The following is a 72089-nucleotide window of genomic DNA, read 5'->3' on the forward strand; positions in this document are numbered from 1 at the left end:
CCAATTTAATTGAATAAAAGTTTTAATTCTGTTTTTAATCTTAATATCATATCCCTTACTGCTTACTGGAGTCTGTAAACATGTTATCCTTGTAGATTAATAAACATTTAAATAAAACAATGAGTATCATGACAGAGCTGTAAGGATCAAGCTGATTCTCCTGCAGCTCCACTGATGCTGAGTACTGAACGCTGCCAGAAGACGTCATGGACGTTATTATATGTCATATTAAAAGGTATGGAAGACAAAATATAGTAAAGTATTGTAAAAACAAACCTATCATAATATTTTAAACTATGAAGAAGAAGAATAATTATAAATTCAATTGTACCAATGTGCAGACTTAATGTGCAGTGCAATGTAATATGTTTTCTTAAAATTCACCAAAAACACAATGAAAATAAAACTAAAGGCCGTAAATGAGCTGATAATGAAGTGAAATACTTTGCTGTGGATCAAATGAATTATATTCACAGTGGTGAAAAATTAAGCACTTACTCACATACTGTATGTTTATTTAAATATTTTCATATTATAATACTTTATACTTTAACTCCACTACACTTCCAGGGAAATAATATACCTTTTACTCCACTTCATGTTTTTGAAAAGCTATAGTTACTGATTACTTTGCAGATTAAGATTTTATTATAATAATAGTTGAATAATACCGTATTATACTGAATATAGTAGCATTCTCAAGTTGTTCATCTGAGCTTTTTCTAATATTGCTTTGGTGCTTCGAGTGCAGAATTTTTTTGTGAAATATATTCACCTTTTGTTGCTAGAGAAATTATCTGAATGCTCATTTTCAGTGACATAGTGCCTCAATTTAGTAAATTTAATGATTGCAGGGTGAAGTAAAATATTAAACAGTTGTCTTTACTTGAAGCTGGGTGTTGTGTTTGTTTTCTAACAGGATATCTGATTAGCACAACATTAAAGAGATAGCTCATCCACATGACAAAAATCATATCTTCTCATTTACCACAACGTCATCTAGTCATGTGGATAGTTTTTTTTAGTTTTTATCCGCTCAGGTTTTGATATATCTGTCCATGAGATTTCTGCCTCCATCACAGTATAATGGAAGTGAATGTAGTTTTATATGTGGTACATTCAGCATTAAAGAAGATCTCTTTGGAAATAATTTCTGCTGAAGAAATAGTCTCTGAGAAACCTGCTGACAGGACAGTGAGGTCTTCAGATTCTCCACAGTCACAGAGACGCTGTTACTGGGAAGAGATGTTGGCTGTTTTAAATATTTTGTAAATTATAAAATAAAAACAGAATGTGGATACCCTCTCTATTCAAACATCATTTATAAAACATAGCCAGAGCAAGAAAACATAACAATGCAGAATAAACTTGATGATCAGAAGGTTCTCAGTTCATTTATCAGTGAAAACCAAGAACCAACACATTTATTCACAAAGCAATTTGATTATTTCAACTTATAATTTGACAGTGTGAGCCTGAACAGAAACTGTGTGTAATTTTCTAGCTCCTAACCTCAGACACTCATTGTGACGACCCCTCCCACTCTGTGTGGTGGTTGGACATGCTCTGACTGTTTCTGCAGATAAAGGCGGAGCTGGGAGGGTCGTCTGCCTGTTCATGGCTTTCTGGGCCAGAGCATATATAAGGACTGCCTTTAGGGGCGTGGCTCTCTCTCTCATCTGGGCCTGCAGCAGGGACCTCAGCCTCTTTTTCCTTTGTTTGGTTTGATTCACTTTGTAACCCAAGTCCCATGTAGCTTATAATAATTTATCAAGAGTGGTTAGTACTATGGGACAGGGCCTGAGTTCGTTATTGAACTGTTTCTTATGTGTTACCCTTTAATTTATCTCTTGACTCTTATTCAACCAGATTAATGACACCACACAACTGTCCTTTAAATGCAGTAATCCTTTTACGGATATTTATTTACAAAATGAAATAATTGGTAACTCTATAAAATACTCAAAATGTTTTAAATAAAATGTACAAAATGAAATATCAGGCTTTATAAAGTTTTTTAAACCTTTACTCTTTGTTTCAAAAATTCAATTTTACACCTTTAAGTTCAGTATCAAAATACCTTTAAATCCTCTTAAGTTACACCAAAATACCTTTTTAAATCAGAGTATACGTTTTAAGTACCTTTTTAACCAAATACAATTCTTCAAATCATGTATATTTACCTTACACATATCTTTTAGCCAAAAGTTACCTTTTCAAAAACAATTAATACAAATAATAGTTTTTAAATACTCAAATGTACTCACAATCACTCAAATGTACCTGTGGGGACACACACACACACACACACACACACACACACACACACACACACACACACACACACACACACACACACACACACCTTCAGTCTTTAATCACTCAAATAAAACGTTGCAGGCCTGATTTGAAGCTGGGATGCGGTGAGGCCTAAAAACTGTAATGGCCGCTTCACTCAATAAGAGCAGAAAATAAAAGCACGTGCAAATTGAGTTAGTTCAGTTAGTACTCACGAATCCACATGAATTGTTAGTGGGGGGTAGTAGTCACAGGGGCAATGGCAGTCACCGTAAGCATGTACACATCATCACAGGGTCACAGGCATGGCAGGAAGAAACCGGGAATACGGGATCCATCTGCAGGGAGACCAGGAAAAAACAAAAAACCGCTCCGACCTCTCTTCTCTCTCCATACGTCCTTTAAGCATATAAACCCGATTTAGACACAGTACCACCGCTATTTCATGACAAATTAACGTGTAGACTGTTTTAACATTACAGCTACAATAACACTACGTTATCAAGCACATGTACATGTACATAATATGCTAAGCTAACTAGAAGGCCGCTAACTAACATCACATAATCATGTTTTTTACCACTACAACTGTTAGTTACAGAACAGAATAAAAAGTATACACTTAATTACCTTCTTTCTGGTTATGAAACAAGTTATTATCAGGACCAACGGGTAGTCGACCTTTCAGATAAAACTCATCAAACTCTCCGTTACACTCTGCTCTTCTCTCCCTTCATCACAACAGTACATCTGTCCCGCCCCTTTTTTTGGTGAACCGACTCAGATTGGCTGTTCATTTGATAATGACCCAATTACTTTTTTGTAATTCACTTTTTATTAATTTTTCAGCAAGAAAATACATAGCTACATACAAACCATACCACAGGTCGAACAGAGCTCAGACAGAGCCTCTAAAAAAAATAAAAACAAAAACAAAACAATAAAAAAATTAAATAAAAAAAAAATTAAACAAAACGAAGACAAACAAACATACCAAGGGAGTCCAACAGAGACGATAAACCTACACCATTATGAATATATGCATACAAATGATGACTGGTGACTAACTAGCCTAAGGGTGCAACCCACAATTGTATCAAGATGCTGTGGTATAAGGGCCCCATATGTTCATGTATAAGTCTTCTTTGTCTTGTAACCTATAACTAAGACGTTCGTAGGAAGCAATCTTTGCCATCTCATCAAACCATTCCTTCACGTTCATCCTGCATCCAGTAATAAGTGCTGTTCTACACCATATCATAATAATGACCCAATTACAACACAAAACAGATAGATTGACATTAAAGTGGTGACAGGTTAGGTTGCACGGCTGATTTTAGATACAAAAAAATAGCTCAATTCTTTTTAACAATATTTAACATTTTAACCTGTACATATATATTTATGCATTTTAACACATATTTTAACCAGTTTTTAATCTTATGAACTTTATTAATGCTACAACTATTTAGGCTGTTATTTATTTTATGCACTGATTTTAGACAGGGCTACAACTTGACAACACGCATTACACCATATTTTCACTCATCCACACACTGCTAACACCACTGATGCAGAGCTGTCAACTTTTCAGAAAACCTTGGAGTGAGATTTGAGGGAAGTTGGGCGGGCCCTCAATCTTTTTTTGGCCCTTTCATGGTTGCCACCATACGTCAAAGACATTTTATTCAACTGTACTTTAAGTAAAGAAACGTGATTATGTAGCGAATGGGTGTAGGAAGCATTTGACATGTGGGTGGGACAATATAATGGAAGCGGGGTCTGGGGGTTTGACACAATAGATCATTTCCTGTATTCTGGTGTTTTGACACTTTGATCTAACTATACTGAGTAAATGGTAGATTTTATAATTATATCCAGATTAAGTGTTTGGTTTAGAAGTGTTGGTTAGAAGATATAAAAAAATGTCACAGCTGTAACATTTAGATTAATTTAATAATTGGAATAATATACAGGTGGGATAGTCATTCACAAATTCAGATTTTTTTGGGTGGTCTATGCCTTTACAAATAAATGACAATGAATTTAAAGGTCTATTGTTGATTTACAGTTTGAAAGTGAGCATAGCATAAGATGGTTCACCAGGGAACGGTATATTAAGTTATCAAATCTTCAAATAAATGATGCTCTCCTGACTTTATTGGTCATACAGCACACCTTAACTGAAATGTTTCACATTCAATATTCCCATTGACAAATTATTCTAAACTGTTGAATCCCTTTCATCACTCACCACAGCAAAGGATCCTTCTGCTCTGTCCCTGCATCCTGCTCCTGTCTCTGACTCACTCTCATACACCTAGATGTCAGGAGAAGTGGAGGAGTGATAATTATTTAGTGAGCAGTATCTATTATTTCATGTTTATAATCAGAACAAATGATACTAAATGTAAATACTGAATGTAAATACAACTGACTGTAAAGTACCAGTCTGTGAAACTGGAGATTTACCCAAAGTCCTCAGCAGCAGGTCAAAGATTGCTCCTCAAAAAGTAGAATATTTGTTTTATGTGCCAGTTTATAAATGAGGCAGCCAGGCTTTTATTAGTCAGCTCCCGTCCTTAAGAGACTCAGATGTAGTTAGCTGAAGTTAACTAATTACTACCAGTGATGACTTACTTTACTCTTCGTTATGTCCATGGTGTCTAGGGAAGCCAAAAACAGACCAGTCCTCTCTACAGTAACAACCAAATAAAAACTAACCACTCTCCTCATCTTTGCACTATTTACTAGCATAGCATTAGCGCTTGTTAGCAGTTAGCTAACTCAACAGTCTGTGAGACTTCGTCACAAAAACATAAAGGCGACAAAATACTAATATTTAGTTTCAGTAAGTTAATAATATCCTGAACATGTTGTGACAGTGTTTGACCCACCTTAAGCTTCCAGGTGTGTGTGTGTGTGTGTATGTGTGTGTGTGTGTGTGTGTGTGTGCCAGCATGTATTGTATGTGTGTGATACCACGAGCATCCAGTGAAAACATGGACTGGAGTTTCATTGATTTGGGTTTTCTCTCAATAAACAAGAGGAACAGATTTAATAATGAAGCTGAGTGGATAGACTGATGTACTGATTATAGACATGGTGACAGCGTGAGAAATAGCAGGATGGCGTGAGTGATTGTGAAAACAGTGATTTGCGTGACTCTCACTCTGATTGCGTGAGACTTGACAGCTGTGACTGAAGTCTTTCCTATTTTACACATCCCATTAATTAGTTAAAGTTTATCTTGGTTTGAGTTAAATAAAATACTTTTTGCTTGAGTTATTGATGTGTGGCTTCCCTTTATGTTACCAGTCAGTGTGTAGTCACATAGATAGTCTGTGTGATGTGGCTTAATGAGATCTTGATGTGGGGCTTTTTATTTCTATACAAACACATAAATGAAACTCTACAGAGGACATTTATTATTATCTTGAACTGACAGAAACAGAGTCAGACTGAACCTGAACTAAAAGCAGCTGGATCACTCCTTACTTCTGTCTCTCTGCCAAGCTGTACTGCTCCTGTTTCCACGCTGAGATCAACAAAACAATTTTAGATAACCTGCAGTTATTAAAACCTCCCTAATGGTGTTTGCCTTTTGTTAAAATATAGCTAGAGCTCCTCCAGTGGGCAGAAAAAGCACATCCTGCAGGCTGCTGCTGAGAAATCACATGACCAGTCTGTTAAGTTTCGTTTGTATGCGATACAGAGATCTGGCATGATTTTCAAATTTTATGTAACATTTATATAACATGTATAATGTTTTGTAGGTTAATGTAATATAAAGTGCAGAGATGTGTTGACTTTCTTGGAGGTCAGAGGTCACTGTCAGCTACAGATCAGCACTCTGGAGCTTGTGGGGCTGCAGTAATGTGTGTGTTATTCTCCTTCTGTTGTTCTGTGTAGATGTTCTGGGGTTGAAAACAGTCAAAAATAAGAAAAAATATCAGCAACAAACAACAAATTGAAGTAAAGTTTCATTTATGTCACAGTGACTAAATGTGGAGAGGTATTCACACCTCCAGTTTAAGTACAGCAGGGATGCAGCAGTACAGATTCTCAGTATGTAGACTACCTTTTTTCTAAATGAGGGATTATAAACAAATATTTGTCCATCAGAAGGCTGCTCTTATATTTGATATCCGATCCAATAACCTATTTTAACAATGATTTGCAGATTAAGGCATCATGTTTAGACTTTATACAGGATTATTTGTATTTTTGGCTCAAAATAATTAAAATCTCAGGACAAACAACTTAATAAACTATATTTTATTTTGTTCAAACTTTTAGTGAAATGAAACCAAAACAGAAGTAGAGTCAGAGAACTTCTTAAACCCAAACATCAGCTCAGCTCCACCCTGAACGCTAAATGCTGCTGAGTCTGAACTGATGTGGAGCTTCATACGCTGAAAACTGCTTGACTGAGAGAAATGTAACACCACACAGCTGCTGTTTGGACACCTGAGGCTCAAATTATATGAAAGCTGTTGAATCAGAAAACCTGATAAACCAAAAAAGAAGGTCTTCTTAATATAGCAGCATTAGCAGCAGCATTAGCAAAACCCAACAGCAAGATAAATGGCAAACCAAATAATTAATATTACAATAGTTCATAATAATCTGCCAACAATATCACAATTTTTCAGTTTCCTTTGTAAAGCAGAGTTGTTGCTGTGTTTTTAAAATGCTCAAACTCTGAACTCTTAGTCTATAAAACTGTTTATAAATGAGAAACTGAAAATACTTCACAGGAGATGAATAAAGCACCAGGGTTGTTCCTCTTCAGCTACTCAGATATCATTATGTATCACAGATGATTGTCTTATATTGAGAGTCACAGAATTCTTATTGTGGGCAAACTATTGTATTATCATGAGTTACACTGTGATTTTCCATTTTTTTCATACTCTATGTGATGTAGTTAATTCTACCTATATTGTTACTGTAATAATATATACTGTCTGATTATTCAACACAAACTGAGGCTCTGATATCAAATATATCATCAATTCTTCCTGTTCCACTGTGAGGTCAAAGGTCAGATTAAACTAGTGGTGGAAGATATTTTAATTAAGTAAAGTCCTGCATGAAAAATCCTAGTTAAGTAAAAGTACTGCAGTATTATGAGTGATGTAGTATGCAGTATTACAGTAAAAGTACTTTAGTATTATGAGTGATGTAGTATGCAGTATTACAGTAAAAGTACTTTAGTATTATGAGTGATGTAGTATGCAGTATTACAGTAAAAGTACTGCAGTATTATGAGTGATGTAGTATACAGTATTACAGTAAAAGTACTGCAGTATTATAGTGATGTAGTATGTAGTATTACAGTAAAAGTACTGCAGTATTATGAGTGATGTAGTATGCAGTATTACAGTAAAAGTACTGCAGTATTATGAGTGATGTAGTATGCAGTATTACAGTAAAAGTACTGCAGTATTATGAGTGATGTAGTATGTAGTATTACAGTAAAAGTACTGCAGTATTATGAGTGATATAGTATGCAGTATTACAGTAAAAGTACTTTAGTATTATAGTGATGTAGTATGCAGTATTACAGTAAAAGTACTTTAGTATTATGAGTGATGTAGTATGCAGTATTACAGTAAAAGTACTGCAGTATTATAGTGATGTAGTATGCAGTATTACAGTAAAAGTACTGCAGTATTATGAGTGATGTAGTATGCAGTATTACAGTAAAAGTACTGCAGTATTATAGTGATGTAGTATGCAGTATTACAGTAAAAGTACTGCAGTATTACAGTAAAAGTACTTTAGTATTATGAGTGATGTAGTATGCAGTATTACAGTAAAAGTACTTTAGTATTATGAGTGATGTAGTATGCAGTATTACAGTAAAAGTAGTGATATATTATTATATATGACATCATTAGATTATTAATAGTGAAGCATCAGTGTTGGAGGTGGAGCTAGTTTATACTACTTTATATACAGTTAGCTAGTTAAGTTTAGTCCAGTGGTTCCCAACCTAGGGGTGGGGTCCCTCCAAAGGGTCAGTAGATAAATGTGAGGGGTCATGAGATGATTAATGGGAGAGGAAAGAAGAAAAAACAAGTTCTGTTTTCAGTTTTTTGACTTTTTCTCTAATCTTTCTTCAGCACCCCCTCTGGTTAAATTATCTATCTTCCTCTGAGCTATTGATGGGAAAGCACCTCACCTGACTTTCTGCTTTCTGTCAAGTCATCATGAAAAGAAATTATATGGTCATATTCATTAAATTTGTAGAAATGGACTAAAATTAAATCCACTGAATATGTGTTTAGTGTTGTTGAACAGCATCACTGCCTCCTGAAACAAAACTAAACCTTTAATAAGCCTGAACTCCTGAAAATACCTTAAACCATGAAGCTCAAATAAACAGAGAAGTCTTCACTGGGTTTCCCAATATTTTTATTTTTTAAAACCCTATTATTTACAAACTGCATTCAAAATCTCATTTACACCACAGCAAAGACAGAAACTGTAGTTACAGAATGGATCCTACAGAAAAATTACAAATAGGAGCCATAAAAAGAAACTCAGTGAGAAAATAAAAAAAATGTTCTAATCAAATAAAAAAATAACTCACCATTATAAAATAATCAATTTAATAACTACACATACTGTTTGACTGATTTAATTTCTAAGTAAAGATCAAAATCCAGCTGACTGTGTAAAACTGTACAATAAAACAAAAACTAGCTGATTCTAAAGTTAACACTACTGCAAACATCTGTACAGATTAGAGAGGTTAACACACTGGCATCAAACAAGTGTCATCTTCATTTAAAGTGTTTTATAACCTCATCTGTGACAAAAGGAAAATCATTTAGCCAAATATTCATAGCTGAGTATGAATTCAAACAGCAGATCCTGTTTATGGACATTAAGAAACAAACATGATGTGACTCTGAGCTCTTTCTTGTTTCTCTGCTCATGTTTTTGGTCTCTGGAGGCTGCTGCAGTGACAAAATAAAACACCTACAAAACATCTGAAATACAGAAAAACATCACAAAGTTATTTATTCAGAATTTATGAAAGAACACAAACAGAAAACATCACTATCTGTCATTATTACAATATGTCAACTAAATGTTTATCAAATATTTACACTTTATGGACTTTGTATCACCAGAAGTAAAATATATGATGTTATAAAAACATTAACACCAAACCAATAGCACAGACATTTATATTAAATATATCTGTTTTTTCCAGAGGAAGTATCCAATGATGCCGACTACCAGGAGCAGCAGTACAACACCACCTCCAATCACAGCACCAAGAGGGAAATCTGAAGAACCTGAAGAACCAAAACAGAACATTCATCTTAGTTTATCTCACTCTTTCATCACTTAATGGATCAGATTTTATTTATTAACACAACTTTAGTCATTTAAGTTTTCTAAAGGAAGTCAAAAGAAGAAGACAAACATGTTGATGCTGAGTGTGTTTTAGTGAACAATCAGTGTTGGGAGTTAAAAACACAACGTTTTAAAGTAATCTCATTAGTTTGAACAGAAACACAGACGTGTAAAACATTACTGTTTGAATTTTAGTATTTATATTACAATACTGACCTGATGAAAACTGTGTTACAGTGTTGATCATAATTATGCTTTGACAGGCTAAATTTAAACTTGTGTAAATATCTAATAAATAACGTTGCCTTCAACTTCTGTAAGAGCACTTGTGTGAGGGGAAAACAGAAATAAAGAAGTAGATGTTAGAGGAGGCTTGATGCTCTGACATGTGGAAATATCCTTCATGCCACACACACCAAAGATGAGAATAAAAACAGAAGATCTAAGTTGAGTCCAGGTCAGAATCACCTGTCAGTGGCAGAAAACTCAACAAGCTAAATGTCAAAGTACTTGATCAGAAAACACGCTCACATCAACCTCATCTCATTACAGACAATAGTGAAAAGATCAGCTGAGGATCAAGAATGAAGAGTGGAGGAAATGCTGCTCATGTTTCTAGATTATGAACAAGCATACAGTTCTGGTTTCTTTACTGTTCCTGATATTTTCATAGAGATAAAAACTGTCTGGTTGCATTAATGTCTGAACGATTTTAACATTTAACAACCAGAGAGAAAATGAAGTGAATTGGTAAAGAAATACGTATTTTAAAGAAGGTTTAATTTGATCTGATTATTTGTAAAAAAAAAAAAAAAAAAAAAACAAAACATATTTTTTTAAAACTCTTTTGGTCCAAATAAATAAATAAAATCAAGTTGATTTAAAAAAAACAGATAAAAAAAATAAACCACTAAAGGAAACAAACAACACCATACGTCACAAATTCACACAATATAAATCAGATGAAAGTAAACGAGTGAGTTTGAGTTTCACACTTCTATCACTTCTGATTCCAGTCTTACCTTCATTAGATCTGATCACAGTTTTGTCCAGTTTGATGGTGATGTCCTTCACACCAGCGAGCTGAAACACACATTCATACTTCCTCCAGTCTTCAGGTGCGACTTTTGAAAGGTCCAGCTCAACACTCATCTGGAAGGATCCATCATGGTTGGGGAGGATCTCTCCACGTTCCACGTCCTCATGAATCTGATGTCCGTCTTTCGTCCAGAACATGTCGGCTCTGTCAGGGTAGAAACCTGTAGCGAAGCAGCTGACTGGAGAGGAGGGAGTCTTCTGGAGGAGAGAATGTGTGGAGGGACGCTCTGGAGGGTAAAAATGAAAACAATTTATATTTTATTTATTATTGTTTACAGTATATTATTATTATTGTTTGGTGTAATGTATTTAAATGCATTAGTAATAAATATGTACGTATATGAAGAGTGGTTGAGAAAAGAAGGGAGGGACAGAGAAGAAAGACAGATGAAGACAGGTGAGGAGAGAGAGACTAGATGAGAAAGAGAGGAGGAGGACAGTGATAGAAGGTGTGAGATATAGAGAGAGTGAGACAGAAAATGGAGAAAAAGAGTGACGATAAATGTGAGAGTGATAGAAAGAAAATGTGGTAAAGGAGGAGGGAGACAGAGAGATGAAGAGAGAAAATGAAAGAGAAATGTGTGTAAACTGAGACTCAGCAGGTCTCTGTGTGTTGGTTCATATTTATTGTAATGTTACTGTAAGTTAGAAACAGAGGAGGCATATTAACATTGTTGTGTTCATGAAACTACATCAGGTCATGTGATTCTACCTGTTCTCATCAGAGAGCTCCTCCCGTAGTTCACATACTTCTTCAGCCACTCAACGCAGATCTGGGAGAGATAGTTCTTTCTGTATGCGTTACCAGCTTGGTCATTGTCCAACTTGTGTTTGGTGATTTCAGCCTGTGGTTTTGGAGCGATCCATGTCTCTGTCTTCAGGTCAAATAATAGGAAGTCTTCTCCATCATAACCAATCTGTCTTAATCCATTAACCTCTTGAGTCTCATCGTCCCATTCACAGCCGTACATGTACTGGTAAATGTGGACACCTGAGAGAGAGACAGAGACACAGACTGCAGTAAACCAGAGTGAGATCTCAGCACAGTCAGCTGTCATCAGCTGATATCACGTCTTCACCACAGAGACACACTGATCCACACACACCAAAACACAACATCTACACCTTCTGCTGTTATTGGCTGGATGGAAACCACTCACAGCCAATCATCATCTGGACAGTGTGGACGACAGAGAATTGAACTTGATCCTGGACTCAACATGATCATAATCTGCACTTCTACTGTATATTTAAAGCTTCAACTAATGATTCTTTTTTACTATCAGTTCAGTTATTGATTTTTTTGATTAATCTTTTAAACATTTACTTCACAAAATGTCAGAAAATAATGAAAAATGCTAAAAACAAGTTCACAGAGTCTAAAGTGAAATATTCATATTGATCTTTTTGTCTGATCAACACTGAAAAGTATTTAATTATTAATAATATGAAACAGAAAATGTTTGACTTTTTTTTCTTAATAAAAGACTTTAAATGATAATCCGATTATTAAAATTAATTTTCTGTTAATCTACTAATTGATTAACTAACTAGTTATTTCAGCACTATGCATGTTTATGAAGGCACAGACCACAGACTCTATATAAAGATGGACGACACGTCTCCACTTCCTGCTTCTGCGCAAAAGTGAAGCCAAAATATCCAAAATGGCTGCCACCTAGACCCGCCCTACGCTGCCTCTGATTGACTCCTTGTTGCCTTCGTTGATTCAGGTTAGAGTAAGAATATGAGGACCAGAGCCAATCAGAGGCTGAGTGTGTTCATGGTTAATAAAATAAAAGTAATATAATGATTATATTTATGAATACAAACTTTACACACATGAAACACACTGTATTACCATCATTTAACAATTAACTTGATGGTTACTGCATTAAAACTATTTTCCAGTTGTAAGTGAAATAATATATAAAACATATTAATATAAATTAATATGAATCTTAACTCAACCCTTTTTACAACAGCAGCTTTTAGTCTACACCCAAAATCTGGAAAACCATCAGAAATGAAAGAGGCGACGTCAGTGAACACTTTTATAAGTCAATTAAAAACTTAATTATACAGACTTCAATTAACTTCTAACATCTATATATGTATGTTTATTATACTTTGAGCACTTTAATGTCTCACTGTTTATTTTCTATTTTTTATTCTCTCATTTTTAATGTATCTTGACATTCTGTTATTTTTTATGTATTTTAAGTATTTTTAATGTATTTATTATGAATACAGCACCTTGAGTTACAACTACTGTATGATAAGTGCTGAACAAATAAATAAACTTACATAAAAACAAACATGTTAAAAATGTTGGTTCATGTCTGATGGTAACCAGGCAACGGACACGGAGACAACGTGTGTGTTACATAGTTTTAAATCTCTGTACTGAGTTCAAATGGACTTAGAGGCGTATTTTTAGACTGTAATTTATGATAAATGAAGGTAGACCTTCCTATGGGATTAAATTTGTGTCATAATAATTGAACAAAATCTCCCAAACATCAAACTAAAAAATCACCTCAAAATCAAAACGTACAGGGTTGAGCATAGCTCAGCGGGTAAGGCACCCGCCCCATGTGTTGAGGCTATAGTCCTCGTTGCAGGCGATCCCCGTTCGAATCCCGTGCCGAGCGATCTTATCCTGCGTGTCATTCCCCCTCTCTCTGCCTCCTGTCTATCTCCACTGTCCTGTACATTAAAGGCAAAGAAGCCCGAAAAAATATACTTTAAAAAAAAAAAAAAAAATCAAAACGTACAATAAAACATTTATGGTCACTTTTTGTCAGTTTTGCTGCTTAATGTTTCAGTTCTGACATAAAGAGCGATGTGTTCAGGTGTTCAGAGCCTTCTCTGTCATTATAGAGAAGTGTCATTTTTAGTTGATAAAATATTAAATTATTTGTTATAATGTTATTGTTAGAATATTTTATAATTAGTTATTTGATGTTTAAAAATATTTTTTAGTTCAATTTATTGTCACAACAATAAACTACTAGGAGCTGTCTGCTTCTTAACCCTTTACATGCTGTTCATATTCTGACTCATAATTAGTCTCTACAACAATTCAGTTATAAATTCCCATCAGTCATTAATAAATGTTTGATTAATCTTTGTGTTTGATTTATTAAATGGAATAAAAGACTTTCATAATCACTATTTATGTTCTGTGAGAACATTTAATAGAAAATTATGAATGCAACATGTTTAAGTGATGATTTAACATTTTCATATAAAATGTGTATCAGCTGCACATTTTTTTTTTAAAGCTGCATTTTATTATAATTTTTGTAAACTATGGGTCATATTAGAAAAAGTCCAGCTATAATAAATGTGTATATGGTGTTTTTACAGCTCTCAAATGTATAAATGGGTCAAATTGAACCCTAACAGTCTGTAAGGGTTAATACAGCTGTTTCCGTCTCAGGGCTGCTGTCTCCTTGGTTACAGGCTCTGCTCATTAGAAAATGTTCTTCATAAATATGGAGCGACAACAAAATCAACCAATCTAAATTAGATTTGAGGTGATTGGGAAACCCCCAGGTGATGTCATCATTATCAACCAATAGGCCTAAGTTTTGGTATTTGTTAATAAGAAAAGTAACAGATTTATATTATTAACATTATAAATATATTTGTTGAAATGCCTTGAAACTATAACTTACCCTTTTCTGTTCTGTAAATTGTTGTATAATTTATTGTAATTGTAATAATGTATTTTTGTTTCTGTTTTATTTTCATCCCTTGTCTATTTGTTTAGTTATATATATTTATGTGCATATATTTTATTATATATTTATATTTGTCCATGAACATATATATCACTGATAATCAGCTCTCTGTCATTGTTTCATGTATTCATCAATTCTGACTTTGTTTTTATATTTTGTTAAATAAAGTTTTAAGTTTAAAAAAAAAGTTCCGGAATTTGTTCGTGCATGGGGCGGCTGTTTGTTACTATAGCAACCAGCTGCATTTTCTGCTGGATACTGAAAATAATGGCAGCTAACAGGGACGTTGATATTGTGGCTGATTTACTTCAAAATCTATTTTCAAGGCGAAGTTTTTAGAATAAAATAAATAAATCTCTGAAAGTGAGAAGCCTAAACCTGAGCTGGAAGGACTTCATGAGGAACTTTACGGAGGGAAACTATGACCTGCGGCTGGCTGACGGCAAGTCCAGAAACAAATAAAGAGTTTTTCTGTCTGTGTTTACTCTGCAGCACAGACAGATGGATTTAATCTACTAGTGATGCTGAGTCTGGTTATATTATGTAAGATTGATGTTTGAATCTGCTGCTATGTGATATAAATATAAATATATATAAAAATATAAATATATGGCCTAATTTATATCTTTAAAATATTTCCTTTATAGTTGTAATGTTTCTGTCTTATAATGCATGTAATGTTGATGTGTTGTAAGTTGATATTAGGAGGCTGCTCTCTTGGTTCATTAATGAAGTGCTTATAAAAACTAGGAGGCTGTTACGGTCTAGAGACGGCTACGGTGGCCCAGAGAGACAAACTGAAGTCTGCGTAGTTTCAGGATGTTGAGCTGTGATTTGAGGAGTTGGGAGGGTATTTTTATGTGGATTTATTGACGTAGTTTCCTCATGGGTTTGATTTTATTGTAAGTTGAGGGAATCAGTTACTGGAGACGTGTGTGTGTGTGTGTGTGTGTGTGTGTGTGTGTGTAGCGAGGTCACCATTGAAGGCCCAGTTAAAGACCCAACAGTCCGCTACTGGTCGGACTACTTGTTGCACTTCCAGACCTCTGAAACTGAAAAACTCTCAACTGAAAATTAAAAAATAAAAACTTCAACAACAAAACTGAAATATTTAAGCAGCAAAAAGTGTCGACTGAAGAGAAATCCTGATCAGTGAGAGAAAAGTGGAGAGTGATCAAATGTTTCACTCTTCTATAGTTTTATCTAAAGTTTTGTATTTGAGGTCTTTTATATTTTTAGCTTTCAGTTTATTTTTTGCTTTTATTTGATTCTTGGGAGATTTTATTCAGATATTCAGACACAGTTTTAACCTCGTAGCTTCACTCGCTTTAACGTTGCCGCTGATCTCTCGTCTGCAGTCTCATTAATCTCATTAAAACTCCTCACGGTCTCACTGCTCCTTCTCCTCCTCCTGCTAATCCTTAAAGTGACGCTACTCTCCCTCCAACACCAGCCGCTATGAATCACAGATGAAAACCTACATTTAGCGTCTTTTATCAGAAACTGCTGCGGTCACTCAGCTCGTCTGACGGAGGTTTGAGAGCTGTCAATCACAGCTGTCAATCATGATGTCACACCCTCTTTTTTTAATATAATCAAATAACTAATTAAAAACTAACTTATCAGAAAAATGAGCAGTTGAACAAACATCAGCGTGATAAGAACTTCCTAAAATGACAGAAAAACATCTTTGGGGTGAATTTATTAAAGGAGCAGTTTGATTTTTTAGTTTGGCTCATGTCTCATCCGCTAACATGGAGGGGGCGGGATTTATGAGCTGCTCTGCAACCAGCCACCAGGGGGCGCTACACATGTTTCAGCCTCACTTTTAATGAGCTGTCATGTTGTTCATCTTTTTAATTTACAGTCTATGACACAGACACACACTGCAGTCAAGTAGTTAATCTAGTTAATCTAATCTGTACCTTTATATATTTAGAGTTGTAAATAATCATTCTTCTCATTATTGATTTATTTAATTATTATTTTGTTATTATTGGTTAAAAATTTACTTTAGAAAATGTCAGAAAAAAGTGAAAAAAGTCTGAGGAGAAATCATCAGATTGTTTTGTCTGATCAATGCTGAAAACTATATAAAACAATTAAAAGCATCAAATTCTCATATTTGACAAACTGGAATTATAAAAAGACTTTAATTGATTATCTGATTACCAAAATTAATTTTCTGTTAATCTGATAATTGATTAACTGGCTTATTGTTTCATCACTATGTACGTTTATTAAGGCACAGACACACTGCAGTCAAGTAAAGTTAATCTAATCTCTATTTATACTAAATATTTAGAGCTGAAGCTAATTATTCTTTTTATTATTGATTCATCTTCTTTTTTTATTAATTGATTAAAAATGTACTTTACAAAATGGCAGAAAAAAAGAGAAAAATGTCTGAAGTGCAATCTTTAAATTTATTGTTTTGTCTGATCAAAGTTGTAAAGTATTTAATTTTTAATGATATAAAACAGATAAAAGCATCAAATTATCTTATTTGAGAAACTGGAATTATCAAAAACTTTAATTTCTTGATTATCAAAAATTCAAATTAAAAGACATTTCCTGTTAATCTACTAATTGAATAATTATTTCAGCACTATGTATGTTTTTGCAGTTATTAAAGTTAATGTAATCTAATGTGTAGTTGTACTGTATGTTTATTATGGGATGGACACACTGTGTATCAGTACAGTAGAGTCGTGCTGTTAAACTTTTTAAAGCTGTGATCTGAATGAGACATTTACCGTCGTCCTGTCAGTCAGCTTTATTAAAACATACTGTTACTGTTGTCATATGGAGACCCAGCAGAAGCAGCCTGTGTCCCATTTACAGTCCTGAGCCGTAGTTTAAGAAACCAGGCGGTAATGTTCCTCTATCAGCGGTGTGTTGTAAAACTGTTGTGATAAACAGGTTTCTACAGGAGAGTTATTGAGGACCGACTCACTGTGGACAGTTCAGTAGAGTTATTCTGATCTAATCTAGTGGAGATAAAGGGTTAATAATCTCTGTTGGTTATTATGAGACAGAAACACTGTATCAGTGCAGTATACAAAAACATCCAGGAGTCCCAGCATCAGTAGTGTGAGTGAGTGTGTGTGTGTTTACACATTTGTTTGCAAATAAACAAAATAACAGGATGAAAGCATAAACAACATTTTATCAGTAACAATGAAACATAAACAAACCTCCAGTTTGGTTGAAACGCTGCTTTGCAATGTCAATGTTGGCTTTGAAGGACTGCTGGGTACCCCTAAGGCCCCCAGTCTGCCTCTCCATGTACTGTGAATCACCAGCTGTGACTGCTTTCATCCAGTCCTGTTTGGCTTCTGCTGTCATGGTGTTACTGTCGTAGTGAATCATCTCAACATCATCAACCATCCCAACAGCCACAAACTCTGGGAAGTTTGGGACTTGAGAGGACGCAGTGTAGAAATACTTCAGAGAGTGAGTCACTGTAAGAAAAAGTTCATGTCATCATTTTAGTTTTCTGAATTACAGTTTTATAAAAAAAAAAAAAATCATCAAATCAAAATTCACATGTCTGACTTTCATTGATAGATGTATTTTAGTTTTCTTTTTCTCCTGCTGGATTTATATTCAGTGTGAATTAAACTCCAGTAGTTTCCAGTTAGTGGAGACGTTTATTCTTCAGGATGCATCATTAGTAGCGTCTGCTGCTCATTATTGTTTTACTTTGAAATGTGAAACCACAAACCTGTGACTAACTATACATCAGTCTCTCCATCATTTCACTGTTAGTTTGTCATTATTATTTTAAAGCAGCTGTGAAACAATTTATGATGGTTTATTTGTTCTTTTTTCACTAAATTGCAGGAATTGGGAAAAATTGCAAGTAAAAAAACATTTAAAATAAACCAATGAAGAATCATATTTAATTACTTCCTGTGTGCTGCAATAACACAAAATGCAACAATTGGTCTACATCACGTCTGATAGATGTATTATAATTGTCTTTTAATCTTCTTAAATTGACTTTGGCCATTTCATTTGGAAAGTTACAATAATTTAGCAAAATTGCAAATTATCCAATATACTGCAGATTTCTTGACTTTGTGTTAATTACTGTTACGCTGCATGTGATTATTATTTAGTTTCTATATTCAGCTAATTAAAACATTATGTATTGGATTATAATATATTTATTATGGATTTTAGCTGATACTGTAAACTGTGACGTTTCTTCTTCCTGATACAGTTTAGAAGTGAGTTATTCAGCTCTTTTCTTTTCATGATTAAATAATAATTAAATTCATTTTTCTGTTATCAGAGGTTTTGATGATTTTACTTATTTGAGTAAATTAAGTTTGTATGAGTATGAGAGTTTTTTAATAGACCCAACAATCTATATTTTTTCTTCTTTTATTTCTTTGATTATTGAAATGCCAAAGCTGTATAAATGTGACAGGATGAATGAAACAAGTAATACAACTGATAACTCGCTATTTTAAAACCTGAAATAAAGTAATTTTAAATAGACAAAAAATCAGAACTGTCTTTTGTGTGTCTCATTTTCATATGCTGATTTGTGTAAACTGAAGAATTATATTTAAGTTTCACTTCCAAAATCTTTGATAACAAATATTTCATGTAAAATCAAATTATCTGAATTGTGTGACAATCACAAAAATGTTTACAGACAGCTTTATATTTAATAAACATCTTGTGATATTTTTACTCTCATGTACTCATTCTGTGTTTCTATTAGTATCAGTTTATACTGGATAAAAAGCAGATTTTTATTAACTCTAATATCCACCAAGAACTGATCACCAAAAGTTTATTCCAGTTTAAACAGAATAAACTTTTTACATGTCTGTTAGTTTGAACAATCAGATTTTCTCTGTTTCATGATGCTCTGCTGTAATTTATACTAAGATGTGTTTGTTCGGAGAAGATTGCCTTCAAGTCTCTCTCAGTTTTAACACCTAGTTTTAACATCTTTGGTGCATAAATTGTTTTAATCCAAGACAATTTTATTGCATCAAAAACAATAAAGTAACTTAAACCTTCAGCTCTGATGTCTGAATACATGTAGATCATATTTCTGTGATGTAAAACTATTAAAATGAACTTGAAAAAACAAACCAAAAATATCTCATAAATCTGTCAAAGGAATACATCTATTAATTATTAGTGGATCTAATGCCTGAATAAATGATCAATGTGATCTAATTAGAGCTGCAGCTAACTAATTATCAGATAATCTAGTAATATTTTTTTATTAATGGATTATTTGTTTCATAAAATGTTATTAAATAGTGAAGATGTCCATTTCAAGTTTTCAGATCCCACAGCAACATTTTGAAATGATTTATTTAACTAGAAAGTCAAACAACTAAAAAGTTCAGTTTACTGTCATAAAATTGTAAGAAAAACAATAAATATTTAGATTTTTGCTTTACACAACAAATATTTGACACCAAATTACTGATTCAGACATACTATGATTTGTTAATTGTCAAGTTAATATTTGAGTGGTTAAACAGCATAAATAATGGATGTCAGTCATTTAGTTTACAATCATTAGTGAATGATATTAAATATTGAGCCATCAGAGCAGGAAGTTGTTTGTCTTCAGCATCAATATCTATGAAAACAGCGCCACCTGCTGACTCATGTTGGTTACTAATAAAAACCTTCAGCAGTCTGTAGATGTTAATTATACACACTTCAGATGAAATGTAGTGACGTCTTTAAGACTGAAAAGTGTTTAACACATTTACATCATTTCTACAATAATAAGTAATGACTAATATCACTAAATTAATAGTTACACACTGACTGAAGATGTGATTTTAATTATTGTTGTTTGGAAATTTAATAGAAAACATGACGTCATGGTCAACTTAAATAGGTGCAACAATGCTTAAGTGTAGTTTAAAGTGTATTTTGTTGTATTTTAGTTGTTTTCTTATCTTATGTATTTATCTGAGTGTGTTGGACTATTTTTGAGCTGCGTAATTGTGCTGCCATTTTGTAAAGAACGCGCTCTGACCCAGTCGATCTAAAAGGTCCTGATAAAATATATAAAATCAAATAATGGGCCAGATTAAAAAGAGTAAATGAAAGAAAAAATGACACGTTTTAATAACCCCTTAATAGAAATATAACAGGAAATCCATTTTGGCAAAAGTTCAGCACGTTACAAAAAATAAACATTAATCAACTGGATTTGTCACCGACTGAAATTAAAGTGAACTTGAAGATAATGAGTTTTTTGACTTTTTAAATATTTTTATAGTCTGCAAGGAAGTCAGGGAATTAAACATCCAACACTATGAGACACAATTTTAATTCGTGTCACCATGTCTACAGATATAAAACATTGTTCTACCATCAACTTACTTAAAATATATATACATTAACTCACCTGCTGCTGCGCTGTGTAGACCCAGGAGGGCCAAAAAAACCAAGATCTTCATCCTGAACTTCAGAATATACAACTTCACTGTCAATTGATATGCTTCTTTATCCACAGACACACAGAGACTGCTTCTCCTGTGTGCCACACCACTGATCTGAGGGTAGGACTGGCAGCAGCGCTCACTTCAGCCTCCAATGAGCCAATGAGAATTCAGTATGAGACCAACGTCACTTAAATCTGGGTTAAACTGATCTAAACAGGTTGTTAAACGAAAGTGAAAGTTACATTTGCTTGTTTTCACCCCTGTTATAGAGGATGGAGGGGCATGCCAGGCTTTATTTTGGGTTTCTTAGTCCATGGAAGTCATATTATATAACACATATAATAATACCTTTAATATAACATTTTATTATTTTGTTCTGTGTGGATGATCTGGGATTGAAAACAGTCCTGATCAAAAGCCAATAATGTGGTTTTATTGGTGTTACAGACTAAATGTGGTGAATGTTTCCCTCCAGAATATCAAAACTCCAGTTAATGTTTGGTATAAAACACTTTAAACATCAGGACAGATCAGATCTTCATTACTTCAGAGTGAAAAACAGCAACCAAAGAAATAAAACCCCAACATGAGGAAGACGAGGCAGTTTCTTCATCACTAACATCAGCTCAGCTCAGCTGTGTCCTACAAGCTAGAAGCTTCTGAACTAATGTGAAACTGTGTACGCTGAAAACTGCTCGACCAAAGAGAAACTGAACACCTCTGTTGATGTTTGGACACCTGATGCTGTTTTTCATTTTGCTGTTGGCACGATTTATCCTCTGTTTCTATCCTCACTTTTACTCTTTTAACCATTAAATGTTATAGAATATACTTTTATTTTGAAAAACTCACTTTTTCACCTTTGTTTCATGTTAACACAAACAAAGCAAGAGGCTAAATATTAGATCTTTTATATAATTAATGTAGTCGGCTGTTTATTAGTGTTTGTGACTCACTGCTGATTGATACCTGAATTTATCTGTACAGAGATGTCAGAGGTGTAACAGCGCCCCCCTCTGGAAACTTATATATCTGAGCTGCTGAGTGGAAACTACCTGATGTCACCTGACTTTCTGTTAGTTTATAAAATTGTTGTTATAATACAGGACTCTGGTCATGTGTGGATACATTAAAGATCTCCTCCACACATGTTTCAAGACATTAAAAATATTACTAATAATAATTAATATCTGATGTGTTTTTTCCACTTCATGTATCAAACTCTTCACATTCATCCAGTGTCACAAGATAAATATCAACCCTGTACTTATGGAGGCTGTTAGGCCCCTTTTTTCTCCTTTTAATCCATCCATCATCATGTCTGCACAGATTCCTGACTCACTAAATAATCTCACACATCTGTGGTGATTAGAAGTGTTTCTCAACATTCAGTAATTACTGTGTGAAGCTTTCACTGTGAGGTTTTAAAGAGCGTTATATTTCTGTCTCAAGCTTCATTCTGGAAATAAGATAAAGGTGAATCAGACTGTTTTCGTTAGCTCTGCTGCAGGACTGGACTAAACCATGTGTTCCTTTAAACAGGAGGTGACCACTGAGGGACTTTAATACTGTTTTAGCTACAAGAAATAATCTGTTAAACTATTTATTCAGTCAATGGTTATAGTTTACTCATAATGCTAAATGTCTTAATTGCAGATACATAAACTTTTTGAGAGTCCTTCTCATGTTAAGGTGCTTACTTTAACTATTCCTCTCACTATTAGGCCCCAACATTCATCATTCTGCACAATAAAGCTCAAACAACTAAGTGTACTAATAATAAAAACACATTATTTGAGTTAAGGGAAACTTAAAGTAAAATAACAAGCATTTAAAATGTATTTAGTGTCAATAAACAGCCTCACTGCTCTCTGAAACCAACATTTTGTAAATCCACACATATTATATTCTTACTCATCTGTGTTACTGTAGTTACAGTAAAATTAATATTGCCTGAATACTTATGACTGTCACAGAGACTAAATGAACACAGCTCCTACCTGTTTATTGTTTCTTTGTTTTAATTAACTGTCAAAGCCTCTATGCTTAGTAATCTGCTGTTTAACAGGAATGAATAAACAATAAAGTCTATAATCACTATTTTTTATATATTTCAATGTTGTGGAAATATTGTGTGTGTAGTTTTATCAAAGACTTCTCAGATCAGTTCTTCACGCTGCACACATCCGGGTTCAGGGCGGTGTTTTGGTTTTCCCCTTAGAGACAAACCTGTTGCACTGAGTTCTGCCCGGCAACTGATGACACGACAGGTATCAGGAAACGTCTCCAGTTCTTTGACTCCATGAAGTAATAATTACGATAATTATTAGTTTCATGTTTTTACTCTTCTTACTAGGTTAAATGTTCTCATGTATTTCTTAACCCTTGTGTCGTCCTCATGGGTCAAATTGACCCCACCTCTTTTGACTGTTCCTTCTTTCCTTCCTTCCTTCCTTCCTTCTCTCCTAAATTCCTTCCTCTTTTCGTCCTTCCTTCCTTCCTTCCTCCCTCCTAACTCCTTTTCTTCCTCCCTTCCTTCTCTCCTTACTTCCTTCCTCTTTTCCTCCTTTCTTCTGTCCTTCCTTGACCTGAGGACAAGAGGAGGGTTAAATTAGGTTGCCATAAAATCCAATTTAATTGAATAAAAGTTTTAATTCTGTTTTTAATCTTAATATCATATCACTTACTGCTTACTGGAGTCTGTAAACATGTTATCCTTGTAGATTAATACACTTTTAAATAAAACAATGAGTATCATGACAGAGCTGTAAGGATCAAGCTGATTCTCCTGCAGCTCCACTGATGCTGAGAACTGAACGCTACCAGAAGACATCATGGACGTTATTATATGTCATATTAAATGTGTTGAAGACAAAATATAGAAAAGTATTGTAAAAAACCCATCATAATATTTTACACTATGAAGAATAACAATAATAAATTCAATTGCACCAATATGCAGACTTAATGTGCAGATATAAGAGAGAGATTTCTGCCTCCATCACAGTATAATGGAGGTGAATGTAGTTTTATATGTGGTACATTGAGCATTAAAGAAGATCTCAGTGGAAAGAGATTTTTTTGGAAATACTTTCTGCTGAAGAAATAGTCTCTGAGAAACCTGCTGACAGGACAGTGAGGTCTTCAGATTATCCACAGTCACAGAGACGCTGTTACTGGGAAAAGATGCTGCTTGTTGTTTTAAATTTTTTGTAAATGATAAAATAAAAACAGAGAACGTGGACACCTTCTCTATTCAAAAATCTTTTATAAAACATAGCAATAGCAAGAAAACATAACAATGCAGAATAAACTTGATGACGTAATACAAGTTTATGAAAGTTTATTAATAAAACACTTTTTCATTCACTAAGCAGGCATTAGACTCCTCGGCTGCTTTCCTACTCTACAATCTAGAAAAAACCAATCAAAATATATTCACTGATACTTAATATTGTATAAAGTCTTATGAAAGAGCAGCATTTGGCCAAATTATGAGAATCATTATCAGTTTTCTAGCTTTTTAACTGAACTCAAACTCATATTGAAAAGGGTTAGGGTTAGAAATTAAGGATTTAAATCAATACTATGTTATACTTTGTAAACCAGGTGTGCAAAAAAATATGCAGCTGAGAAATTTAGGAGCAATGTTTTGTTTCGTTTTAAAAATTTCTGTTTATTTCTTCTCATGTTTCAAATTTAAACCGAAAAGCTGGAGAGCTGGTGTGAGAAGAGATCAGAAGGTTCTCAGTTCATTTATCAGTGAAAACCAAGAACCAACATAATTATTCTCACACACACACACACACACACACACACACACACACACACACACACACACACACACACACACACACACACACACACACACACACACACACACACCTTTGCTTCTGAAGACGTGTGCTGCCATTTTGCATATTATTTTGAAATGGTAGATCCCAAACACACAACTCTTATTAACCCACTTTATATTTTAAAGTATAGAAGATAGTCTGTGTCATGTGCCTTAATAAGATCTTGATATGGGGCTTTTCGTCTACACCTAATATCTGACTGATTTAATTTCTAAGCAAAGATCAAAATCCAGCTCCCTGTGTAAAACTGTACAATAAAAACAAAAAAGAAGCTGATTCTAAAGTTAACACTACTGCAAACATCTGTACAGATTAGAACACCATCAGAGAGAGATTAACACACTGACATCAAGCAAATGTTCAACCAAAGTCTGCTTCTGTTAAAGTGTGACAAAAGGAAAATCACTTAGCCAAACATTACTAGCTGAGTATAAATTCAAACACCAGATCCTGGTCTGGTCATTAACGTCTCTTCTAATCTTCACTGGTTTCCTGTCAAGATGATAAAAAGACAAACGAGGTGGAATATTGAGTGTTCAAAATGAAGTCTGTTTCATTTTATTCAATATGAGATATTTCTGGGTAAAAAAGTGAATGTTATGGGTTTGAAATTAGGTTATCACACGTCAATGTTAAGTCAACAATCTTTCTGAAGTTATACTGGAAATACCAGTTTGGGAAACTAGTAATAGCATATATATTTAGTTCAGTGAGTTGAGTTGATATAATAAAGTACTCACTGTCATCAATTAGGAGCTTGACCTTCAGCTGATGAAGTTTCTGAAGCTTCAAAAAGAAAAAACAATTTGATTTGAAAAGAAGAGTTTTATCATGAGAAACAAAATTAGACATGAGTGATGAATTATTGATGTCTGACCTTCTGTCAAAAAATATCAAACATTTCATATTTAAATACTTACTACTGGCACGTTTAAACCCTGAAAGTTATTATTTATTCAGAATTTATGAAAGAATACACAGAGAAAACATCACTATCTGAGTCATTGTTACAATATGTCAACTAATTGTATGTCAATTATTAACACTTTTGGACTTTGGATCATTGAATACATCTGTGAAGTAAAAAAGAGGAGTAAAAACATCTTTTATCTCTCACCATTACTGGTCATTCTCCACAGGAAGTATCCAGCGATGCCGACTACCAGGAGCAGCAGTACAACAACACCTCCCATAACATTACCAACAGGGAACCCTGAAGAACCTGAAGAACCAAAACAGAACATCCAACTTTGTTTATCTCATTCTTTCATCACTTAATGGATCAGATTGTATTTATGAACACAACTTTAGTCATTTAAGTTTCCAAACGGAAGTCACAAGAAGAAGACAAACATGTTGATGCTGAGTGTGTTTTAGTGAACAATCAGTGTTGGGAGTTAAAACCACAAAGTTTTACAATAATCTCATTAGTTTGAACAGAAACACAGACGTGTAAAACATTACTGTTTGAATTTTAGTATTTATATTACAATACTGACCTGATGAAAACTGTGTTACAGTGTTGATCATAATTATGCTTTGACAGGCTAAATTTAAACTTGTGTTAATATCTATCTAGTAAATAACAGTGCCTCTGACTTCTGTAAAAGCAGTATGGAAATATCCTTCATGCCACACACACCAAAGATGAGAATAAAAGCAGGAAATCTAAGTTGTGTCCAGGACAGAATCACCTGTCAGTGGCAGAAAACTCAACAAGCTAAATGTCAAAGTACTTGATCAGAAAACACGCTCAGATCAAGCTCATCTCATTACAGATAATAGTGAAAAGATCAGCTCAAAAATTAAAATCAGATGAAAGTAAACTGAATGTGTTTCTCTCATCCATCACTTCCATCACCTCTATTAACAGTCTTTCCCCAGTTCGTCTGAATCGCTGTTTCATTCAGTTTGGTGATGATGTCGTCCTTCACACCAGAGAGCTGAAACACACATTCGTACCTCCTCCAGTCTTCGGTTGCGACTGATGAAACATTCAAGTCAGCACTGGTCTGGAAGGATCCATCATGGTTGAGGAGGATCTCTCCACGTTCCACGTTCTCATGATGCTCCTCTCCATCTTTCCTCCAGAACATCATGACTCTGTTAGGGTAGAAACCTGTAGCGAAGCAGCTGACTGGAGAGGAGGGAGTCTTCTGGAGGAGAGACACTGAGGGAAGCTCTGGAGAGTAAAGACAAAGACAGTTTATTGTTTTCTATATTTCTTATCATTCCTGTTTGATGTAACGTATTTAAATGCATTAGTAACACTTATATATACAGACATGCAAATAAACCTCATTGGAGTGTGACTGAGAAAAGAAGGATGTGACAGGGGAGAAGAAAGACATGAAAAAATGAGACTAGATGAGAAAGAGAGGAGGAGGACAGTGAGAGAGAGTGAGACAGTCAGAATATGGAGAAAAAGATGATTGATAAATATGAAAAGAGTGATAGAGAAAATGTGGTAAAGGAGGAGGGAGGCAGAAAGATGAAGAGAGGTGAGAGAGAAAATAAAAGAGAAATGTGTGTGTAAACTGAGACTCAGCAGGTCCCTGTGTGTTGGTTCATATTTATTGTAATGTTACTGTAAGTTAGAAACAGAGGAGGCATATTAACATTGTTGTGTTCATGAAACTACATCAGGTCATGTGATTCTACCTGTTCTCATCAGAGCACTCCTCCCGTAGTTCAAATACTTCTGCAGCCAGCAAGGACACTCCTGGGTGAGGTAGTTCTTCAACTGTGCGATCCTAGCTTTGTTCTCATCCCACTTCAGTTTGGTGATGACAGCCTGTTGCTTGGGAGCGATCCATGTCCCTGTCTTCAGGTCAAATACTATAAAGTCTTCTCCATCATAACCTTGCTGATTGAAACCATTAATCTCTCCAGTTTCATCGTCCCATTCACAACCAAGCATCCCCTGGACAATGTGGACACCTAAGAGAGAGACAGAGACACAGACTGCAGTAAACCAGAGTGAGATCTCAGCACAGCACACAATAATAATCAAAAGAATCATTGTTGTAGCTATAAACATATAGTAGTAGTTAATCATCATAAGTACAGCTTATGATAATGTGGAGTCCAGGATAAGATTTATTATGTGTGTGTTAGTCAGGACTCCACCTCAGTGTGTGTGTGTGGATATTGAAAGCAGTGAAATATAAACAAACCTCCAGTTTGGTTGAAGCGCTGCTTTGCAGTTTCAATGTTGGCTTTGAAGACCGGCTGGACACTAAAACAGATCTCAGTCTGCCTCTTCCAGTACTGTGGATCATCTTCTGTGATTTTCTTCATCCAGTCCTGTTTTGGTTCTGCTCTCTTAATGTTGCTGTCACAGATATCCATTTGGACATCATCAAGTAAGCCAACAACCACATACTCTGGGAAGTTTGGGACTTGAGAAGACCCAGTGTAGAAATACTTCAGAGAGTGAGTCACTGTAAGAAAAGGTTCATGTCATCATTGACAAACTATATATCAGTCCCTCCATCATTTAATTCAGTTATTTTGTGATTGTTATTTTAAAGCAACTTTTCCTGAAACTGCAAAATAATTTGCAATGTTTCTATTTCAGATTTCCTGACTTTATGTTAATTACTGCGATCACAAACTCACATTTTCCTCTACGGAGTGATATACCGATATGAATGAGATTGTAATTTTAGTTTCTATATTCAGCTAATGAAAACATTTTGTATTGGATTATATTACTTCCCAGAGGGGCTGTTGCTCTAACTGAAAAAAGATAATTCAACACTTATGTGTAGCCAGTTGAATTTTCATGAACACTGACAATGGCTTCACTCAATGATTCCTGGTGAAGCCCAGGACTTAGACTGGCGTATGATATATGTTGTTTTGTATGTAAAAATATGTACTAGAATACAAAAATTACATAAAGGATTTCATAAACATATTTTCTCCACCTGCTGGTCTGAATCCACCTCTGTAAAGTTGCACTGCCCTTTGCTGCCTGCCTCGGCTCTTTCTCCCACTGTTGGAGTCTCTTCTTTTTAGAGGCCATTATAAGCACCCGAAATTAACATAAACCACATTTTAACCAATTTGAACATTACAAATTATGATCTCATAATGAGGTGAATAATAAGAAAAATATGAATAAGAATTATAATGATAATGACTTCTATCCACTACATCTTCTTATTGGTTGAAAATTAATCACAACCTAAATGAAGGAAGTTCAAGAACAAACCTAGCAGCTAAAACCCTAAACCTAACCCTAACAAACCTAGCAGCTCATGTCTCAGCTAGAAAGTAGTTTAACACATCACACAGCTTCATATTGACTGTAAACAATCTTTTATCTGACATGATTCAACAGTTACACTTCATTTAATGGTAACAGAGCTGAAGAATTATCTTGACATCCAGCAAGCTAGCTAAGTGATAGTATAGTGATAGCATAATATAGATATAATAGATAGATAGATTTAGTTTAGTCATAAGCAAACATGAAAACTAATATAATTTTCTTTTTAAAAACGACATTTTGACTGATTTATTTGTGATCAGAACTTTAATCAATTCTTTCATTGAACAACAAAAACATGAATGTTAAGTAAAATACCCCCACACCCTATTCAGAATGTTAAATTATAAGAACCTCTCTTCCCTTAAAAAAACATATTTTACAATTGAACATTTTTTATATACAGTTGTATAAATTCTTGTATGATAACAGAAAACTGTGTAGTAGGAGGCAGAAGAAACAGCATCACATTTGAGGTAGCCAGAACCATAATAAGCTAGCCTCTTAAATGGTCAATGAAATGGTGTTAGCTAGCTTATATTTAGCAGATAGGGCACATGGAGCGCCCTGGGGGTCAAGTGGTTACAGCACATGCCAACGTCCCTGGTTCGAATCTGGTCAGGGACCTATGCTGCAGGTAAATTTTTTCTCTCTCTCTCTCTCTCTCTCTCTCTCTCTGCTACACGATTTTTTTTCTACATTTAAATTTCCTGTTACTGGCTAACATGCAATTTTGTAAATTTCCAGTTTATTCCCATTAAGTCCCATATATTCCCGTTAAGTCTCATGGAAATTTTTCAAGTTCGAAAATTACCGTAATTTTTGCAACCCTACTCACACAGAGGCCTACATACCTGTGCCCGTCCTTGTCTTTTACCATCAACCGACTTAAATATAAACATATATACATACATATATATATATATATAATAACTTACCTGCCGCTGCGCTGTGTAGACTCAAGAGGGCCAGAAAAACCATCTTCATTCTGAACTGAGGTATCTTCTTCTTCTTCTTTAAATTTGATTGGCGTTTGGTAAACCAGCTTAGAGGTGCATTACTTCCACCTACCACACTGGAGTGTGGAACATTAGATTAACAACAAAACAGACAAACAAAAAAACAAACTTAAATTCTCTTTCAGATATTTTAAGACATAAATGTATGTTATCCTTTAACACTGATATAAAGTCCTTCCTTTCGTCTTCATATTCTCAACATGTAAGCAGCACAGTTAACAGCTTCTTGACCTCCACAATGTCCACATTTACCAGTTGGCTATTTACTTATTTATGCAGTGTTTGATTTAGTCCAGTTTGCCCTATCTTGAGTCGAGTGATAGTTTCCTGCTCATCCTCCTTAAACCTACATGCTTCTGTATTTGTTTTTTAATTATTGTTTTAGTCTCAGGTTTACTTAACAGAATGTCCTTGTTTACTGTTTGTATTTTAAGCAATTTCTTTTTGCCAATATGTCTACCTGTTCATTCCCCTCTACTCCTACATGGGCAGGAACCCAAATAAAACAAACTGTTAAACCTTTATTTAACATCCTATACAATAAATGTGATGAATTTTAAAAACAATAAACTGCATGATTTTCCATATCTAACACTTATTAGTGCTGCCCAGCTATTCGATGCAATTAATGCTTGATTTTAGGGACTATTGGACTGTATTTTATGTTATGAAGACCTGCATTTCCTGCTGCAGCAGAAGTGCAGTGTTACACTCTGTACTCATTTTCTCAGTGTTAGTTTTGCCTGACTGCACAAGCACTTTTTTAAAGTTGCTTCTGCATTTGTGATCCCTTGAGAGACTTGTATTCGCGGCAGAAGCTTTACCAGTCTTTTTTAAACAAGTATCTATACTTCGACTTAAGTACAGAATGTGAGTACTTTTACCACCTCTGAAAATGACAAACGATGTAATACATGAGGACCAGAGCCAAGATCACCCCGCGAAGCTGTCGTTGCATTGTGAAACTCGAAAGTGGCGCGTTTATCTAGATAAAAACCTATGACCTATGAGGAGTAGCCAGCTCAACTATTACATGTTTTGGTACGTTTAGAAATATGCGTACTTGAAACCGAACCGTACCAAAGTCTGCATGCTAAATTGTAACAATTTATTGCCTGCTGCAGACCAAACTATCGAACTATAGGTCTGAAAACGCCCTTAGCCTTCCTGTTTGTTTGTGCAAAACAATTTACATCATCAACCATGAATAGCACAAACTCATTCTTTACCACAATCAATGTGTCTTACCTTATCTTCTTATATCCTTCACACGATATTATTTTGTTGCACTCTGTACTAATTTTCTCAGTATTGGTTTTGCCTGACTGCACAAGCACTTTTTTTTAGCTGCTTCTGCATATGTGATCCCTTGAGAGACTTGCATTCGCTGCACTTCTGCCGCTTTCTTACTAGCCTCACGACCCCTGTAAGTAGAGCTCTACTCCCCTTTTCCTTGTCTAATCCTAACTAACACACTGTTACATTTTTCACAATTTCTCATGGTTTTCAGGCGTTTTATTTGTTTAAGCAACATACTTGTGGGTATTCCCGAAATTACCCCTCTGATCTTCCTTTTTTCACTTGTTTTTGTCCCTTGCACTCTCTTACCTTCAATCTTATTAAACCAGATAGTCTTTCCCTGCAGAGAGCTATCCCTGCAACAGTGATGCATTGCACAAAACTCTGGCACTCCTAACCTCACCAATCAGTTTATGTATTGCTTTAGTAAGTTGAATCGGGTTCCACTCACCTTCTTGCACCAGTTTAATGATAACTTTGTGTTCTTTCCGATCCTCTTTTACACCTGTGATCTGCTCATTATCATTTTTTTCAGTGTGTGAGCGTATATTTTGCTGCCTCAGGTTTTTACACTTTCTCCTACTATTTATACATTCATCTTTCCCGCTACCTTCTTCTTTATCTAGCTCACTTCCTGCTCCGTCACTTCCCTCTGCAATTTTCTGCCCATTCATGGTTGTTCCATCGTTAATCAACTGCAGTATACATCTACATCTACATTTTTACAGTCAACTGATATGTTTCTTTATTTAGAGACAAACAAACTGCTCCTATAGTGAGCCACACAGCTGAACTGTTGGTAGGACAGGCAGGAGTGCTCACTTCAGCCTCCTTCTGTGCCAATGTGAAATTAGTATTAGAACAATGTCACTTAAATCTTGGTTAAACTGACCTAAACAGGTTATGAACAAAAGTGAAAGTAACATTTGCTTGTTTTTACCCCTAATATAGAGGATGGAGAGGCATGCCATGCTTTTTTGGGGTTTCTTAGCTTTGTTAGTGCATGGAAGTTGGATTATGATATATAATAATACTTGTAATATAACATGTATAATGTTTTGTAGGGTATTCTTCTTTTGTTTTGTGTGGACGTTCTAGGGTTGAAAACGGTCCTGATCAAAAATATCAACAAACAGTGTGGTTTTACTGGTGTTACAGTGACTAAATGTGGTAATTGCTTCATAGGTTCTGAACTAATGTGAAACTATGTACGCTGAAACCTGCTCAACCAAAGAGAAACTGAACACCTCTGTTGATGTTTGGACACCTAACACTGTTTTTCATTTTGCTGTTGGCACAATTTATACTCTGTTTCAAACCTCACTTATTCTTGATAGCATGAAGTCATGAAAAGCATGAAACTTGATAGAATTGACTTTTACCTAAAATCTCACTTCTTCAACTTTGTTTTATGTAAACACAAGTAAAGCAATAGGCTAAATATTAGATATTTCATATAATTAATATAGCTGGCTGTTTATTAGTGTTTGTGACACACTGCTGATTGGTACCTTGGTACCTAACCCTAACCCTGACCCTTTCCCCTCTTTTAATACATCCATTATCATGTCTGCACAACTATTCCTCTCACTATGAGTGGAGGACACTTAAAGCAAAATAAAACCCATTTAAAATGTATGTCATGTCAGCAGTTTTCTCAGAGACTATTTCTTCAGCAGAAAGTATTTCCAAAGAAATCTATTTCCACTGAGATCTTCTTTAATGCTGAATGTACCACATATAAAATTGCATTAACCTCCATTATACTTGGATGGAAACAGAAATCTCACACAAACATGGGCTGATAAAACCAAAATTATCTGCATGTCTAGATAGTAAATGAGAAAACATTATTTTAACATTTGGATGAGCTGTCTCTTTAAGGTTGTGCTAACCAGATATCCTGAAAACCAACACAACACCAAGCTCCAAGTAAAGACACTTGTTTAACACTTTACTCTGTCCTGTAATGATTAAATCCACTAAAGTGAGGCAGCACGTCACTGAAAATGAGCATTCAGATGATTTCTCTCAACAAGTATAGCAATAAAATGGTTATATTTTTTTAAAAGTTCTGCATTCAAAGCACACAAGTAATATTATAAACATGCTACTATATACAGTATGTTCCTGTATGTTGTAGTTCAAACTAGCTGCTTACATGCTGATGCTTCAGTATTAATAATTTAATGCTGTCACATATAATAATATATCAGTCGGAGGGACCAAACCATTACTTTTACTGTAATACTTTAACTACATCACTCATAATACTGTAATGTAATGTAATTTTACTGTAGTAGGATTTTTCAAGAGGGACTTTTACTTTTAATGAAGTATTTCATCACTGAATATCTACTTTTACTTAAGTGAGGATCAGAGTATTCAAATATATAATATATATATAATATATTCATATAACAAAGTGGTGTTTTTATAAGATGTCCGTTTCCTCCTATTGTTTTTTAATTCAGACTGGAAGCTGCTGAACCGGTTATGTGTCTCTCAAACCTAAAAAAGATGATCCCTACAGTCATTTGCCTATCAAATCTGCTCATTTGACATTGTAGCTTCTTTGTGTGAATTACAACAGTGTGTCTCCTGCTTGTAGAGTTAGGGTTAGGGTTAGGGTAAGAAAACATTGTGTGTTTGCATAATTTTTCTGCAAATAAAATGTTTCTTACAACAGAATAAAGTGGGACAAATCAGAGTGGATTCATTTTTTGCACAGAAACATATAGCAGCCATAGTGCTGTGTGACCTTGTGACTGTCCTAAACTTAGATTCAGACAGTATCACATCCAATCAAATGCATGCTAGCATACGTCACTGTACCACGCCTTTTCCGCTGCCATTTTATGTCTGTCTTTCTTGCTTTGAAATGGCATATAATTCTCTCTCTCTCTCTCTCTCTCTCTCTCTCTCTCTCTCTCTCTCTCTCTCTCTCTCTCTCTCTCTCTCTCTCTCTCTCTCTCTCTCTCTCTCTCCTCACACTGAGAATTAGACAATATCCAATGTTATATGGTGCAATCATGTTTTAATTTGGGGCTATTTGTTGTTTTACCACACAGAAATGGAACTTTCCAAAAGACAACATACTTTAATTACTTGTAACAGGCAGAAACAGAAAAAGAACCTTATATCAACTAAAGCCGTATAACCAGAAACCCATCACAGTAGTACAGGAGATGGTTGCCTTTTCCAGAGCAAGAATAGTGTTAGAGCTCCTCTGCTTGGCAAAAACAGCACATTAATCTGTGCGGTTTCTCGGAAATCACCTGACCAGCCAGTTAGGTTTCGTTTGTGTGTGACACACAGATCTGGAATGATTTGCAAATTTTGGCACTCACACCCGGAAGAAGAAAGACATGGTTGTGATCTCATCTGTCCCCACCAGGCCAGCAGAGCTTCTTGTAACCCTTGTTATGCCACATTCCTCCAGTGTTGATGAAAATATTCACTGCAGAAAAATGATGAAAGATGAACATCAGCAACACTTGAGTGATGCCAAACTGAAAAGTCATTAATCGTGTGTGTGCAAATGGTTTGAATCTATTAGAAGCTGCAGCATATAAAGAAGAAATAGTCTGTACTACAGGTGAATATCATAAAAACAATAATTGCATTTTTAAAAGCATACTACTACTGGGTAATTCATCCTGCTTTTAAAGCAGTCATTTTGTGGGTGAGATTACAAGCATTTGTTCACTTCTCATTGTTTCTGTTTCTCTTGTCCTCAACTGACCTCTCTTAGCACAGACTGGATTCCACTCCTGAAAGCTTGCAGCCTCACATGTCCACTTGCATCTCAATAATAACAATGTTCTGGACTAAATGAGTCAAGATGCAGATACAAAAAAGTCTTGAACACACCCTAACCAACCCTAGTCATGAAAGAATCTCTGCTACAGATTTTTTCTTGTAGAGGAAAAGACCAAGGAGGCATAGAAGGATAACTAAAGGTAGTGAAACGCGTCCCCTCCTCACATTTAGTCCTGGTGGATTATTGCTTGTCGGAGGGCTCCCTCTACCTATGGATCTGAGAAACTACATCAGGCAGCATGCTGTCAAGTTCTGCTAAATGTTATGTGTTTTAGTTTCTAGTTATGTTAATTTTCTGTCACATATTTCCCATTTTAAATATGCATTGTAATGTTTTATGCAGTTAGTCTTCTTTTCAATGCATTATGCAAAGCTAAAGCACCTTGAATAGCAATTAGGTATAGACCAAAACTGTCTTTTTAGATTGTTCAATGTTGCTACGCACTTCAACAACACTAACATAACTTCCTTAAATTTAATCTGATTATCTGCATGGCAATAAATACAATTCTGATTGGTTGTGGAGTTTTTATTCAGAAATGATGACCGGAACTTGATCTTATTTTTCTTGTCTGACTTGACTTGTCAAAAGTGAAAGTAAAAATGATCGTGTGGAGTTGAAGGGGAAAACCGTCGATATAAGCGCTGTTTTTCCCCCGTCTGATACACGAAGAGGAAACTCCTGAAAGCAGAGAAACACAAAAGAAATACAAACATGACGGACTTCTCTACAATTTACAAACTATCTCTGGTTGCTGTTGCCTGCTTCCTCCAAGGTAAGTTATGATATCTCTGTCGATATTTGTGCTCTGCCGCGCTGCCAAACTACGCGACATAGACGAGCTTTGCACATAATAGGCTAGTACATCTAATGTTAGAGCCTAAAGCCAGGAAGGATGTTGTAGCCTGTTTCTGTGTAATGAAATAATTAACCCGGACTCCGCTAGAAAATGGGCATAGTTAATGTTAGATCGCATATTGTTAGTTGCAGCCTATTTGGAGAGTATTAAACTAAACCCTTTGCGTTTACACTTGAGTCTTGCATCACTTCGGCAAAATCCAAACATAGAAAAACAGCCTTTTATATGGGTCTCTCTTATAATTTGGGGAGCAAAGTGTGCAGAACAACTTGAGAGATTTGAGGCTATTATAAATAGACTAAAATGAGGTTATTTTATAGACATTTGTAAGCCGATTTTTTCATAAGACCAAGTCACTGTTGAAAATAACTTAATAAATGTGTTACCGGAATATACATTGACCTTTTATCGTCGAGAAACCTAAATTAGCTGCAAATTTAAAGGAAGTTTGGTGTGAAGCGTTGAGTGGCGCAGTGCACACCACCATCTAGTGGTGTACATTGGTATTACACCCATAACTCAGCCAGTGCATAGATAGATAGATAGATAGATAGATAAATAGATAGATAGATAGATACTTTAATGATCCTTCATAGGAAATTGCTTAGTTTACAGCAGCTTCATCCACACTTCATCGCATAGAAAGTGAAACATATTTTAATAAATTAATAAATTAAGACAACAAAATGAGTAAATAATGCATACATAATATATAGCAACAAAACAAATGGGGAGGAATATAATCTGAACTTTTTGGGAAAATGTTGTCTTTTTTTGTCAGAGATCTTGTTCCAAGCCCGTACACGTTGACATGAAAAAGGAGAATAAAAGTAAGAAAGTTAAAGGTGGGGAGCAAAATTATGCAACCTACAGAAATGATGAAAGTGTTTCAAAGTCACATTTAGAAACTCTTTAGGAAAACAATGGCCACAAACAAAATGGTTCTGCAAGAGAATGACAGTTTTACTTTTATTTTCAGCTGCCAGAGTTTGTTTTTTTTATATTCTCTCCAGGCCGTATTATTTACTTGGGGTTCAATTCCATTTTTGTGCTTTACACTTTCACTTGTTTTTACAAACATTGATAAAAGATCTACTGTAGGTAAGATTACTGTATAAACTTTAAAGCTGAAATCAGAGATCATGGTAAATATTGGAGTGTCTTAATGGAAAAATAGAAATTCATAGGAGCTCTATTTAGTCATTTAATGCTTATTTGCATATAGACAAGATTGCATGCATTTATGCCACGTATCACAGATTTTATAGCCTAAGCTAGTTTGCAATGCCTGTCCCGATATGGGCTATTAAAATACATAAAAGTCATCAGTAAAATACAAATGAAATTGCACAAGACTCAACATTACATTAAAAGAAGCAGTACAATGTAATCTTCAGTGTTTCGTAGTGGTTGTTTATCTATTGTTGATTTATTGTTAAATGTATTTCCTAAAGCTTGCAGCAGCAGCTGTCCCGTGATGGACTGCTGGTTTGTGCAGGAGAAAGCAGGTCGAGGAGGAGGTCTAACTGCACCCACGACTCAGGAGAAATCCCTGCTTTACATCAGGACAGAGGCTCACAGTGAGAGTCCCAAAACCCAGCAGGCTCCACCCGACATCAGCCCTGACAGAGTCTACTTCGTCACCGGTTAGTTCACTGACCAGGATGTGTAACTGCATGTTTATTTAGATGTGTGTGAGAGAGAGTGTGCATAGTGCCTTCTGTGTGAGTAATACATTTGCATGCATGTATGTAGAGCTGCAACCATTCATTAGTTAGTAATTTGACAGAAAATTTCCTATTTCGATAAGGTTGATTAATGGTTTTAAGTGATTTTTAAGAAAAAATATAAAAATAAATGAGAATATTTTCTGGTTTCTAAGACAGTAATAAAGGCAATAAAGGCAAAAATGTCCCAAAAATAATCTAAAAAACAGGATCTATACATCTAAGGTACCAAAAACCTTTGCACAGTACTGTATACCTGAGCATTACTTTTCTCCTTCTGACTTGCATACATTCACATCAGTAGGGGAACAAAGTAAAGTAGATATCTCTGGTATTATTTTTTTATCAAGGACACACAGCATAAACTCTAATGTGTTCTCAGTTATTTTCTCTTTACATTCTTATTGATAGAGTAATTTACTGAAACAACTTTAGTTTAGATTTCTTTGTTTAATTTAGCTTTGGCAGTATTTTCACTTAATTGACTTAATTGAGTTTCTATAAAACTCACACTTTCAGCTAAGGCGTCTGTTTTTGATGTTGAAAAGAAGAAAAAACGTTTTAATTTCAGCTGGACTTCAGAAGAGGAATGTTGAACATCTGTGAAATGACTGCATACTTTTGCATATAGCAATCTGTATGTGTTACCATTCTGACTCCTGTGTCCTCAGACCCAGATGCCACTCTCTGCCATCGTTCTCTCAACCCTCCCAAAGGCTCCATCAAGAAGCCCCAGTGTGAAATCAACCCCTTCCAGCCGCAGATCTCCAGCCTCAAATGGGCTGCTCCACTCACAGAGTCCGCCCTCAGCCCCATATACCTGCAAGCTGACTGGATTTCAACAGCCATTCAGGGGCTCAACAAACAGCTAGGTGTTTCCAGCATCATGCGTGCACCCACGGGATCCAAAGAGCATGACGGTAATGATCAAGATGGTCAAATATTAGAAGTTTTTCCTCATCCTAGTTATAACTGGTAATTTAAATGTCCTTTCCTTACTGTCTCTTTACTCAGTCGTCCTGAGTGTGACCACTAAAACAGTCTCAGTGCAGTCCAGACTTGGGGAACCAGTTCTGCTGGACTGCGGCTTCTGGACAGACCCCACCTCACCTTTGTATGGGTCTGGTTTCGCTGTCGAGTGGCGCTATCAGTTCAGAGGCGATGGACGGCTGGTTCTGGCTTACGATGGCAAGGCAGATCGCTTGGCTGATACACAAGAGGGAGGCGCAACGCTGGACTTTGACAGTTTGCATGAGAAGGGAAACGCATCCCTGATCCTGCAGGAGGCTCAAGTGCGTCACTCTGGGACGTATATCTGCACGGTGTATCTTCCATACCTTTTGGCTCAGGTGGCGGTGGAGCTTGAGATTGTAGGTGAGGGAAAAATATTTTTTGCAGGCTTTAAAGGGTAATTAAATGATTCTTATTTAATTCTGATCTTTTTCATCAACCATTGGGAAACGTTCACTCCCTGAATCATTACTGCAAGTCTAGAGATGGTGTGTAACACAGTAACTGAGCTCATGTCTACCACTAATCAGACCATGTCCTCGATTGCACGATCTGGTTTCAAACAACTCTGAAATAAACTAATTAGTGGAGAGCACATAATAAACTAAACTGCCTCTGGAAAAAGATTATCAATAGTAAGTTATTCCTTTTCTCTTTTTTTCTTTTCCCTTCTACCCAGAACCTCCATCCCTCTCCATCCACCCCTCCCCTCTGCCCCTTTCTGTTCCCGGCCAGATTTTGACCGTCCAGTGTGACGCGTCCGGCTTCGCCCCTCTCACCCTGGAGCTGAGCTGGGAGTTCAAAGACACTGATGGCAAGTCCAGACCTCTGGGATCAGGCAGCGTAACGGGCCACAGGCAGGCCTGGGACGGCACCTTTAGCCAGAGCAGCCGACTGGAGCTTGACACGTCCAAGCTGGACCTGAGCAGAGGGGGAGAAGTCACCTGTGTGGCCGTCCATCCTGGAGGCACACGACGAGCCAGCGTGACCCTCAATGTCATTGGTAATGTGGAAGAATTTGGTCATTTGATTTTTGACATTTATCAAGCTTTTGACAACACTGACTGAAAAGTTATGTTATAACAATGAGTAGGCTGTGACATAAAAGGCGTAACATTTGTCTTTGTTAAGTGATTGATATTATAATTCATCTCATACTTTGAGCTCTGAGGTCAAATAGAGAGTTAGTACTGTATGTTTGAGAGCTGCTGCTAGCACCATCCTCCTTTGACAAGCAGGTGGATGGGAAGTAAGCAGTTTCTCTACACCTGGCCAAGGTTTCAATGGGTGGACCAGAGATGAGAAATATATCAATATACAACTGTTACTGTGATACGAGACCAGATATTATTCAGAATTTTGTCTATTATGATGTACTGTATCTTAAATATTGTTTTTTATTGTATTTTCCTGGTTTAATTATTATTTTAATTGAGATAAGAGAATCTATCTTAATACTTATTAAATGTTGGCAATAATCAGATTTTTGGCCTTTTGTGGATATTCACCTCCTTGTTTTATCAAGTTTGATAAAAGTGAATAAATCAGGACTTCTGTCATTTTCTCCTCTCAGGGTTCAGCACTCCGTCCATTGAGGACTCGATGGCAATGGTTGGTGTGGCGCTGGTGCTGTACGGTCTTATTAAGTTTGTCTCTTGGACCTTCACCAGCTCAGGTAAAATCATGATACACAATCAATAACCAGAAATGTTTTATAATAATAAGTCATGTATTTATTAATTTGCACATAATAAATAATAAACTTCAAGATAGCTTGATACATTATTATTTATATAAAATATTTAGTATGGTGTAACACTGTATACTATTTAAAGAAGATGCAGTTTGATATTTAGTGTTCAGTTCATTTCAGTATCTAATTTTTATCTTTTGTTTCACTGTGTTTAGGTTCAGATGAGGCTAATAAAAATGACAAGGTAACTTTTCTTTTTCAGACACTAACAGACAAAATGTACACGTCAATGTTAACTTTGTTCACTTTATTAATTATATGATTTTATAACCCTGGAGCTGCTCCTTTGTTTGTCCTCTCTATAATAACCCTCAACTTCTTCCACTTGCAGAAAGAGAAGTAAAGAAGAAAGAAGTCAGCTGATGTGAAGCCACAGTACTGAACTGCCTTGCCTTTCGGTTTTGATATCTTGGATAGGGTTTTCACAGTCAATGTCCACTTGTTATTTTAGACAGATGTGTTGTTTTTTTACTGCTTGCATGGAGATTAATCTGTGCATACTTTTACTATTGCATTGTTTTTCACTGATTCATTGGGAAGCTTTATTGTGCTCATGCTCATTCTGTTCTTGCTCAAATAGTCATGATATTTCTTTGATCCTTTCCTCTTTAAAGGGATATAGCTGTAATATCATATTGACCATCCACTGCAAACATTATTTTATTTAAAGGGAAACTTTGGTATTTTTTAACCTGGACCCTATTTTTCCATCATTTTGTGTCCAAGTGACTTTTGGGGATAACAATTTTGAACAGGTTCAGTAATAAGCTGCAAAACAAGCTGCAACTTAATCCAATGAGACAATAAGTGCTCAACAGTGTACGTCCACTGAGAGTGCTTATTTTGTGCCACTGACAGGCTCAGACTTTTGTGTGAACATTATTATCAGATTATATGTACCAACGCTATGAAAACAAAACGTTTTTCCTTTTGATTTGATCCAGTCTGTTTCTTGTTGTTGTGTCTAACCAAGTTGAAACTCTATATTCAGTTGTGACATAGTTGGAGAGAGGAGTGCTGGGAAGAGTTTGTTGTGTCGGAGTAGAGAAAGAGTTAACTTAGTGTTATCTAAAAGATTTTCAAAGTTATGGCTGAATATTTGACTGATTACAACAACGACCCAACTCTTGAAGGTTGTTAGAGCAAGACTTGTCTTTGAGTGAGACTCTGTGACATAGCAACAAACAGACCAGATCAAGTGAAATATAAGGGAAAAAAGTTTAGTTTCAGACTCTTAAATGATAACGATATGAGCGTGTCGGTAGCATAAACAGGCACTTTGGGTGGACATACACTCACTGACCTCTTTATTCGGTGCACCTGTGAAATATAATTAAATCCAATACAACAGTGTCACTTTAAATTGTATGAAATTGAATTGTATTTATGAAGTTTATACATTTTCAGTTTTTGTTAACATTGTCAGGAAGGTGATTATTCTACTTTATATTTGTTACTGAGGTCATAGTGGGTGATGGTGGTGCATTATATTGAATGGTGTTCTTAATATTTTGTCGACTCCATTAACATACATATTAGGAACACCAGTCAATATAATTCATCCCAGTACACCACCACCACTAAGTATGACCTCAGTAATAAACATAAAGCAGAATTATCACCTTTCTGGCAATATTAACAAAAACTGAAAATGTATAGACTTGACAAAAGTAGAATTTAAAGCAAAGCTGTTGTATTGGATTTCATTAGGTTGCACAAGTGTACCTAATGAAGTGGCCAGTGCTCGTACATTAACAGGAAGCTGTTGCCTGTTGAAGCTCTCTGGCTCAATACTGCACACATTTCAAAAACTGTTCCCATTAGCCACTTGGGCACAAAATGATGGGAAAATAGGGTCCAAGTTGAAAAATAAAAAGTTTCCCTTGTTAAACCATCTTGTCACAAACACTGGAAAAGATCCAGAAACGTGTGTTGAAAAATGAGTTTAATAAGTTGGTGTTATTGCTTTCATATGATGCACCCCGTTATGCATATGAGTGAAGAAAAAAGCAACAAGGAATTTTGAAGGAATTGAAAGAGACTGGCCCAGTGTGGGTGGGTTTAAGAATCTCAGCATAAAAAATGAGGTGAAATATCTTATTTTGCTGATTATAAAATGTCCAAACCCACAAACTGAACCCTGTTGTAAATACAGAGAATATAATGTATGTACAGTATATTCTGACATTTTCTTATATATGTGTTGTGAGGATATTCACATCACATGTTGGTTTATTTTATTTGTTGCTCTATTTTATTTTTGTATTGTCCAAACTGTGGTAGGGATGATGCTCTCACTAAGATCTTCATTTGGGCTGTTGTGAATGAAATGTGAAGGTCATGGTACAAAGAGAGCACACAATTTCACTAAGAGAAAATCCCAAAAATGTGTTAGACTTTGAAAACCATAAAGACTATTGCTTTTTTAGGGAAATATAATATTTTTCTTAAAGCATTCTGCCAGTTTCCTGTTTGTAATTGAGTATCTTGTTCATCACACCTGTGAATCACGTTGATAAAATCATGTGAAAACACTCGCATGAACATTTATGATGGGATCATCATGAGGAGGAAACAGGAGTATTTTCACAGACTGTTATGATTGTGGTATTTTTTTTCTTGCTGTCAAGTCTGCACGGATGACATTTTGTTTTTAAAAATAAACTTTTCTTGATGACCTGACTGAAAATTGTGTTACTTGTTAATTTGTTACTTCTAATGAAACATATAAATAGCATTTGATCATTAAATAAAATAAAATGTTATTGGGCCCTATGCTTTCTTTTTTCAAATCTGTCAGTGATGGAAGATTATAACTCATTTTATTTTAAATTACATGACTTGCAGAATGTGGTGTGAGAGAAGTGATTTTCTTTCTTTCATTCTTTCTTTCTCCACAGAGACAATGTACATCATTATACATTTTCAGAGAACTAAAAATGTAAATGCACCCAATTGCAGCCAAGGGCTGATTTCCATCGGTAGTCCCCCCTGCCAGATGTTACTGGCACAATTCCTAAAATTTAAAAAAAATTAACTACATTACACATAATATATACGAGGCAATTACAATAAATATTCACAACAGTCATAGCGTCACAGTATATACTGTGCTTCTAAGTGCAACTGAGTAGTGATCACGTCTTTAAACCTATTGTATTTCACATTTTTGCAATGTCAAATTTTAAAATTGTAAATTTAATTAATATGTTTATTTTATCTACATTTTGTGGTAGCTGTGTTTTTCTTATCTTCATTTTTTAACCAATAATGATGATCATTATTATTGTTTTTGTTATTATAATTGTATTATTTTATTGTATTATTTATTACTATCATTTTATTATGTTTATTTTATTATTTTATTTTATCATGTTTATTTTATTATTTTCGTATATTATTATTTTATTTTATTTTATTATGATTATTATTTTATATCATTGTGTAATCCTTTGAACATCTACAGTCTGACTATCTCTTTAACACATCGCTGTTCTTCAACGGGGAGCTTCTGTCAACCAATAGCAAGCGACGTTACTCAACCACCAACACCTCTCCACCAATCAGAGCCGTCGACGCTGGAACGAACTAAGCGGGTATATTTTCGATCTGTAGCCCACCGCGCAGCCAAGTTGACGAGCATTGTCTTGGTAAACAGGAAGTTTGTGGGATTTTAAAGTACAATTTTTCTTTTTTAGACCTCATCGGATTTCAACGTCTTAGTTATCGTCATAGTAACAAACTGGCACCGGGTGTATCTTTCCTCTTTGTCCGCCTTTTTATCACTTGGCACAGCGCTAACTAGCCGGCTAATGCTAACACCAGCTAACTAACTCTGGATATAAACGTTGTTTTGATCACAAACAACCTTTAAAACATAAGGTCAGTATATATGTGAGAGTGTGTATTAATGTGTGACGGTGTTGGCTTGTCTTTGTTTTCCCTCATCTGTCATCGAGCTTTATTTATAATTTTTTTTTTTTTAGTTTCACTTTTATCCATTTAACTAGAAATAGCTCATATTGTTGCGTAATTGTTTAGTTTCATTTCTTGCCCCCAACACACAGTGAATACAGTGTCATTGATAATTAGCTTATTTACTTGCTCATCGATGAAGCAGCACATGGCACATTTCCTAAGCATATGTCCATGTTTGTGTGTCAAAGCTGTCTTAAAACAACAGTCACGTAGCCAAATAGGCATTTAAACATGTTTTTCGTGCTGTCATCATTCCTCCTGTCCATACTGATCATTATAGGATGCCTTTATATTCCACTTATAATGTAAACGATGTGGGACAAAATCCACAGTCCTAATTCTGTGAAAAGCTGTATTAAAAAGTGTATTTGAAGCCAATTTCCTCTATAGGCATGTGCCCCTATGTCTGTGTATTTCACATTTTTTCCAAATGTGTCTTAAAACAACAGTCAGGTAGCCAATGGAGCACTGAAACACGTTTTTTCTTGCTGTATCATCGACTAGTACAGTTCATACTAATCATTAGAAAATCCCTTCATAATCTACTTATAATGTAAGTGATGAGGGATAAAATCCACAGCCCTCCTTCTGTGTGTTCAGACAGTCACTTTTTAATGCCATAGTCCCTCTTTTTGTTACTATACTTCCACCACAGCTCAATAGGGAAACACAAAGAGGGAATTTGATGCTAAAAAGACTGTAAATGTGTCAGATATCCACTTGATCTGATTAACTCAGACTGATGAAGCCTCATATAAGTATCATGTTTACTATTAAGCGACAAAATGACATTAAACCCGCATTTGAAGGGGATCTTTTAATGTCCAGTGTGAACCGGTGGAGTAATTATAAAGAGTAAAATCACAAAACAAAGCACAGAAATCACCACAGCACAGTGTGTTACTGCTACATTATAAAAGTAGTCATGAGTAGTTGATGTGTCACAGCATCCATCAATACAAAGCTTTGAGGAAACAGGCTAATTTTTTCAACATTTCAGTCTTTTTTAGTGCCAAGTCCCTCTTTTTGTTACTATACTTCCACGGCAGCTCAAAAGGGAAACACAAAAAGGGAATCTGATGCTAAAAAGACTGTAAATGTGTCAGATAATACTTGATATGACTAACTTGGACTGATGAAGCCGCGTATAAGCTTCGGATAAACCTTTAATTATCCTTTTGCTCAAACTTACTGAACTTGCTCTGTGACTCTGATCAATATTCTCTGGTTTGTGTTTTTTTGGAAAGCAGTAACACCTGGCGTTCTAGGTGACGGTGGCTCCCGCCTCGATGGCAGATAAGATCATAGTCCTTGATGACGATGAAGAGGAGAGTCCTCAACCCTCTTGCACTGCCTCCACCTCGTCTCCTCAGTCTCAAGTGAAAAATGTCTCGCCGCTCAAAGCTCAGCAGCCTGTCCCAACGCACATCACGCAGTCACCTTTTGCCACAGCGAAGAAGGAAGCACACGTTCTGCAGGCAGAGAATCAGAGATTGTTCACAGAGGTGAGTTTAAATTTAAGACATGAACCGACTCATCCAGCGGCCAAAGTGGCTGGTCATTTCTAATACCTGCTATGTTTTGTTACCTTTATACAAACCATCCAGATCATTTAGATAGAAGAGGACAGAGCTCCAAATTATATGAGCATGTGGTTGGTAACTGGGATCATTTCTCAACCTGGTGACATTTGTGATGCTTTGTAATAATATAAATTAATACACAAACTAGAATTAAACGTTTCCTTTTTAAAGAAAGTCCTTTTGTTGACATTTTCACCAGGCAGGCTGTCACATACCTATCTCATAAACTAGGTTAAATTCCAATGTGGTGATACCCTTTTACTTTTTATAGCATTGGTCTTTGCACCAAGCACCTGACCGAGCACTTTGGCAGATGTTCAAGACGATGATCGTCATAGGGGCCGGTTCAGGTTTTTAAAAAATCTGTCTTAATACAATACGCATGTGTAATTATGTACGTGGAAATTGGTTTTACTTATTTTAATAATTCCTACTCTCCAAATCTCTCACTAGACCGTAAGAAATGGAGGCCTAAATCCACAGCCCTCAATCTGTACAAATATGTATTACAAAGATCAGCTGACACTGATGAGGCTTCACCACCCTCAGTTAAAGTTAAAGCCTGTTTCAAATAAAATTCCCCCTTTTTGTTTGACCAAAACGTTCCTTGCAAAGCTGCAGCGGAGTGATTCATTCTGTTAGATTTGTTGAAAGATACGGCGACATAGAAGATCAGCTGGAGACTCTAAAACCCTCAAAGAGTTGGAGTATGGAGCGTGCTGTGACCAAAAAATTAGTGTCCAAAAATACTACAAGCCTCCATCAGCAGAATGTACAAACTCCTCAGCCACAGCTCAGCGAGGAACGTTTTAATGTTTTGTGCTAAACAGACTGTAACTTAGCTAACTGAGACTGTTGAAGATGTTTTAAAGCTTCAGCCAAGCTTTACGATGTGTGTTTACATAGATCGATGGTTGTGGATTTTGGCACCCAGTTCCTACAGTGTAAATTCATTTCCACGTATGTAATAGCACGTCAGCTTTATATAAGACACACTTGGAAAAAACCCACCCTTAAGCTACCGATATTAGCCTTAAGATGGGAGTGTTTATTATGACACCTAATCTGAAGTTGAACAGGAAAAACCTGAAACAGAGTATGCTGTTGCTGTATGTCGATTGTAAATATTTGTCATTCCTCCCCTGTGCTGATGGTGGTCATATGCTCCACTTCGTCTCATCCTCCTCCTCTTCTTCTTTTCTCCTTCCTCCCAGTTTGTGGATCATTGCTCAGCTCTCACCAAGGACTGCCCCGAGGTTCTGACATTCCTCCAAACCAAGCATGACAAGGCCTCACCTGAGTATCTGTCGTCCGTGGAGTACAGGAACACGTTGGGGCGATGTTTGACTCGCGCTCAGAACAACCAGTCCAAAACTTTCGTCTACATCAATGAACTGTGCACCGTGTTCAGGCAGCATGCAGAAAAGAAGAGGCAGACCCTCAACAAGGCTGAGCCCGGGCCTTCTACCTCAACATCAAATTCTTTCGCCTCTACCTCTGTTACGCTCAAAAGCAAAGATAAGACTAAAGCTAAGACGGATGAGGACAAAGACGAGGGGAAAGCAGACGACGAGCAACCTTCCACCTCAGGGCAGCAGGAAGACGAGGAGCAACAGGTAGCAGAGAAGAAGGCGAAGAGGGCCTCCAGGAAACAGGTTAGTGCTGGACGCTGGCTTAATTCAGCTGCTGATTATAACAGTTATATATTAGCATGGCACTCATCAAAGGTTGCTTCAGTGTTTATGAAGTGCTGTTCATAAAAGAGCAGAAAATAAAACCGCATGATGAAAAGATATCTAAACTCTTATAACCAACATTTGACATGTAAGTGTTTCCATCTATCCGTTTGCTTCCAGTTCATTCATCACTTCACAGCAGTAAACGGGCTTGTGTTAGATTTCTTTTTTCCACGTAGAGCTGAAACTAACAAACTGATTTTTTTCCCCTTGATTATTAATTTGTCTATGAGATAACTTTAAAATAAAAGCTTGTTATAGGTTCTCGGAGACCACGGTGAGGACTTTGAATATCTCGTTTTGTCAGTCAAAAATTAAAGAGAGATTTAATTTACTATCATGTATGACACAGACAAGCTTCACATCCTCACAACTGACAATCTGCAACCAGCAAATGTTTGATATTTGTGCTTAAAATCACTTCAACAATTATTTAATTATTAACCATTTTCTGTTGATTGTCTAATTAACTAATCGTTCTTGGTAGTTCTTGGTCTTAAAGTGCATCACATTTTGAGCTATTTCCTCTAATACTAATGTTAAAATCTCACTAAACTATATTCATTGACATCTGTTCTGAAGTCAGAGACATGACGAGCTCTAGCTCACAGTTTGGTCCACGCCTGCAGACTTTAAAAACAAATCACAACTAATTCTCATGTGACTAATTTAATTGGGTTTCATGTTTCAAGTTTTCTCCTCTTTTCACTTAAGACACAGCTCATATTAAAATAAAAAACACTGGGTATACTCTACATACCTAAAACTCTGCCCATCTGCTCCCATCTGCTCTCAGATAGCGTACCTGGAGAACCTTCTGAAAGTCTACAACGACGAGATCCGCCGCCTGCAGCAGGCCGACCTGAGTTTAGACGAACTGGCAACTGAGGACTCGTCATACATCCAGGAGCACAAGCTTAAACGCAAGGTGAGAAAAGAAAAGAGGACGCAGTTACAAATTAAAGCAGGGCAGGCCACCCCCCCCCCCCCCCCCTTACTGACTCTAACTTCTCTTCCAGATGATGAAGATTTATGAGAAGCTGTGTGAACTAAAGGGATGCAACAGATTAACGGGCCGAGTCATCGAACAGAAGATCAGTTACAGTGGCACTCGATATCCTGAGATCAACAGGAAGGTGAGCTGGCTGTTTGTGTACAGTCGAAAATATCGGCACCCAGATAATAAATCACTTCTCTCAGAACTTTTTTTTTTTTTTTTGTGAGAGAAAGAGAAAAAGTCAAACCTGATACATTTCCACACAGAACATTTTATTACTTGTGTGACTCGTATGTTATCCAGCTTCCAACACTCTGCACAGTCATTTACTGTAATCCTTTAATACATATTAGTGATGCAATGACTTTACATGAGCTCATAAATAAGGGTTAAATAATAAATGAGTTATATCAGATCATTCCCATCATCTAACATGCTGAGTCATCAGTGTAAATATGTATAGAGCACAATACAAAACCTGGAATGAAAGAGATTGTCCAAGTTTATAGAAAGTAGTAAAATTACTGTTTGTAGTTGTAGTTTTTTTGTGCATTTCTACATAACAACAAAAAGGAGAGAGAGAAGCAAAGATATAACGGAAACCATATGTCTGAGGTTGAGATCATGAGATATGGATGGTGGTTTGGTTAGCAGAGGGTTGTGGTAGTAAAGCTGATTTGGTTTTACAGTATCAGTCAAAAGTTTGAATTTGAATGTAAAAATGTCCACAGTGTCTTTCTGACTGGTGCTGCATGTTGTTTTGATGCTCTGTGATTGTTACAGCAGAAAAAAGTCCGCACACTGCTGCTCTCAGTGGAGGTTTAATTTAGTAGCATCTCACAAGTGACACTTCGAGCCTTTTGCTCTTCTTCAGACAGTACAAGTCACTTCCTATTAACGTTAACCTGCATTAGGAGACTTTTTTTCCTGCTGTTACAGATTGTGTTATTTGGTCCAGTATCTGCTTTCTTATTCCAGATGTGCACGTCTACTACATAACTTGATCTCAGATAGTTCACACAGCTGTATGCTCCAGTTTTACATTTAATATAACCAGTAAAAATGAACACATAACATGATTACGCCAGATAAGTGAAGAGTTAAACTAAACAGACAGCAAACACTGCAGAATCCTGTATTACTGTATCGTAGAATTTAAATGTGACAATCACCTGACCCCCCCCCCCCCCTTCTTTCAGATTGAGCGTTTCATCAACAGTCCCGAGGCCCACAGGACCCCTCCTGATTACCATGACATCCTCCAGCAGGTGCTGCGCGCCAACGAGCGCCACAACCTTTGCCTGAGCAGAAAACAGCTGAACCAGATCGCCCAGGAGGCCTTCAGAGAGACCGGGAGCCGCATGCAAGAGAGGCGTCACCTGGACCTGGTCTACAACTTTGGTTCACATCTCACTGACACCTACAAACCTGGTGAGACTTCAGAGGAAAGAAACTTATCTCTGCTGTGGAGCGCTGACTCCCTGAACACAGTGTCTGATATCACAGGATGAGAAGTTAAAAGACTCACTTTGTAAACTACTTTTTGATGCTTAATATTTTTTATAATTCATAATGTGTACCTGTTTAAGATCTACCAAGTAAATTCAAAAGTGTAAAAACATAAATAACATCATTTTTGTGACATTCCTCTTGTCCTTCCTCTCCTGTTCTTTTACCCCTGGTGTCTCTGTCTCTGTCTCTCTCTCTGTCTCTGTCTCTGTCTCTCTCTCTCTCTCTCTCTCTCTCTCTCTCTCTCTCTCTCTCTCTCTCTCTCTCTCTCTCTCTCTCTCTCTCTCTCTCTCTCTCTCTCTCTCTCTCTCTCTCTCTCTCTCTCTCTCTCCCCCCTCTTTCATCCACACCGCCATCATGAAGCCAAAGACCCGGCGCTGATGGACCCCTCACTGTCGCGGAAGCTGCGGTCGAACAGAGAAATGGCTCTGTCCCGCCTGGAGGAAGTCATCACCAAGTACGCTGTGAAACAGGACGACACGGAGGAGCAGGAGAGGACTAAACGCATGGAGAAGAACAGCAGGGAGAAACAGGTATGAGGACAATCACAGGCTTTTGGTTAACGGTCCTCCACATCTGCTTGCTTATTTAGCATATTTATTAGCTGATGTTTTTCAGTCTATCTGAATTTTGATGATGAAGCTGACAGTGACAAATTATATAAAATGAGATAAAACTTTGTAATGGTCCTTTTTAAAAGCAGCAAGAACAGAACCTCTACTGATCGGAAATTAAAATGTAACACTCTTAAAGTTTTATTTTTCTCTCTTCCTCCTTCTGTCCCTCTCTCCCCGGCTATCTGGGCCGCCACACATCAAATTTTCAGGCCAACAAATCGGAAAAGCAGGAAGATACTAAAGAGGTGAACGGAGTGGCAGAGGAGGAGGACGGGGATGGGGATGAAGAAGAAGAAGAAGAAGAGGAGGAGGAGGATGATGATGAAGATGATGAATCATCAGATCCAGACATAGAAGACGAGATCCAGGCCAGCACTCAGCAGGAAGGACAAGGTTAGAATAAAGACATTAGATAATAAAGGTTCGTCTTTTTAATGCAGGAGTTTAGATTAGAGCTGCAACAATCAGCCAATCGACAGAAAATTAATCAGCAAATATTTTGATACTTTTACTCAAATGGGAATATTTTCTGGTTTCTTTATTTTTCCATGAATTTAAACTAACTGTAATGAGTGTTGAGTGGGGCAAAACAAAGACATTAGAGGTCATGTTGTGTTTTGGGAAGAAAAGATGACATTAAACATGCGGTCCGTGGGCCAGAACCGGCCTGTCAACGGGTCCAATCCGGCCCACTTTCCTTCCTTTCATCTTTCTATCCACCCTTTATTTCTTCCATCTGTCTTTCCTTTCTTTCTTTCTTTCTTTCTTGTCTTCTCTTCTCTTCCTTCCTTCTTTTCATCTTTTTAAAGGACCGGCCCACATCAGATCATATTGTTCTGTTTGTGGCCCTTGAATGAAGATGAGAGACGTCACAAAAAAGAAGTTCCTCTCAGTTTTAGACACAAACTCTTCCTGCCTCGACTCGACGTTAGTTTAGAGATTGTATTGAACACTTGTATCATCAATAGTTGCGATCACGTGGGAGTCGGTAGAGAAAAGCAGAACATATTTCTTCACACTAATTTCCCTCTTTTAGACGACGAGGAGAACGAAGAAGACGACAGTAACGCGTCGGAGCAAGCGGGCGACGACGCCAACCAGGACGGGGAGACGGGCGAGGTGTCGGAGGAGGGCGGTTCTGCAGAGGAAGAAGGAAGCATGAAAGATGAGGATAAAGAGCCGGTCACACGTGGACTCAGTCCTCTTTCGTATGAAAGCAATTCCCGCAATTCCCACATCTCCCCACTGGCTGACACCCCCTCCCCTAGAGACAGCCCCAGCCAATCAGAGCCCATGCAGACTGATAACCAGACGCCGGTGCCTAACGGGGACGTTGCAGGTGTAGAGGCGCTGGTGGATTCCTCCAGTCAGGTGTCGGACACGCTGGTCAGCACAAGCAAGTTCACCAAGGAGTCCGCAGACGGATCCCCAGTTTCAGCCAACGGGGTTTCTGAGCCCCCGAAAGTAGAAACATGTGACACACAGACCACCAACGGCACGTCGCCTCCGCCAAGCTCCAGAACGACGAGGAGCCTGAAGAGAAAGAGAGAAGAAAGTACTCAAGAGAAACCCCGCAAGACGAAACACATTATCATCCATGACAGGTGAGGCTCATTGGGGTTAGATTAGGAATGAATGAATACTGGATCAGATACAACAAAGATAAAACCAATGAATCATAACTCTTAACTTATAAATAAATAAATCTTAACTTTCATTCCTCATTCCATTGTCCCTCTTTTCTCCTTCTATCTCGCTCCACCTCCCTCTCTTCACCCTCCTCACAGTGAGGCTGATATTCCTCTGGATATGGGTGTTTTTAGCTGCAATTCCCCGCAGCAGGCAGAGTCCACCCGAGCCGACACTCCCACACAGGAACTGGTCAGCAGCTCACAGTCGATGCTGACTCCCAAGAAAAATAAGGTGAGGACGCACAGATGTAGAGCTGCAACGATTAGACCAAAAATAAACTCTCAACTATTATGTATTTGTCATTCTGAGGAGTTTCTCTGGTTCTTACTTCTTAAATGTTAATATTTTCTGGTTAACTTCGTCCTCTGTGACAATAAACTGAATATTTTGTGGGTTGTGGACGGTTGGTCAAGACAATATCAGATATTCAAAGTTGTTTTTTTTGGGCTTTTGGCAATGGTGATAGACATTTTTTCACAATTTTTCTGACATTAAAAAAAAAAAAAACAACTATAATCCCAATTCCAAAAAAGTTGGGACGCTGTTTAAAATGCAAATAAAAACAAAATCCAATGACTTGCACATTTCATAAACCCATATTTTTATTCACAATACAACACACACAACATATCAATTGTTAAAAGTGAGATATATTACTATTACATGAAATATATTTGGCAGCAACACATCTCAACAAAAGTTGGGGCAGGGGGCAACAAAAGGCTGGAAAAGAGAGTTATACTAAAAAAGAAACAGCTGTGAGGAACATTTAGCAACTAATTAGGTTAATTGTCAACAGATCAGTAACATGATTGGGTGTAAAAAGAGCTTTGACCAATATATGTAATATCTGACAGATTCATCGATAATGAAAATAATGGTTAGTTGCAGCTTGTGGTCATTAATGATTGATTCAAAACATGGAGCACTGTAGCAGGTGTAGTTTGAAAATTGTCTAAAATAAATAATAATAATTTTATTCATGAAGAACTTTTCAAAACAGTGTTACAAAGCTGTTTCAATAAATAATAATACATTTTATTTATAACACGCTTTTTTTGCAAGTGCTCAAAGACGCTTACAAGTAAAAAAAAAAAAAAAAAAAAGACATCAAATGAAAAGAACAAACAATGTAGAAGGTTAAAAAGACATAAAATGGAAAGAGGATAAAAAACAGTTTACAGGTTAAAAGTTTAAAAAGGTGTGTTTTTAGGTGTGATTTGAAGGTATGGGGGTCTGTACAGTCTCTGATGGGTTTGGGGAGTGAATTCCAGAGGGTGGGTGGGGGCAGCAGTGGAGAAGGCTCTGTCCCCCTCAAGTTCGGTGCTTGGTCCGAGGGGGTAGGGCAAGGAGATTTCCCTCTGAGGATTGGAGGGCATGGGGGGGGGTGTAATGGTGGAGCAGGTCTGTGATCAAAGTAATAATAATGAAATCAAGTAAAAGATATAAAGAGCAAAAATTGATAGTTCTGATAACAGTTTACAGGAAATCAAGATTATAAAACAGTAAAACCAACAATAGTCAAAACAATGAAATAGAGATAAAATGTAGAATTAAAAACACCAAAAGAGGAAACGTCATGTTTTATATAGTGTTGAAAAGCTTATAAGTGATATGTTTTTGTATTTAAAGTCTGTGTGTGAGAGATTCTGGTTTCACTGATGACTCCCCTCCTCACTGCGCCTCTGTGTGTGTTTCCAGGTCAGTGTTGCCACCCAGTGTGACCCGGATGAGATCATCGTCCTGTCCGACTCAGAGTGACCTTTCACCTCCCTCTCGCCACACTGCAGGATTCTTCTTCCACATCTCTCATCCTTGTCTAAATATGAAAATTGTGGGAGTGCTGATTTATTAAAAGTGTGAAGAATATAAGATTTTTACCAAACATTTGGGAGAACTGCAGCGGCTCATCGCTGACGGAGACATGAAATCAAACAAACGCCACGACTCATGTTTTTGTATAAATGACTTCAGTAGAATAAGTTGAAACAGGAGATTTAGGAGCAGTGTGTTTCTGCCGTGTGCACCACAGAGTCGAGTCTACGCTTTCTCTAAGTGGAGAAACATCAACTGACGGCTCTGAAACCTTTTGGGTCGTCACGGGCAACCAAACATCTGTTACCGTGTTTCCCGCCTTTCAGTGTGACACTGACGCTGCCGTCATCCGGCTGGTGGAGGAACTGAAATGTTTTTTTTTTTTTACCGCTCTGAAAACGGAGTCAAAACATTTCCTCTCTTGGTATAATAGACTTTTTTTCCCTCAGAGTGGTTTAGCTGAGACACCAGTGCCTGAAAACATGAACTGTGGAGTCGGACGTTTGTCCCGAACTTTGTCCCCCGAAAGACGATTTTAGTTTTCAGACACTTTGAACAGTTTGGAGCTTCGTTAGCTCGCCACCAGTTTACATTTTTATATTCACATTTTTTCCCACAGAGGGCCGAGAGGTGGCAGTCTGTATAAAAGGAATTTTGCATTGATGGCATTATTTTACATGCTGTTTCTATCTGTGACGCGTGTGGAGTGAGTGAGCCGTGTGGTGGTTTTCAGATGTGTGGACTGCTGCAGAAATAATGGTGAACAATGAGCTTTTTTTCTTTTTTTTTTTCTTTTCTGTTTAATTTTACATTTGTTTTTATTTTGTAGGTTTAAAATAAATTTAAGTGACTCTCTTCATTCAGATCTGTGGCTGCTGCAGGACGGCCGATTAGCTTCCACATAGGAATCAGTTTGAACGTGTTTAAAGGAAAAATGTTACTTTTTATCACCGTGTCAACGAGTCCGATGAAAAGACTAAAACTAACCATGAAATGATCCTACGCTAGTTATCCATGCAGCCTTGCAGTGATATGGAAGATTTTTAATGCCTAAACTTCATATTGATCAATGACAAAAAATGAAATACTGAACACATTAATTTAAAAACCAATGCATTACATCTCTGTTAACTTTATGACTAGGCATTAATAAATCCTTTATATCATTATTATTATTATTATTAGTATTAGTATTAGTATTAGTATTATCCAGCAATATTTAAAAACTCATCATCAGTGAGTCTTGCTGTTACACTGGACGACATCTTCCTTCTTTACCAATAACACTTTTTTTTTTCTTTTCTTAGAGTCAACATATGCACCGCCCTGCTGCCGTAAACCCCCCCCTACCTCCCACCCCCCCACCGGGAACACTACATGTATTCATCCACAGCAGAAAATAGTCCCAAACACACACACACACACACAGCTGACTCCTGTTTTAAGGGTAACGCTGCTGAGCTTCTGTATTCTTCTTACTGTCAATACATTTCGTATAAATCTCAAAGCCAACAACACAATTAAATTAGCTACTTTTCCTACTTATTAGCATTGTGTGTGTGTGTGTAAAGCCTGATGCATCTTACTCCTCTGTGTTATAGGCTTGCTTTTGTCCAAAAACTGTTAAAAATACATGAATGAGCCACCGCTGCTGCACCAGGTGAGGTGTTTTTTTGGTAGTTTTTGGACAACAGAAGCGGCCGACAGCACACAGAGAGGCTTCAGATACACACATGATACTTTTTAATAGAGGAGTTAATTGTTGGTTTGACTCTGATATTAAGAAAAAAGTCAAAAATCACCAGGTTTATGCTTTAAGTAGGAGGTTTAGTGCCACAGATATGATGAATATATTGATAAATTGAAAGCTAGTTGTTGGTTTTGGTCTTTTCATGGAGTTTGTTGAGGTTAAGAAAAAAGAAATATACAGTATAATAACATCAGCCTCATCCTTAAAAGTAGCTGTTGCACAAAAAAAAATGTAGTTTCAAATCAAACACACACAGAGTTGATAGTGATTGTCGACTTTAATGCATCTGGAACAAAGAGTGGAGTCTCGTCCGGCTCAGATAACGACCCTCATTAATATTCACCTGAATCCAAACCGCCGAGCTGCGATCAGATCAAACCTGTTTTAGCTGTTGAGATAAATGCGTCACGTGGTCAGACTCGTTTTTCTTCTTTTTTTTTTAAACCACACAAACACAAGACCAACGTAAGGATCCTTATCACCTGAGCGGAGGGACAAACATATTCAAATAATAATAATGTGCTCAATCATTTCAAATTTGGTGATCAGTTGAAGGAAGAAAGCCAGATTCATTCACACTGAGTTACATTAAGATAATTATTAATCATTATTTCACTGATTTTACATTTTTATTCACATTAGAGCAACAACTTTTATTTTATTTTATTAATTAATTAATTAAAAGAAAATGAATCTGCAACTACTTGGATCATTGTGATGAGTATCAATTAAGCAAAAACAACATTTTGTATTTCTCAGGTTCTCAAAAGTAAGAATTTGCTGCTTTTTGCATCAATGAACTGAATTTTTTGGATTATTTTAAGATGAAAAAAAAAACAAGAAATTTGATTATGCTACCTTGTGCACTTTAATATAAGGGACATTTATCTTAATTTCTTGTGTTTTATCCACTAAACAAACAAACAGTAATGAGAATAAAGGAGAATATTACAGCCTCAGTTCACTCAGATTCATTTCAGCTTTGCCATATTTAGAATAAAATGTGTCTTATTTCTAGTTGTGATAAGCAGTGTTGCACTTCAGAGCTCCAGTATTTAGTAAAATGAGACTTTCTGAGACCAGTGTTGAGTCTTTACTGTGAAGTCGATGAGTCACTGGTTCCCAGTTAACAGCACTGGTGTGTTGATGGAAGTTCGGTCCTCAATTGAAGGCAGATTTCTCAACTTTATACCTTTTTTTTCCCTCCCTTTATCTCTCTCTCTCTCTCTCTCTCTCTCTCCTTTTTTCAGATTGTTTTAATTCAATGTAACGATGCAGATGATGAATGATCTGAACTCGGATGTCAAACATGGTATTTAGTTATCTTAGCGGAGATCTCTCAGGCCTCGCTACGCAGAGGAGAGATCCATCTTCCACTGTGAATTTTTTTTTTTTTTTCATTTTTGATAAAATAAAATAAATGATTTTTGTTACACACTGATTTTGTGTCGCTCATTTAACCCTTGTGTCGTCCTCCCGGGTCAAATTGACCCCGTCCGTTTTGACTGTATGTTTTGACCTTCTTTCCTCCGTTACTTCCTTCCTTCTCTCTTTCTTTCCTCCCTCCTTCCTTCCTCCCTCCCTCCTTTCCATCCTTACCTCCTTCTCTCTTTCTTTCCTCCCTCCTTCCTTCTTTCCTCCCTCCCTCCCTCCCTCCTTTCCTTCCTCCTTCCTCCCTCCCTCCTTTCCTTCCTTCTTCCTCCCTCCCTTCCTTCCTTGACTCAAGGACAACAGGAGGGTTAAAACATTTCCCTACAGTGTGTGTGTTTGTGTTTCTAGACTGCAAAGGCTCCAGGACTTTTGTAATGTCACATATTTAACTGTTTTGACCTACAAAGTAAATTTATAAAACAAGATTATTAGTTATTAATCCATCAATAGAAAGAATAAAGAACAATAAATAATGGTAGGTTTTGAAATTATAATTAACAGATCATCATAAGAGTCATTTACAATTTTGCCTTTTCAATGTTTTTTATCTTTAGATCTTCACAAAGCAGGAGAACAGCTGGAACTACAGTATGTTTGAGGCCTTATCAATACTATAACAACCATATATAATTATTTCTCATTCTTTTAATTAGAATACAACCAGAAAATACAGGAAACACAGGCAATAGCAGGAACCTGGCTCTCTTAAACCTTAATGTAATGGAACCTTAATTATTAATAATAATAATAATAATAATAATAATTAAAGCTGCAAGCATCGATGAACGGGCCCTCGCCCACCCCCCCAAGCATGTCGGTTTACAGATACAATTGATTTTCATTGTGCTTCTCTCCCCTCTATCCTTCCTTTCTTTCCTCTCCACCCCAACCGGTCGAGGCAGATGTTCTCCCACTCTGAGTCTGGTTCTGAGGTTACTTCCTGTTAAAAGGGAGTTTTTTCTTGCCACTGTTGCTCATGTGGGAATGTTGGGTCTCTTTAAAGTTAAAACCTGAAGAGTTCGGTTTAGAACCTGCTCTATGTGTAAAGTGCCTTGAGATGACTTTGTTGTGATTAGGCGCTATACAAATAAAGATTGATTGATTGATTGACAATAGGGCTTCACGCTGTTCAGCACTCGGGCCCTAACAATGTTAAATGCTGTGTACATATTTCCTGTATTTCCTGTTTGTATGATGATGGCGGAAGACTTTTGCACAGTACTGTAGATGAATGACGGCTTTGTGACCGACAGGTGACCCTTGCATGGAAACCACCAGGTCAAGTGTCACAACTCCATTTAGAAAAAATAAAGCTCATTTCAGTTCACATCTTTAGTTTATGTTTTTAGAAGAATAGAAGTGCACCTAGGCATGGGATGATAACTGTGTTCAAGGTATACCGCGATTTGAAAAAGCCACGATAACCGAAACCGCCAAATTTTCTGTCATAACGTTCCTGAGGTATGAGCTGTTATTTGTCTGGTCAGAGACAGGAAGTGCTGGTCAGAAATCCCTCAGGTGGTGCAGCTGCAGCGTAGACTATCACGACCCCTCACACTGTCATTACAGATTCAGGTTAAATTAACATGTCTGTCTTTATTTTTCTTCCTTTTAGGAACATTTTAGAGCTGTAATCACAATACCGCCATACCGTGAAACCGTGATATTTTTGCTTATGGTTATCATACCACCAGAATCTCATAGCGGGCCATGCCTAAGTGCACCTATGACTTCAGCATTGTGTTGCAGTAATGTACAGAAATGAACAATCACAGGCTACTATGATACAAAACATTTTGAAATTAAAGCTGTAAAAATGTGATTCATGTATATTACTCAACATCTGAACAGAGATTCAGAGATTAAAGACCAACAAAGTCATTTATTTGCACCAAATAATTTATTAATCCATTATTTTTGATACAGGTCAGAGGTGAATATTGATGTACTGCAGTTTATTACATTATTAGTACCACTCAGGATATACATAAAAATGTCTATTGACGTTATCTATAATCACCGTTCAACAATCAATTGGTCAATCAGAAGACATGTAAGAAACATATTGTGACATAGTGCGTTAAATGTACAAAAATAAGTAGAATACTTCAGTTTTCAGCAGCGACGTTAACCTCTATGTTGATCCTTTGTCTTTTTTTTTTAATGTCTCTTCTTACAGGAATGTTTCAGCTCGTCTGTGGTTAAAATAAAAATGTGATGCAGGAGTTTTAGAGTATTTTAGAGCTTTTAAATTGTGTGTTGCATGTCAGAATAATAAACCACACACCTGAGCTATTATTATAGTAGTCCGTTATTTAGGAGGAAACCACAACTGTGCAGCCCTGAGAGAGACTAAAGCATGTGAGCTTCAGAGGCTCCTCAGGGCCCCTCGGCCACCAGGGGGCCCGTAAACTCATCAAATCATGCAAACTCTCTTTGGTTGTGGGTTTATTTAGTCTACTTTGTGTCATAACTTACATTTTATAAGATATAATCCTGATTTAGACATTTTGAAATACCATTTTTATAGAGCAAGATTTACTTTCATATTTGCCCTTTCCACAAGATTAATGCTTAACAGAGGAGGAGCTGTTTAGGTTTTACTGGGACATTTTATACCGAATAAACTATGAATTCTTACAGTACACATTTGCATATCACAAACTTAGCTGTAGCCCAGGAACAGGAAATCTATTTCTGCCTTCAATCTGATGCAACTGATGATAAGCAGCCATTTCTCAATACTTCCCATACACATTGTGTCAGATATGAACGGCTGCTCTCTTTTACTTAAATCCAGGTTTAACCTTCCTCGTCGCTTAAATGACACAAAACTTTGTTGAATTCATGAATGTAAAAAGTAGAGATTATTCTGTCTTCTCTTGCTTGGAAACCAGTAAGTATTCACATATTTCTGATTGAGCTTTGTGTAAAAACTCCTCTGCAAATGTGCTCTTTTTGTTCATGTTGTACATTCACTCAGTGAAATATATGTATATGTTAATATATGCGTGTTGCAATGCTCAAGAGTGTTGGCACACTTCAAATGTGTTAAACTCTACACTTCAGAAAAGCATTAGATCAACATTAGACACTTCTCTTCCACACATTCTGCTTTTACAATCAGCCAGTGTTTCCTCTTCAGCCACTCAGCAGCAGAGTGAACAAAAAGAACCGATGTGAAATCAAGATTACCCGCAGATACCGCTGAAGCAGTGAAAGAGGAAACACTGGAGGTCACAGTTGACAGATCACGAACACATACAAAAAGCCAACAGTCCCTTCATGTAGACCGAGCTCAAAACCTGCATATAAAAATACCCACACCCGGCCTTCACAGAAGGTAAAACATTCAGACTCCTCATCTTCCTCTTTGCTCGACATATCTGAAAATTTAAAATATCTTTAAAGGCATGCAAAATGTGGAAGAGGTCATGTGTAATATTTCTTCAACCACAGAAGCTGTGCTGTAGCTAGACTGGCACACTGAAGCTTGTTTTCTGCACAGTCTGGTTTGGTTTAAGTATGTTAGAAACAATAACGCAGCTACATATCTTCATATACACACGTGATTATCACAGTTTTCTGCAGTACCAGCTGTGGCCACAAGCTTTAAAAGCATTAAAAGAAACATCAGATTAATGGCACCATGATGTATTTCATCACAAATAACTGTACACTTTTCTATCGTGGAAAAACAAGTTCTCCTTGAATCGCACTATATTATTTTTAAATTTTAGTCTTTCTTTTAAAACAGACTGGATTTTTTTACATTGAGGTTACATCTGACTGAGATATAGAGCACACTGTTCAAAAGTATTTATGCAGGTGATAATGCATGACATGCTAACCTGATGCGTGCTAACATCAGCATGTTAAGCAGGTATGACGTTTACCATGTTTACCGTGTTGGGTTAGCGTGTTGCACGGCTGCCTGAGGCTGACGGGAATGTCTTGAGGTTTTCAGACATTTGATCATAAACCAAACTGAAACTTTGACCAGCTGATGGTGCCGAATGAAGTCAGGAGATCATCCACCAACCAAGTTTTACAGGAACCCGTCCAATAGTTGCTGAGACTCCACAAAGAACTTAAAAATCAACCTTGTGGTGGCGCTGAAGGAAAAACCAGAGGATCATCAAAGTCATAATCTTTTGTCTGGAAACCATGAATGTCTGTTTGAAATTTTGGGCCAATCAGTTGTGTAGATGTTGAGATAGATCATCACAGCAGTTATTACCAACAGATACAATTAATGTTGAATGTGTAAGTCATTGTGCTGCTAAGGCACCCAAACATATTTTTTTGGCAAAATGACAAATAAAAAAAACTCATTTATAAAACAAAACCTTTCAGTATTTTAATGAAAAATAAAGGCATCATAGCATGAACACTGTGCACTACCTGTAGAGTAATAAGCCTGTCAGTGTGTGTTATTATCAGTAGTTGTCAAAGTATATTGAGTGTGGTCCCTAAATGCATCATTCAGCACTACAAACAGACCCAGTATAGATACAGCACAGAACTAATAGAGTTTTAACCCCAGCAGGGCCCAGAAAGTAACACGGTGCTCATGTTCAGTGGAGAACTGTGAGTTTACATTTCTACGAGGTAAATAAACCGACCTGTGTTCCCATGAAGCAAGTTTTTTTTTTCTAACAGAGAGGGAATGACTGCTTAGCTGTTTCAGCGGTAGGGAGACAAATATCCCCTTGATGTTTTCACACTTTAGGGAAATCAGGAGCTGTAAGACTCTGTAATGCTTTTAAAATAACTGCAGGAAGAAAAGAGACCAGTGAAAATGAATTCCTGCACACACACACATATACACACACACACACACACACACACACACACACACACACACACACACACACAACTAAAACAATGACATGAAGAAGAAAAGGAAAAACTGTAACAAGCACTTCTAATGATAAAATGTTGTAATGCAAAAAGAAACAAATATGTGAGTTGCTCTTCATAACTTGATTAAATTCTACTTTGTCAACCATTCAGAAGAGGTACACTTGTAAACACACTATACATTGTATAGCTTAGATAAAACTACCATCTACCTTTGATAGGTTTTGCAAAAAATGAATTAAACATTAGTGGAGAGACTCACTTTAGATACAGATGATGTTAGAAAACGTAGAACAGAAGAGTACCATCTGAAAACGAACGATTTAACTCCTTCAGACACTCACAGCAAACGCGTCAGTAATAAAAGTTACTTCTTGTTTAGGGTCTGATGAATAACCAACATATATATATATATTTTCTTATATATATTTACAATAAGAATATACTCCTCAAAGCACAAGAACTCTGTGAAACGGCAAAGTTTGAAAGTGAAAGCAGGCAACGGGATAAACCACCTCCTCTTCCAAAAGCTACAGGAGGCTTTGTGAGCTTTGTAGTTACAGGTAGTCGTGTATGTATGCATCCAAAATTCACCTTAGACCAGAGGTGTCAAACTCATCTTCATTCAAGGGCCACATACAGACCAATTTGATCTCATGTGGGCCGGATGATTAAAAAGATCGAAGGAAGGAAGGAAGGAAGGAAGGAAGGAAGGAAGAACAGAGGGAAGAACGGAAGGAAGGACACATGGAAGGAAGGAAGGAACAAATAAAGGAAAAAAGGAAGGTAGGGAGTAAGGACAGATGGAAGGAATAAAGAAAGAAAGGAACAAAGGAAGGAAAAAAGGAAGGTAGGGAGTAAAGACAGATGGAAATTAGGGAGTAAGGACAGATGGAAGGAAGAAAGAAAAGAAGGAATGAATTTAGGAAAAAAGGAAGGTAGGGAGTAAGGACAGATGGAAGGAAGAAAGAAACAAAGGAACGAAGAAAAGGAAAAAAGGAAGGTAGGAAGGACAGATGGAAGATAGGACAGACGAAAGAAAGGGAGTAAGGACAGATGGAAGGAAGAAAGAAACAAAGGAACGAAGAAAAGGAAAAAAGGAAGATAAGGAGGACAGATGGAAGGAAGGAAAAGAACACAGGAAGGAAAAGGGCCGGATAGCACCCCTCGGCGGGCCGGGTTCTGGCCCGCGGGCCGCATGTTTGACACCCCTGCATTAGACTGTTCCTATTTCAACAACCGAGCATTAAGTTTTGAAATAAGTTGAAAATTGTACCTTTCTGGTAAAGATCCCGCCCTGTACACACATCTGTCATGTGATCTACCAGGTGAGGTGAGGGTTAGTGATTGTGCCTTTACTCTTAAATCCAGGATCAGCACCAGAGTATCATCTCAAACATCGCGGCAGTGCTGACGGTTATTCAGTTACAGGGGAAGCAGAGGCAGGAACAGATGTACCGCTGCTGTGAGAGGATTCAATAAAACACAAATCTGCAGCTTTATTTCTCTGCACTGAACATCAAATAAAAGTCGTTTGTGTGTTGAGTGAGTTTCATGAGCCTCGAGAGCTCGAAACTACATTTTTGTCTAATTTCCGAGACATCAACTGAATTTGTTCCTGAATTTTTTTTTTTTTTTTTGCAGATTTGTGTTTCTTTTCATAAATCCGAAGCCAGCGATATATCACAATACAACACCGCAGGAAAAAAAATCACAGCAATTTAGAACAGCTCATTTTTCTACTCTACTGACACTGTAAAGTTAACTGTTGGTGCGGGACTGTCTTTTTTAAGTTTTTGGTTTCCTCTCGACACTCGCACACATTCTTTCACAAAACAAATTAAAACAGAAACAAAAAAAATGTTAAAAAAATCATCTCGGATATTTAAAACAAATAGCTTACTCACTGAGACAAAAGGTCCGTTTTAATGAGGCCACTTTTTCTGAGGCAAGTTTCCCCCCGAAAGTCGAACTGCGTCGGAGAGGCGGAGCACGTTCAAAACAGTCGACTGGAGTCCTACTTTTACTGTAAACACCTACAGGGTCTTTATGTTGTCTGCCTCACCTTTTTTCCCCCCTCCCCTCTTGACAATGTACGCACTTCCTGCTTGAAATACTGAACGTTGGCAGTTAGGAGTATGTCAGAGGAGCACTGTGCTTCTTTAAAGTGTACGACATTTATAAAAACAGCAGCAGGAGCCAGAAGAACGACCGCTAGCTCCGTAACGAGGCGCCCGCTGGACACGACACGTCATTTTGGTTTTAAGTCACACTACTATCATTGGCACTGACTTCACACACGTCTTCGTTACACACGCTTCGACCCAAACCGAGACCGCCGAACATCCCCGATCCCTGGACTTGACCTGGACTCTGAGAGACGACCCCTAGCAGCGTCCCAGCGGCGGCCATGTTGTTGCTCATGCTGTTGCTGCTGCTGCCTCCAGAGGCGGACATGCCGGCGTGCTGCGATGACATGACGGCGCCTGAAAGATGTGGAGACGAAGCGGACGCACCCCCTCTCCCGCCTCCCAGGATACCACCCTGACCTCCCTCACCTGGTGGCAGGAGGAGGTGAGGGGAGGAAATCAAATCTGACCCATCCTCTCCTCCTCCTCCTCCTCTTCTCCCTCCCTCGCCGCTGCTCCCGCCCTCGCCTCCCTCTCCGAGCCCGCTGCGCCTCTCGCAGTGTGAGCGGTGCCTCATGAAGCTGTCGCGCCACATGAACTTCTTGCCGCAGCCGTGGCAGTCGTACGGCTTCAGGCCCGTGTGCGTCTTCATGTGCTCCGTGAGGTGATGCTTCATCTTGAACTTCTTGGCGCAGACGGGGCAGTGGAACGGCCTCAGGTCCAGGTGCATGTTGATGTGGCGGTCCCTCATGCTCTTGTGAGTGAAGGTTTTACCGCAGTGGCACATAAACACCTTCCCAGAACCCCCGGTGCCGCCGCTGCCACCGCCGCCGCCGCCTCCACCACCATTCCCCCCGCCGTCCATGCCATCAACCCCCAAACCGCCCTGCACCGACAGGTGGACCGCACCGTGCTCCAGACTGGGACCTTTGAAAGAAGCCCCTCCGATCATGCCCCCTCCCATCCCCAGAGGAGGTGGGGCGGAGTCCAGGGAGAGTCCGGAGGCCTGGCTGTAGAGCAGGATCTGGTTCCCCTGCATGTCTAGAGGGAAGAGCTGGGCTCGGGCCGAGGCCGCAGACTGAACCTGGCCCAGCAGGGCGGACACGGCACGGTTAGCGTTCTGGTTCTGACCCTGACCTGCTGCGCTGTCGTGAAGGTGCTGAGCTATAGTCTGGTCCATTAAACTGCCTTCGAACTTGAGGTAGTCCTCTGAAGACTGGCAGTAGTCCACCTGGAGACAGAGAGGGAAGAGGGACGTCGGTCATGAATGTCAAAAAAAGAGAAAAGAGAAGAAATTTTGTGAAAGATTTGTGAGAAAGATTGTGTTAAAAATAGAACAGTTTTCATCTGGACTGTCCAGTTTTTCTATAAACCATTAAAACTAATGACATCAGACATTTTGAAAGCCTTCAGAGAGGATTTGAGCTCACCTGTGAGTCCATGTCGTCTCTGCCTCCGAGCTCTGCAGAGAGACTCCGAACATTGGAGATGTTGAAGTCAGTTCTCTCCCTCTCTCTGGCCATCTCCAGTTCTCTCTCGTCCTCTTCGTCATCCTCCTCTCCTCCCTCCTCCCCGGACACGACGATGAGGTCGTCGTCCTCTGTGCGTTCGGTTTTCACTACCACCCACTGCTTGCGGGGCATGATGCTGGGCTGACTGTAGGTGGGACGTTTCTGCAGCGGCAAGGCCGAGTCCTCCCCGTCCTTTTAGATATTTGACATTATAATGCAATTATGACAGATAATGAGTCTGTGCTGGCAGTGAAAGCTGTTTATTCTCAAAATATCAGCTTGAGTGTTTTGGAAGTTTTTTTAAAGCAAACTGTTCTGTTTTTCTAAAAATGGAAAAAAAACATGCAAGTGCTTCCAAAAAATACTAACATTTGCTGCAAACTCACCTGATAGGACGACACACCGAAGCTGTCACTGACTCCCACTTCCTGTTCTGACACTGAGCTCATTTTCTTCCTCCTCCCGCTGCCTCCTCCCCTTCCTCTCTTCCTTTGGTGGTACAGAACCTCTTCCTCTTCCTCCTCTACTTCCTCTTCCTCTTCTTCAATCAGGAAGGCCTCCTCTCCCCCAGACGGGGTGCAGTAACTGGGTGTGTTGCTGGCCCCTCCTCCGTCCACTGAAGCCCCGGCTGCGGCTGCGCCACTTCCCCCGAAACTGCTCCCGTCCCTGGGGCTGAAGTAGTTGGTGCTGCTGGGCGACTGGCTCTCGCTCACTGACGGGCGGCTGGGAGGCTGGGGGGCACGCTGGGGCTCGTTGGAGCCGACAACCTGGCCTTGATCTCGACCAACACCTCCGTCACTACCACCTCCACTGCCTACAGCGCCTCCGCCTGCATTGCTGTCACCATTGCTGCTGCTGCACCCGGGGTTACCCGACCCTCCGCCTCCACCGACACTGGCTCTGACCTGCACGCCGCCTCCTCCGGCGCCTCCTCCTCCTCCCACTGCGGCCCGGCCTTCCTTCAGCAGCTCGGTGCATTTGTCCACAATGTGCCACATCTGCAGGACGCTGCCCACGGTGAGGTAGTTGACGATGTCATCTCGCAGCATCCGGAGTTGACCCGTGTAGGCGCAGCTCAGCACGCTCTCAAACGCCAGCGGGTCCATCACCGCCGGGATGGACACCGTGGACATGTTTTTCAGTAGTACCTGGAGGAGAGAGGAGAATAATATGATACAATAATGATTTCTGCCTCTTCTGCTCCTTCCTCCTCTTTCCCTGCTTGCTCACAATGGTGGAAAAGTAACATACTGTAACATACAATCACAATGTAGACTGTCTGTAAAGCTGTCTCTGCTGCTCTGGTGGGTAACTGCAGTCTGATATAACCTCCCAGCAAGCAGCAGTGAAAGTGGCATTTGAGAATGAGGATCTCTTAAGTGCTAATAAAAGCATTAAAATACAGGCGTGATTTGTTTGAGGCTGCAGCCAACCTTCATTCTCATCGTCGTTCTGATCTATTCTTTTTCTAGATTACTGTTCATATGTTTTCTGTTATGTTCTTCATTTTGGGCTTTTACAAACAGCTCAACTTAAACATTTTATTATTCCAATCTTGTGTGTTGTGTTTCTTTAGTTTCTTAATGCAAGAAACTGCTGATCAGCAGCTCAGACGATCTTTCATTAGCAGGAAAGTGAAAAGAAAAGTTGAGAGAAAATGCAAATGAGCTGCTTGAGTATGCACCAAAGACTCCCTATATAAGTAAGAGAAAAAAACAACAAACGATAGAATTACAGAGTGGGTGTTTTCAAAACCAGATGTTACCACAAATGTTGGAATTATTTCTTTTTTTTGCTTTTTTTCACATTTTTGATATTCAAAGCAAGCACAGATCACTTTTAAAGAAGCCTGAGGTCTATGAATCTGCACCAGCATTGAGTGAAATGTGTCACCTCCCCGCAGACTTCACAAATATTGACAAAAATCCAGTGAAAAACGTTGCATTTACAGTTGGTTGCATTTCTCTGACTCTGATTTTGTAGAACATTTATTTTCTACACAGCCCATGTTAGAGCTGCATGAATATGATGCTGTGAAACGTTTCTGTGTTCATGCTGATGACAGAAGTCTAGCTGTGATTTGACAGTTTCACACCTGGTCATGGAAGTAGGGTGAGGAGGCGGCCAGGACGCAGCGGTGGGCCTTGAACACTTGTCCCTGGACGTGGATGGAGAGGTCACAGAGCCGGCCCTCCTCCCTCTGCCGGTTCAGGCTGTCCAGCACGGAGGCCTGAGCGCTGGGGAAGCACACCTGCACCACTGAGCCAGATGTGTCGCTGGGAGCTGAGCTGCTGCTGCTGCCCACTTCCATGGGCAGGGACTGCATCTGTGTGAACAGAAAATCTACAGCTTCAAATGATGATTATTTTCATGAATTAACAATCCACCGACTATTTTTCTCTGTTGATTTGTGCAGTTTGTAAAAATTTCACCAAATTGTGAGAAATGCTCATTGCAGGAGCTCATGGTTACTTTGAAAAATGTCTTATTTTGTTCAACAAATAGTCAAAAATTCCAAAGATAAATGGAAGAAGAGGCTGAAAGTCAGAGAATATTCACATTTGTGAAGCTGGAATCAATGTATTCTACTATTATTGCTTTAAAAATAGCTTAAACAAGTATTTGATTATAAAACTACTGTAGATTAATGATCTGTTGATGGATTAATTGATGAAATGATGCATCGGTGTACGAAAACTGTCAAGGCTCCTAAAAATGAGTCAGAGTGCTTCTATGATATTATTATTCCTTCCAGATGTGTGAATATTGAATTTCTGCTGGGCTCTGCTACAGCTGAGGACTAACAAGAAGACATTATCCACATACAGCATTAAAGGTTATTTATTACATATTCAGCTATAGTCACAGCACTGTGGCTTGATAAGAAGAAGCAAAATAGATGGGACTTTGATCATCAGCTGGTATTCTCAAGTACTAGGGTCAATTTTACTTCATAGCTGCTTTGTAGAGGTAATTCAGGCAAAAGAAGGTATTTGAATATTGTTTTAACATTTCTAAGATACCAGTTCTACAGGTAGGATCCACATGATACTCTATTGTGTCTGACAAACTGTATTTTGCAGAAAAACTGTGCAAAAAAGTGCATTACTGTCACTTTCATGTAAGTACAATGCTGTAACTCTAATCATGTACAGTACTGAAATACCTGTATGTACAGAATAAGGCAACTTTTTCAACTAAACAGTGCCGCTGATAGACGGTTACCTAACAGTTCATTGGTTAATTCTCAAACTGTAAAAGTACTCCAAGAACAATATGTTCATTAAGCGGGACACCATCATGTGTCATCACGCCTTCCTCTTTTATCATGCACGTGAGATGGTACACGCAGATGGAAATGGCCAATCAAGGAAGTGGTCCACTTGATTGGCCACGCTGTTACTTTGAAAAGACTCTTAATTTACCCAGAATGCAGTGGAAATTAGTCCTATTCAGATGGTCAAGAGCTACACAGCGTGCTATAGTCAGACGCTCAGAAGTAAACTATGATCATCTCTACTCCTCATTTGTTTATCTAAGGCCAATATGAATCTGACTTAGAGGAATGAATTGGACATCTTCCAAAGTAAATGTCTTTTTAGTATCAAATTCAGTCTTTTTGTTGCTATACTTTCTTTGAGGGAGGAAACACCATCAAAGGAAACAAAAAGTAGGAATTCTGCTCTAAAAATACAGCAGATGTGGAAGATATAGAGCTTCATATTAACCTCAGAATACGTTGAATACATAACTGTGAATGATTTCCACTGGAGGCACGTTATAAAGGCTCCAACCCTCCCCCGACCCTCTAGAGGATAAGCAGTTAGGAAAATGAATGAATGAATGAAAGTGAAAAAAATGATAATGATATATAAAATAAAATAATAAGGGATACCTTTGAGAAGATCCTCAAGAGATAAGAAGTAAACTGGTATGCAACTTCTGCTCCACCACATGTCATAAGGAAATCCTGTACATTTCACTCTACTACATCTCAGCTACAAACATGCTGTCCAAACCTGAACCTGAGAGCCTCGCTGTGCAGAGTTTGACACTGAAAGGCAGTTTTCACATTCATCTGCTGAAAGTTTCTCCGAGCTGACTCAGGAGCGTGATTAGTGACATCACAACTAGTTTGGAAGACAGTCCTGATCGGTCCAATGTTCAACTTTCATGAGTGTGATGTGGAAACTTGAAGCCACCAGAGTACAAACACTGAGAATAGACTTCACAGGGAAGTAGGAGACATCTTGTACAGCAGTTACATTTGTCATTAATTCAGAAGGAGTAGATGAAATTTTAAGAATAATTTAACTATTTTTCTGTGTGGAAAAACCATGTCAGACATTATTCAAAGTAGTGTATTTTATATACAGCTTAAAAATGTCTGGAGGGGATGTTTAAAGTTAAATTTCCTTCTATGGTCCTCAGAGGTAAAATAATGTCTGTAAGTTTCATTAAGCCTGACTTAATAAACAATGTGTTGGTATTCTTTTTAATTATTGAATCCACCTCATATATACGTCTTACTGCTTTCTTCTTTGATATAAACAATGGCTTTATGTTGCTCATGTATGTCTGTGTACATCTTCATTATCTTCGGTAAATAAATCTGCAATATATAAATCTGCAAGTTCCTGAGATTACATACATGTGTGCAATGTTCCTGGGATTACCTATTAATTATCATTATTATTATCCTTATTATTATATCATAGCTATATCAGACTAGTCCCTGCACTCTGACAACACAATCATTTTGTACTTTGTAGAAAATTAAAAAAGCACTTCCCTGTAGAGGCTCCTCCATTTGTAAAGAAATTGATGAATCAACAGAAAATGCATGCGCGCACACACAAACACAAGCACACGCACGCACACACACCACTTTCTTACTGTTATTAGCAGTGCATGAAACAATCAACAGCTGGAGTGCACGGACACACTTTTAGTTGACAGGCTGTAAAAGCTTCAGAGCTGCCTGTGAATGATTGTCTCTCTGCTGTCTCTCTGATGGTTTGTCTCTGCTTTCAGCCTCCAGACAGACACACGGCTCCGTTCACCGTTCACACACCGTCAGACTTGACTCACACCGTTACAGATGTGACGTTAGCCTCCTAGCTTTCCTAGCTTCAGACGGCTGGCTGGCTGGCTGGCTGCAAAAAAAAAAAAAACAACAGAAAACCTGCGACCCTCCGACATAAAAAACTCACCGTTTTCAGATGACACTGCAGCCGGCTGACGTGCAGCCTGTGACCGGGTTGAAGGCAGGGTGTCCCGCCGGTTTGTCCAGGCCCTGAAGTTTGAGGACCATTTTTTAAGAAATGTTCTTCACATCTGAATCCTGCAGCTTGCAGCAGCAGACAGAGACGCGTCGCCTTTAACAGGAATCCAGACAGACGAGCCAGACTTTGGCCGACAAAAAATAAAAAAATAAATAATCCTGTTAAATGATAGTGAAACCAGGAAGAAGTGGATTGTTTTCAAGAGATGAACACCATGCAAGAAAGGATTTAATGAACTTCATGTTAACCTAAATCAACATTATGAACGCCTTTATTTTTTATTTTTATCCTCTAATGGAAAATAATATACACACACATACACTATAAAATGTTGACTATGTAACATTTAATTTCCATAATTCTCCCAATTTCCTGTCATGTAATTATTTTAATCTATTATATAAGAAAACTAGAAAAAGTGCTTCTGGTTGGTTAAGCAGTGAAACATCCATCCTTTGTCACTTTAAATATATATATATGAAGAAAATATATTAAAACTAGAGAAGTGCATCATCTGTTGGTCAGTAATGTGAAACACATACTTATGTGACTGTCATGCTGGTTTAAACAATGAAATATCATTTGTCACTTTAATATGACATCTATA

At 37.5% G+C, this 72089-nt stretch overlaps 5 protein-coding genes across 5 annotated transcripts; 2 read left to right on the forward strand and 3 right to left on the reverse strand.

The window, feature by feature from the left end:
• Nucleotides 1-9501: 9501 nt before the first annotated feature.
• Nucleotides 9502-21065, reverse strand: LOC128373855 (major histocompatibility complex class I-related gene protein-like). The gene is made up of 5 exons (XM_053334049.1): nt 20926-21065; nt 17720-17986; nt 11486-11764; nt 10698-11000; nt 9502-9614 (listed from the first exon to the last, which is right to left on the reverse strand). Exons 1-5 carry the CDS (start codon nt 20975-20977, stop codon nt 9502-9504), a joined length of 1014 nt encoding a protein of 337 aa, XP_053190024.1. The 5' UTR covers nt 20978-21065.
• Nucleotides 21066-25925: 4860 nt separating this feature from the next.
• Nucleotides 25926-30082, reverse strand: LOC128373856 (H-2 class I histocompatibility antigen, Q9 alpha chain-like). Its single transcript, XM_053334050.1, has 5 exons — nt 30034-30082; nt 27996-28262; nt 27481-27759; nt 26681-27001; nt 25926-26041 (listed from the first exon to the last, which is right to left on the reverse strand). Exons 1-5 carry the CDS (start codon nt 30080-30082, stop codon nt 25926-25928), a joined length of 1032 nt encoding a protein of 343 aa, XP_053190025.1.
• Nucleotides 30083-35865: 5783 nt separating this feature from the next.
• On the forward strand, nt 35866-41940 carry tapbp.1 (TAP binding protein (tapasin), tandem duplicate 1). The gene is made up of 8 exons (XM_053334691.1): nt 35866-36011; nt 37550-37741; nt 38494-38742; nt 38837-39196; nt 39513-39836; nt 40407-40508; nt 40742-40770; nt 40918-41940. Exons 1-8 carry the CDS (start codon nt 35951-35953, stop codon nt 40927-40929), a joined length of 1329 nt encoding a protein of 442 aa, XP_053190666.1. The 5' UTR covers nt 35866-35950; the 3' UTR covers nt 40930-41940.
• A 2263-nt stretch (nt 41941-44203) lies between these two features.
• daxx (death-domain associated protein) lies at nt 44204-55765 on the forward strand. The gene is made up of 11 exons (XM_053334685.1): nt 44204-44468; nt 45815-46069; nt 47362-47802; nt 48680-48811; nt 48903-49019; nt 50080-50311; nt 50753-50922; nt 51216-51399; nt 52043-52610; nt 52794-52929; nt 54400-55765. The coding sequence occupies exons 2-11, from the start codon at nt 45854-45856 to the stop codon at nt 54457-54459; spliced, it is 2256 nt and encodes a 751-aa protein (XP_053190660.1). The 5' UTR covers nt 44204-44468; nt 45815-45853; the 3' UTR covers nt 54460-55765.
• Nucleotides 55766-64816: 9051 nt separating this feature from the next.
• zbtb22b (zinc finger and BTB domain containing 22b) lies at nt 64817-68523 on the reverse strand. The gene is made up of 4 exons (XM_053334683.1): nt 68293-68523; nt 66584-67345; nt 66117-66389; nt 64817-65917 (listed from the first exon to the last, which is right to left on the reverse strand). Exons 1-4 carry the CDS (start codon nt 68521-68523, stop codon nt 64820-64822), a joined length of 2364 nt encoding a protein of 787 aa, XP_053190658.1. The 3' UTR covers nt 64817-64819.
• Nucleotides 68524-72089: the final 3566 nt, after the last annotated feature.

This window comes from Scomber japonicus, chromosome 15 (assembly GCF_027409825.1).
Source record: "Scomber japonicus isolate fScoJap1 chromosome 15, fScoJap1.pri, whole genome shotgun sequence".
Taxonomy (NCBI): Eukaryota; Metazoa; Chordata; class Actinopteri; order Scombriformes; family Scombridae; genus Scomber; species Scomber japonicus.

Bases quoted from the DNA above. Each gene is read 5' to 3' on its own strand.
- zbtb22b (XM_053334683.1), bottom strand. From the start codon at position 68,523: ATGCAGTCCCTGCCCATGGAAGTGGGCAGCAGCAGCAGCTCAGCTCCC. The intron at 66,390-66,583 runs GTGAGTTTGCAG...AATATCTAAAAG, and splicing joins TCGGTGTGTCGTCCTATCAG to GACGGGGAGGACTCGGCCTT. The intron at 65,918-66,116 runs GTGAGCTCAAAT...CTCTGTCTCCAG, and splicing joins GAGACGACATGGACTCACAG to GTGGACTACTGCCAGTCTTC.
- LOC128373855 (XM_053334049.1), bottom strand. From the start codon at position 20,977: ATGAAGATCTTGGTTTTTTTGGCCCTCCTGGGTCTACACAGCGCAGCA. The intron at 17,987-20,925 runs GTGAGTTAATGT...TTTTTCTTACAG, and splicing joins TCTACACAGCGCAGCAGCAG to TGACTCACTCTCTGAAGTAT. The intron at 9,615-10,697 runs GTAAGACTGGAA...TTGGTTCTTCAG, and splicing joins TGTGATCAGATCTAATGAAG to GTTCTTCAGATTTCCCTCTT.
- LOC128373856 (XM_053334050.1), bottom strand. From the start codon at position 30,082: ATGAAGATGGTTTTTCTGGCCCTCTTGAGTCTACACAGCGCAGCGGCA. The intron at 28,263-30,033 runs GTAAGTTATTAT...CTTTTCTTACAG, and splicing joins TCTACACAGCGCAGCGGCAG to TGACTCACTCTCTGAAGTAT. The intron at 27,760-27,995 runs GTTTGTTTATAT...TCTCTCTCTTAG, and splicing joins GCGCTTCAACCAAACTGGAG to GTGTCCACATTGTCCAGGGG.
- daxx (XM_053334685.1), top strand. From the start codon at position 45,854: ATGGCAGATAAGATCATAGTCCTTGATGACGATGAAGAGGAGAGTCCT. The intron at 46,070-47,361 runs GTGAGTTTAAAT...CCTTCCTCCCAG, and splicing joins ATCAGAGATTGTTCACAGAG to TTTGTGGATCATTGCTCAGC. The intron at 52,611-52,793 runs GTGAGGCTCATT...CCCTCCTCACAG, and splicing joins CACATTATCATCCATGACAG to TGAGGCTGATATTCCTCTGG.
- tapbp.1 (XM_053334691.1), top strand. From the start codon at position 35,951: ATGACGGACTTCTCTACAATTTACAAACTATCTCTGGTTGCTGTTGCC. The intron at 37,742-38,493 runs GTTAGTTCACTG...CTGTGTCCTCAG, and splicing joins CAGAGTCTACTTCGTCACCG to ACCCAGATGCCACTCTCTGC. The intron at 39,197-39,512 runs GTGAGGGAAAAA...CCTTCTACCCAG, and splicing joins GGTGGAGCTTGAGATTGTAG to AACCTCCATCCCTCTCCATC.